This window comes from Papaver somniferum, chromosome 5 (assembly GCF_003573695.1).
Source record: "Papaver somniferum cultivar HN1 chromosome 5, ASM357369v1, whole genome shotgun sequence".
Taxonomy (NCBI): Eukaryota; Viridiplantae; Streptophyta; class Magnoliopsida; order Ranunculales; family Papaveraceae; genus Papaver; species Papaver somniferum.
The window spans coordinates 34334110-34406198 of NC_039362.1; the positions used below are offsets into that span (position 1 = coordinate 34334110).

At 38.7% G+C, this 72089-nt stretch overlaps 2 protein-coding genes across 3 annotated transcripts; one reads left to right on the forward strand and one right to left on the reverse strand.

The window, feature by feature from the left end:
* The first annotated feature begins 8350 nt into the window (after positions 1–8350).
* LOC113281356 (serine carboxypeptidase-like 45) lies at positions 8351–10796 on the forward strand. Its single transcript, XM_026530073.1, has 9 exons — positions 8351–8670; positions 8754–8855; positions 8939–9034; positions 9129–9301; positions 9381–9662; positions 9752–9876; positions 9965–10057; positions 10153–10270; positions 10377–10796. The coding sequence occupies exons 1-9, from the start codon at positions 8415–8417 to the stop codon at positions 10527–10529; spliced, it is 1398 nt and encodes a 465-aa protein (XP_026385858.1). The 5' UTR covers positions 8351–8414; the 3' UTR covers positions 10530–10796.
* Positions 10797–11215: 419 nt separating this feature from the next.
* LOC113281357 (ATP-dependent Clp protease ATP-binding subunit ClpA homolog CD4B, chloroplastic-like) lies at positions 11216–16260 on the reverse strand. 2 transcript variants are annotated; one of them, XM_026530074.1, is made up of 10 exons: positions 15992–16260; positions 14893–15514; positions 14706–14821; positions 14463–14585; positions 14174–14359; positions 13827–14042; positions 13357–13574; positions 13022–13097; positions 12841–12930; positions 11557–12738 (listed from the first exon to the last, which is right to left on the reverse strand). In XM_026530074.1, the coding sequence occupies exons 2-10, from the start codon at positions 15458–15460 to the stop codon at positions 11557–11559; spliced, it is 2775 nt and encodes a 924-aa protein (XP_026385859.1). In that variant the 5' UTR covers positions 15461–15514; positions 15992–16260. The 2 variants fall into 2 exon arrangements, with proteins under 2 accessions (XP_026385860.1, XP_026385859.1); XM_026530075.1 differs by lacking the exon at positions 15992–16260 and having other exon boundaries at positions 11216–12738; positions 14893–15460.
* Positions 16261–72089: the final 55829 nt, after the last annotated feature.

A 72089-nucleotide genomic window follows, 5' to 3' on the forward strand; every position in this document is an offset into this window, starting at 1 on the left:
GTTTATCCAGAAGCATGAGGTCAAATGTTACAGTTGATACAGAAGAAAAGGATCAACAATCATTGTTGATACAGAGAAAGATGTACTACATCAGTCCCCCCTTCTTGAAAGAAACTCGCCCTCGAGTTAGCTAATAAGAAAAACTATATTTTCTCCATATATTGCTCTAGACTTCGAGTTGTCATCAAAGGATACGAGTTCTTTTCCTCCATGAAAAATGTAGATATCACGTTTACCGTTTTACCACGATCAAACACAAAACTTGTAGTTCTAGAGATCATAAACCGAAACATCCAAGAAATCTTTCTCAAAGTATGAGAAGAGTTGTGCTTAAATTTCCCGCGATCAAAGACAAAAATCACGTCACTAGTGTTGGTAACGAAAACCATGCCAGCAACGACTTCCATGAGAATAACATTTGTGTCTTCCAAGTTCTGATCTACTCCTTTGAAAGCATAATCAATTAACTTGTTTCTTCGCTGGTCCAAAAATATTTCTTCAGTTGTAGTATCAATATTTCTGTTTAAAAATAGTATCCACCAACCAAGTCTTCGAATTTCGACATAACGTCTAGCATCAGTAGTGTTATCCAGTATTCCAACTAACAATGATGGAGCAGTAGGCGGAAAAAAGAACGCGATATCCATGTCGACCATGTTAGTAATGGCTACTAATTTCCTTTCTCTTCCTACTTGGTTTACTCCAAACATTTCTCTGTATAGAAGACTATCGAGTTTATCACCTGGTCGTGTAGATTTACCACGATCAAGGATAAAAATCACAGTTTGAATCCCCAGTAGATTAATAGCGGACCATACGAGGGAAAGTTGCTTTGAAGTAGTATAAATAATTGTTTCACAAATCATGCATGTGTGTTGCTTCCAGGAGACACTTTCTGCCCAACTAAGCTCCTTTTCTTCAAGAATGACCATAGTTTGGTCAATATATTCATGAAGACAAAGAAAATCATTCACGTGCTTCATATCCAACTCGCACAAGCTTATTATGTATGATGATTCCATACGAGCATACTTGGTACTTCCAAAATCACTCAAGTCATCATCGGTACCTAAACCATACATCACTTTTCCTCTCTCGTAGTAGTTTTCAAAACTGATCACCATAAGCTTTTTTTGAACTTTAAATAATAAAATGAACTGACTCCTTGAAGTAGACTGAACAGAAGAATATAGATTATCCACATACCTTTGTCTGTAACCTTTGTTGTCATCATCAGCATCATAATGTGAAAAATTATTCCAAGTAAATCTCAAAGAAAATGTATCAGTCTCCTCGACTGGTCTTGTACTAACGTCTTTTGAAGCTAGCATGACGTTTTCTACAGCATCAGCAAGTCTTGCTGTAGAAGATATTCCAATGGTGTCGATAATTGAAGTGACAACGTTGAGTCGAGATTCTTCTGCTTCCATCTTAAGAACAGACACAGAAGACTCCACGATAGCCTCTCCAGTGTGTTTGTTTTCTCCATCTTCATTGTACATCCATCTATCCGAAATAACACGTTCACATCCAACAGCAGCAGAAATCGCAGAAAAATCATCAAGAACATGACTACGAAATTTCAATTGACTGATGTCAACAACTTCCTTATTATCCAAAAAGTGTAATTTGATGTGATTCAACTTAGCAAGTTCTATAGGAGTGCTATCATTATACTTATCACGGTAACACTTAATAAATTTACGGAAATACTTGGTATCTTCAATCCAACATCTAATGGCAAGATTAACGAATGCCAAGAAGTATACATAACCATGACACACTTGAAAAAAAAATTCACCGTCATACCTGTCAAAAATATCAATTGGCATTTGTAATGCACTGTATGCTTCATGGTGTGCATTTTGTTCGGAAGGGATTTTTTTGTTGTGAAATAAACTGTACTTCTCAACTACTTTGGTGACCGTGAAAAACTTGTCTTCCCAAGGAATAGCCCAAAAGAATTCTTCGTCCATAATGAAATTTCCCCAATCGCGGAAATGAAAAGTATTAAAAATTACCAACTTCATTGGCAGTAAAATGACAACTTCCTTGAGTCCATAATTGAGCATAATAAAATGAAATTCCTCTCCAGGCTCCCAAGTAGTTTGCACCAGGTTTCCACGATCAATCTCGTCGTCTTCCTTCCGAAAATTCGAGTAAATTTTCTTCCAAGTATGGTATGTATACAACAACTCCAGGAAAATATACCAAATTCTGGTCACGAAGAAGAGTAAAATGTTTGCAACGTACACTAGGATTGACGAAGAGAACTCGAAAAACCTGAAAAATATTTGTAAATATTCCTTCATGATAGCACCAGTTCGAAAAGTCACACTCCCTTGATCCACATTATAAGGGTTTGTTTTTTTATGAAGCAAATATGCCGGACCAAAGGTAGTTTTCGCCAAGATCGTCCAACCATCATCATCATCCAATCCACTTGAAGTATACGTGGGTAAGGAATTCGTTGTCAATGAAGCAAATTCATTACGTCTTGTAGCTATGACCACTTTGCTGCCTTGAGAAATAATGAATAACGTCTGCAAAATATTGTCCCACTCCTTGTGCTCATCAATTGTTAGCTCCAAATAATCCTTGATTGTTGTAAATAACATGGAATTCATGATATCTCCGAAAAGCTCATGTACGATACCCAAAAATAGAGAATGGATGCTAAGTTTTAGTGAGCTCCCAACAATAGCTTCTGTATTTCCCATCAAGAGCAATTCCTTGACATTGGACAAAACCTTTTCAGTAGGCGAACTATCAACAACCACTGAATTAAAAGTGATAATGTTATATGGAGATCCTTTCGTTGTGAACTCATGGATCAAGTATATAGTAAACTCCACTGTAGCATTGGTACGAAAAACATCAACCATTCCCTTTGTTGAATTAACTAATACCCGCGAGTGGTTAACCCAAATCACTTTAGTATACCAACAAACTTTTCCAATAAGAACTATGCAGTTCCTATATGCTATAACAACACATGGCTTTCGAATAATCGAGAGAACATCCAAACGATTGGAGTAGTAAAAAATATCGAAAACTACCAACTTTAGTTGCAGCAAGGAAGAAATTTGCTTAGGCTTTGTATGGCATTGATCATACCGGTATCCTGTATTAATTATCAAAGCCTCCACATATACTGGACAAATTGAAACTCCAAAAATACCTTGGTTATCACTATATTCCGAGACATCACTGGAATGTGTTGTCTGCTTAGCTGTATTCTTGAATCCCAAAGAAGTATGTGAATCATGTACTGACCAGAATTCCAGGAAGTATGACCAGACTTGAGGAAGGAAAAAGTTGTCGTCAAACCTGATGAAAACATCATCTTTACCACACTGAAATTTGTAAAAGAAACTTTGTAGAACCACACTGAAATTCATTGATCTACAGGTTAGTTTTAGTATTGTTGAATAATCTCCAGGCCATAAACTGTATCCTTTACTCTCATCCACAGATGCTAGGACTCCATATGCAATAGCAGGTGTAAGATGTATGGCTTTCCATCGTATACTTGGACATTGCACAAAAGTGCACCTCTCGGAAATATCAATCTCTAGACATGTCTTCATGTTATCTCTTAGCTTAACTACAAACTCTTTTGCCAAGGATACTCTTTTGGCGTTTGAGAATATACGTCCGCGAATTCTTCCGGCATAGTTCTCAGTAGTTATATCTTCTTGAGATTGACATACTAACACATCCTTAGAAGTATAAGGCGACACAAAAGAATTTCCATATAATAACTCAACAAGTTGATCCTTGCTAGGGTTTACGTAAGAGTCCATACGTGTGTTTCCATGAATAAAAACTTGATTATTATTTCCTACCCTAGAATAAAGAGGTATATCAACATCAAACGTTATTAAGCAAAGTTTCGAAGACTTACCATTAAGTTCTTGTGAAACATGCGATACTTCGTCATTCTCAGGATGTGATTCAATACTGTCCACGCCAATAGAAGTAATTGAAACAATTGCATTGTCTTCGGATGACGTTGAATCCTCGAGAGCTAAAAACGAAACTTCGTTAGCTTGATTTTCTTCCTCTACTTCTTTTTCGCCAGAGATTTGGTCCCCTTCTGTATCATCGGTTAATTTAGGCATCACCAAGTCACCAAAAACAGCATGTTTTCATAATTTGTCTATACAATCTCCATGCATAGCAAGTGCAGATTTTATAGAATTTGTAGCTGAATCAAGCTTGGTATCAAACTTGGTTTCTAAGTAACTAAAAGACGTTTCAATTTTGTTGCCGACTTGGTTTCAAGTGTTGCACTGAGCTTGGGTTCAAGCGTTGCACTAAGCTTTGTTTCAAGTGCTGTGACAATGGCATCAATATCCGTCTGTGTCAACTTTTCTCCCATTGAAAAGAAAGGTGGGTTTGTTTGAAAATTTAGGGTTTTGAGTTGTTGCGGAAGTTGTGTAAAGGATCTGTTTCTAGATAAAAATCTAAAAACTCTGTATCTGATATCAACTAGTGTAGCACAGAACAGGAGTAACAGGGATAGGTTTAAGTTTCGTCAGAAACTTAATAGAAAACTGATTTTAGGATCAAGATTCTAAGATAAAAGATTGATAAACAAACTTGATAATAATATTGATAATAAGATGTGTCTTGTAAACAAGAGTTCCAGCCTTTATATAGACTTACATGAACTGATTAAAGGAAAGAGTTTGACGAAAACTAGAAAAGGAAATACTTGCGAAGCAAACTAACTTAAACTGACGTAAGGGATCAACAATCATAGTTGATCCAAAAGCATGAGGTCAACTGTTACAGTTGATACAGAAGAAAAGGATCAACAATCATTATTGATACAGAGAAAGATGTACTACATCAACTTCTTAGTTCCTCATTATTAACTATCTTCCTCCATGTTAATCATCTCATCATGATCTTCTTCGTTATCTTCCAAAAAAATTCATGGATCAGATATAATAGGTAATGGTATGGGGCGGGTATGGGGTGGGGATCTTGAATCCCATCCCCACCCCATTCCCGCATCACTACTTTCGGGGATTCCCCGTACCCCGCCCCCTTCCCCCTTTTGTACGGGTAAAACCCTAACCCATAGGGACGGATCCCCATGGGCATGAGTTTGGGTGGATCAAATTTCCATCCCTACATGACAGTCATCTCTTGAAATGAAGGCTATTATTGGGGTGTCACATTCCATTAGAGGGGCGTCACCTAATAGGACAAAAACGGGTCACCCATAAGTAATATCAAAAACCCCTTATCTAAAATAATTTTGTAATGACTAAACAACTCTTATTTAGTTAATTTTAATTTAATTTAATTAGATAAAAATTAAATTAATGATTTTTTTTGTATACTTGGTGAATTATGGGCAAAGTTTTTGTGGGAAGAAAAACTGGCCGTAAAATAAGCTTCTACGGTTGGAATTAAAAGAAAACTAGACATAAAATCAAATTCTACGGTTGGAATTAAAAGGAACCTGGACGTAAAATGAGCTTCTACGGTTGGAACTAATTCAAACCTGGACGTAAAACTACATGCAAATAAAATTTTACGGTTGGAATTAATCCAAACCGGGACGTAAAATCACTTCTACGGTTGGAAATAATTTAAACCTGGACGTAAAATCACTTTTACGGTTGGAATTAAAAAAAATGGACGTAAAATCGGATTCTACGGTTGGAATTAAAAGAAACCTGGACGTAAAATGAGCTTCTACGGTTGGAACTAATCCAAACCTGGACGTAAAACTACATGAAAATAAAATTCTACGATTAGAATTAATCCAAACCTGGACGTGAAATCACCTACGGTTTTTAAGTTTTTATTTTAGTTAAAGGTAATCTAGACATTTTGTATATGTGTTAAGATATCCCATAACCATTTTTTTGGATATTAAGAATCCAAATGAAACCCCTCTATTGGAGTGTGACGCACCAATAATAGCCTTCCTTGAAATACTGTTGGAAAAGTATCATTTCAGTCTTTGTAACTGTGGATACTGTTGTAGGGGAGGGACACTGCCAGAGTGAAAGCAACAATTGAGGTTTATTTTATTTAATACTCTTTTTTTAATGGTTTCTGTTAAAATATGGAAACGGGTGAAAAATGCTCTTCCGTATAAAACCTGTCACCCACGCCTGCACTATTTCCACTCTTTCTACTGCACGGTGCAGTGCAGATGAAATGATTACTCCTACTGCAATGCCTTGACTAAAAAAACTGAATCATGACTGACACCACTATATCATATTCTTGCACAAAACCATGAAACAGAACAGAGCTACACGTAGTGCAGTGCACCATTCCAGAGATGGACAGAAAGAATAAAATGACTAGAAAGATCATCTATACGACTTGACTGAATTCTAGTCTTTTTCTAAAAGTTTTTTGAGTATGCGTTCTGTGAAGGATGTGGGAAAGAAACACGATTCTTATATAGTGGGCAGTGGGCTGGGCACACATAAGTGAAATTTGAAAATGTTATACTAAACGTCCAACGTCCTGTAACAACTGCCATACTGCCAATTCACTAGGGCTCGATTTTCATGCTTTGAAGTCATATTATTGATTCCCCAACGTTCATTAGAAAAATAAAATAATCCGAAACTAAAAGTTTGATTATTTACGAAATATCGGTAACATCGGCATCTCGGATAAACATCGAAACTTATAGTATCGGCCGTTCTCGGTCGAGATTAACTACATTGGTGTTGTTTAAAATCAGTCAGTCCACCATGAATTTTTCTATCAAAATGTCAAATCCTTTTACTTTGGGTCTGAAACAAGTGAAAGAAAAGTAGATTTTCATTTGTTCATGACTTATGGGTCTCTCGTCAACAAAACTGACTTCAACAATAAGTAGATTTTCATTTGTTCAAAGACACTAGGGAAAAATGATGATGGAAAACAGAAGGTGTGAAAAGAAAGACATTTTTTGAGAAAGTTGGATTTTGTCCTACTTTGTTACTGCGCTCCACTAGTGCTGCAGGAAAAACAAAATCCACTTTCACTAAAACTCTCATCCTCTTTAACCTGGAGCTTCATTACTATGCAATGCGTGATGAGCTGCTCTTGGAAATCTGTATATGCTCTCCTTTCATTATTTGCTTTGTTGAGATGACAGAAAGAGTAGTTGCACATTAACCACGCCAAACGGCCAAAGTATATGGTGGGACAATTCAGTGAACCCTACATATCGGCCCATGTGGGTACTGGTGTCTTGAACTGAACGGTGAGTCCCCTGTCTTAAAGGCTTAACCCAACAACACAGACCCCTGCTACAAAACAGCAACAGAAATTGTACGGGACAAGAACATCAATGCATCATGATAATTATTTTTCTGTCCAAGGACTACTTAGTTGGGTGAGGATGGTCGGAACTCATTACCAAATGAGTCCTGGTATGTTTTATGTCAAATAATCCTTACACCATCAATGCAGCAAATACGACTTATCTATATTTGTTGGTTTTAAGAATTAATGCAATATTATTTACCCAAGGAAGGAGACAAACACAAAGATACTCGAGTGAAAATGAAGATGAGAGAGAAGAAAAGAGTGAAAACTCCCTCTTGCTTGTACTGGCTAGGCTACAGGTTTAACAAAAGTAACACTCTGAAATTATAGTTAAATATAAGCAAAACCCCCACTAAATTTCAATCTCTGATGATCTGAGAGATTAAAGGGAAAAAAAAAGCTCATTTGTTTGTTGGTTGGACATCCTTGTCTTTATTGGAGTTGTTAGGAAAGGAAAATTGAATCAAATGTTCTTTCTACATGTTGTTTAGTGAGCTTTCTGTAGTCTTTTACTTGATTCAATATCCCAATCAGAATATCTTTAAACCAACATTGACATAAATCTCTATCATAAGTAATAGGACTAATACAAGTATAAAATAACACTCCTATAACGCATTTGTACAGCAGAAGAGAAGTCAGAATCAAAACTATTTTGCTTATTAAAAAGTAATTTTTGTTTTAAAAGTCTATGCTCAAACCGATTTCTTACTTTCCGTAACTTCTGAATGTGCATCCAAATACGTTATTAGTTTCATGGACGCCGTGTCCATGGTTTTCCACACCACATTGACTCCTTCACATGAATCATACCTTACCTTCCTTTCCACAAAAGTGCATTAACCCTGTGGTTAAAATTTTACAACAAAAAGTGAAAAGAAAAGGGAGGTCTAATTCATATTTTAAGCATACTAAAGTAGAAAAGCTCTAATCTAATTCTAACATATACCAAAAAGGCAAAAAGAGGCACAACCAATAAGGCTGTAAAAATACATCCTATCCTATATAATCCCCACTTATTGCCCTCTCCTGCCCTCAGTGTTCACAACATTTCATCTCTCTCTTTCTCAACTCTCAACCACTTGTGTAGCTAGAAAGTAACTCATACTCAAACAATGAACACATCTTCTGCAGTATCATGGAGAACTACTATTGCAGCTGTAACAACAGCATTGCTTCTTCATCTAACCTTCATTTCATCACTTCATGTTGACAGGATTATTGAGTTACCAGGACAACCCAAAGTCAGTTTCCAGCAGTTTTCTGGGTATGTACCAGTTGATGCAAGGAATCAAAGGTCTCTCTTCTATTACTTCACTGAAGCTGAAATTGAACCTTCTACGAAACCCCTTGTTCTTTGGTTAAATGGAGGTAAAACTAAAAACAAAAAGATTCACATCTTATTTTCTCTTGAAATTTGAACATTGATTTTGATTTTTGGGGTTTTCAATTAGGTCCTGGTTGTTCTTCCTTGGGTGTTGGTGCGTTTTCTGAGAATGGTCCTTTTAGACCAAGTGGTAAAGCTTTGATCAGAAATGAACATAGCTGGAACAGAGGTATGTATGTAAAACAGAGGTGGGGAAAGAAAAAAATAGAGGAAATCGCATCTTTTTAATGTATTTTTTTCTTTCATCTGCAGAAGCAAATATGTTGTATTTGGAGACACCAGTAGGAGTTGGATTTTCATACTCAAATGATACCAACAATTATGTCAGTGCTGATGACAAAATCACAGGCATGTTAACAATCCCTACATTTTCTTAAGTTGATCTGAAATTTCTGTTGAGTTTTAGTGTTCTAAAAATGTAGTGGGTTTTTTATTTCTGAAGCCAGGGACAATTTGGTGTTCTTAAAAAGATGGTTTCTGAAATTCCCACAGTACAAAAATAGAGAACTGTTCATCACAGGGGAAAGCTATGCCGGTCATTATGTGCCTCAGCTTGCAAACTTGATGATGCAATTCAACAAGAAGGAGAACCTGTTCAACCTTAAAGGAATAGCTGTAAGTATCGAGTTTAATTAAACCTTAGTTGTGTCCGTCAATAAATTGTTTTGATCGTCTGCTTCTTCTTGCGTTGCAGCTAGGAAACCCGGTACTAGAATTTGCAACTGACTTCAACTCAAGGGCTGAATACTTTTGGTCTCATGGTTTAATATCAGATTCCACATTCACAGAATTCACTTCATCTTGTAACTATTCTCGGTACGTTAGTGAGTACTATAGAGGTTCCGTTTCTTCAGTTTGTTCTAGAGTGATGAGCCAAGTGAGCAGAGAAACCAGTAAATTCGTAGATAAGTACGATGTTACACTCGATGTTTGCATGTCTTCGGTTCTCTCTCAGTCCAAAATCATTAGTCCCCAAGTAAGTTTTAGTTCATGGCTTTTCTTTTGTTTGAATTGTTTTTTTTGTTTCCTTCCACTCAACTGTTGCATTATTGATGTCACTCACAGCAAGTGCCAGAGAGTATCGACGTTTGTGTGGAAGATGAGACGGTGAATTATTTGAACGGTAGAGATGTTAAGAAAGCTCTCCACGCCCGTCTTGTTGGTGTTCGAAGATGGGAAGTTTGCAGCAAGTAATTGTCTCCTCATTTCATTTTTATGAAACTAGTAGTTAAAACAGCTATATCTAGCTTATCTGATCAACCTTTACTTTGATGACAGTGTTCTCGACTACGATTTACTTAACATCGAACTACCTACAATATCCATCGTGGGTTCACTTGTCAAGGCCGGCATTCCTGTCTTGGTATACAGGTGAAAACTCCTACACTACTACCACCATGTGTAGATCCGAAAAATGTCCAAACGTTCATTGTACTTAACTGCTATAATGATTTTTTTGAATGTAGCGGCGATCAAGATTCTGTTATCCCTCTAACGGGGAGCCGAAAACTTGTCCATGCGTTGGCAAAGCGATTAAGATTGGAGACAACAGTACCATACAGAGTTTGGTTTCAGGGGAAGCAGGTGAACATTCTTAGCCTTGGCCTATTCTTAACATGAACCATGAATTACATAAGCAACCTGTTCGACTTTGTTAACGTTTATCTTTCTCTTATTGGTTCTATTTTAGGTTGGTGGATGGACTCAAGTTTATGGTAACATTCTGTCTTTTGCAACAATCAGAGGAGCTTCACATGAAGCTCCATTCTCTCAGCCAGAGAGATCACTTGTGTTGTTCAAGGCATTTTTGGAAGGAAGGCCTTTACCCGAAGTACTATTCTGACCCTTAATATGTCCATATTAGCCACATAGGGTCTTAATCACAATGTAATTAGAGCTTGGGAAGATCCTTTTATTATAGTCATAAGGTCTAATGATAATTAAGGGGGGTGGGTAATAGAAGAAGAAATGTATAAGGGGAAAAAAAAGGTTTTTTGTTTCTTCATTTTTAGTTTTTTTATTGTGTTGGTTGGTGTAATTGAGCTTTGAGTTTGAACGATTTTTGTAAAGAATCCATGAAAAGAAAGAAGATTTATCTGTTAGAATTTTACTCAATGTGTTCGTTTGGGAAGTTACGGCGTGTTAAACAGCCTCTTCGACTAAGACCGATGTAACATCGGAGTCAGAATAACTTAATTGCAAGTTTGGAATTAAGAAATGATTTGACATGGAATTTTCTTTTTCCTGTTCTTTCTTTTCTCAAACAAGTTTGGAGAACATTTTCTTTGTAAAGTGATTCAATTTGATGGGCCATTTCTGTACCAACAAAAGAAGATTCAAAAACAAAAAATAAAGTGAGAAGAAATCTGAGAGAATATGTTATCCATCTCTTTTACCTTCCAAAAGAAAAGATATTTTCGGTACGCTTCTATACGAAGAAAACAAGATATATACCTCAAAAGTTTAGTGTTGTAGACTGTAGTCTGTTTTGACAATAGATGAAGCGCAGCAGGAAAGAAACAACAACAAAAAAAAAAGGGGCTAAAAACCAGCACCATTGAGTTCGTTTTAATACAAAAGTGACTTTCACATGAATGAATAGAGCAGCCATCATGAGAATGAATCAGTATCAATTCACTAGCTAACCTTACATTTCTTTTCTGTCCAACACCTAAATAATACATGCATTGCTTGTGGTGAAGAAAACAAGTTTCGTAGGTTCAGCCATGCACCCAATTAAGCTGTTGTATATGTGTAGTTTTTTTTTTTTTTATTATGTAAATATATTGTTACTAATACCTACTTGATATTTAGTTAATTAAGTACAGACCATAGACATAAAAGTTCCATCAGAGAAGAAGGGTCTTGATTTACACAGGAACGGATGGAGGAAGTGCGTCGGGGATCCCAGTGTTACTACCATTGAGCACCGTCACATTTCCATCGCCATCAACATCCACGATAACTGAATCACCTTCTTTAATCTCTCCTTGGAGCATTTTCTCGGCCATGCTATCTTCCAGAAGCCTCATAATTGCCCTCCTCAACGGTCTTGCTCCGTAACTAGGGCTGTAGCCCTCGTCAACTACTCTGTCTCTGAATCTCTCTGTTACTTGGAGCTCAATCTCCTTGACTTTTAGTCTCTCAAACACCTCCTTCAACATTATGTCTGCAATGTCCTTCACCTCCAACTTGGTCAACTGCCTGAAGACAATCATTTCATCTAACCTGTTGAGGAACTCTGGCCTGAAATACTGTTTGAGCTCCTCTGTTACGAGGCTCTTTATCCTGTTGTAACTACTGTCCTTCTCGTCGTAGTCGAGATCAAACCCAATGCGGCGGCCTCCTTTCTCAATCACACTGCTTCCAACATTGGAGGTCATTATCAAAAGCGTGTTCTTGAAATCCACGGTTCGGCCCTTGCTGTCTGTCAACCTACCATCTTCCAAAATCTGAAGCATCATGTTGAAGACATCAGGATGGGCTTTCTCAATCTCGTCAAACAGGACTACCGTGTAAGGCCGGCGTCTAACTGCTTCAGTCAGCTGACCACCCTCGGTGTAGCCGACGTAACCAGGTGGAGACCCAATGAGCTTTGAAACAGTGTGTCTCTCCATGAACTCACTCATGTCTAGCCGAATCATAGCTTCCTCGGAGCCAAAGTAGTAGGCAGCCAGTGTCTTAGCAAGTTCTGACTTTCCAACACCAGTAGGTCCAGAGAATATGAAGCTGGCAATTGGTCTGTTAGGATTTTTAAGTCCAACACGGGCACGGCGGATAGCACGACTAATGGCTTTAACGGCTTCATCCTGGCCAATGACCCTCTTGTGAAGCGTTTCTTCCATCTTCAGAAGTTTATCGGATTCGTCAGAGGAGACCTTGTCGACGGGAATACCAGTCCATGAAGAGACTATGTGCTGTATATCGACCTCTGTCACAATTGGACCTGTATCAGCTGCTTCAGACTCTGCCTTGGATCTTTCTTTGCCCTTGTCAATGAGAGCTGATATTTGGGCTTTAAGATCCATTTCTCTGTCTCTCAATTCCCCAGCCTGAAAAAATTGTGCACTGTAAGCCTACTGGATAGAAATTTTAGGTAAAAGCAAACAAGCAAAACACACACACACAAAACAACATAAAATGCTTGCGAGTACCTTTTCAAAATCCTGTCCGCGAACAGATTCATTTTTCTCCTTTGTAATTTGCCTTAATTCCTTTTCAAGTTCTCTGGCTTCCTCAGGAAGCTGCATAAGAAGTAAGAACGAATCAGACAGCTCAATCAATTGATATTGTGGAGCTAAATGAGGAAAGCTATTCCCAAACAGAAAATGGTACCTGAGCATTACGTAGTCGCACTCGAGAACCAGCTTCATCAATCAAGTCTATTGCTTTATCAGGAAGGAAGCGATCACTGGTAAAATGAAGTCGTCGTCAGAACTCAAATAGGGTAGAAAATTTTGAGAAACCATGCAGTACGCTCCACCCATTTGAAAGCATTCAGACAAATATTGATGAGCGAATATTACACATGTAAAAGTACAAAAACAATTGCTTCCTTAACCATACAACAAGGTAAAAGGTATCAAGTCAAACACCAAAAACAAAAACAAAAACACGTTATCAGGTTCAGCAATCATGAGACATGAATGCAAGGAAATAACATCACAAACCTGATGTACTGGTATGATAAGTTCGCTGCAGCAACCAGGGCTTCATCTGTGTATCGTAATTTGTGGTGAATCTCGTATCTCTCTCGAAGACCTTTTAGAATCAGTATGGTCTCATCAACAGTTGGTTCAGGCACTTTTACTGGCTGGAATCTTCTTTCCAATGCTGGGTCTTTTTCGATGTGCTTCCTGTATTCATCAAGAGTGGTAGCACCAATGCACTGCACCAAAAAATTGAGAAGTACTGTAATGACTAAGAATAGAACCTTGGAAGTTCGAAAGCTATGACTTGCATAGAAGATACTAAAGCATAAAACATGATTCAAAACTTGCGAAGGGTGAAAAAAGGTGTTTCTTTACGTCTAATGGAAAACCAAAAGTGAGAAAACAAAAAGTTACTTAAAAGGCAACAATAGGAGGCAGACTATATCCTTAAGCATAAAGTCACATTTACAGACTGAAGGTTAAATTACCTGCAATTCTCCTCGGGCAAGAGCTGGTTTCAAGATGTTGGCAGCATCAATGGCACCCTCTGCTGCTCCTGCTCCAATAAGTGTATGCACCTCATCAATGAAGAGTATTATCTCATCACTCTGCTTAATTTCTTCCATCAGTTTCTTCAACCTCTCTTCGAACTCTCCACGATACTTTGTACCCGCAACTAGCAAACCCATATCCAAGGTGATGACCTGAATTGTGAAGCAAATGTTTGCATTAGAATCGGCTTATACATAAATGCACTGTTTTGTAATTGTATTAATATCATTCGTTTTATAATGCATGGTCATGGAAGGATATAAATTCTCAATTATATAATCACCTTCTTCCCCTCAAGAGTTTCTGGCACATCACCAGTTGCAATTCGTTGAGCAAGTCCTTCAGCAATCGCAGTTTTTCCAACTCCAGGTTCTCCAATGAGGCAGGGATTATTCTTTGTTCGCCTACCCAATATTTGAGTTACACGTTCAATTTGTGGTTGTCTACCAACAACTGGATCAAGCTTACCCTGAGAAGGCAAGAAGTTGAACCCATTTATTCCATTTGAACTAATTATAAACACAAGCCAGTATCTACAATAATCACAGAAAGCAAAAATGAGATTGTTATACCTCTTCAGCCAGTTTTGTGAGGTTAGTACCATATTCCTCAAGTGTAGGCATCTTATTTCCGCTGCTGCCTCCTCCAACTCCAGCTCCAACAGCTTCTGTGCTCTCACCTACCATGCGGATAACCTGGTTCCATAATTGGTAACAAAAGATAAATTCAACATTTTCAGATTAGCAGTATCCAACACCTCCAGTAGCTGATGACATAAATAATTAATGCATGTGGAGGACCCATTGTAAATTTACCTGGGTACGAATATTACTTGGATCAGCACCTAAGTTCTCAAGCACACGTGCTGCTACACCTTCACCCTCACGGAGCAGTCCCAAAAGCAGGTGCTCGGATCCAATATAGTTATGGCCTGAAACATTCAATACCGTCAGAAAACAATTGACGGACGAATTCCAAATAAAAGACAGCTCAAAGACTCACCAAGTTGTCGCGCTTCCTCAAGTGACAGTTCCAAAACACGCTTGGCACGAGGAGTGAATGGTATCTCGACAGCAACAAATCCACTTCCTCTGCCGATAATCTTCTCCACTTCAACGCGAGCATCCTTTAAATTAATTCCCATGGACTTGAGAACTTTTGCAGCAATTCCAGTGCCTTCACCAATAAGACCCAATAATATCTGTTCTGTGCCAACAAAATTGTGCCCAAGGCGTCTTGCTTCCTCTTGTGCAAGCATGATAACTTTAATAGCTTTCTCTGTGAAGCGCTCAAACATAGCTTTAGCCACAGCACGGCTTCCCTTTCCACGTGGAGCAGAGATTGCAGCTGCTACCTTAGAGTGGAAATCCATCCCAGACTTTACCATTGAATCCAAAGCATTGGATCCCCGTAATCCCGAAAAACCTTGCATTCTCTTTGTCGAAGCTTGAGCATTACACATCATCTTGACTGTCCTTTTGTTTTTTCCAGAAGATCCTTGAAGTTGTCCATGATTTTCACCAACAATGACTGCCGAAAGGTTCGTGGATTGAACCAGAGCCCGAGCCATGATTCTTTACTTACAAAAACTCAGTATACGTTGTTATTTTAGGTGTGATAGAACCTGCAGACAAGCAGAAACGAAACCCCAGATGAGACTCAAAGTGCTTGGGAGGTTAAGTCAATTTCTGTATGACACAAAGATGGGTTTCTTATACTCATTCCTATATCAATTAAATTTGTTCAGGACATTAAAATCCTCATCAGTCACATGGTTAAACAGGAAGTTATTAGATTTAATTAAGTTAAAGGAGATATCATGCACTGAATTGTCAGGGGATCCTGACCTTCAAGAAAGAAGGGTCGCCACTTAAGTAATGCAAAAAAAAAAATCATCACCCTTGTCTCTCTGATGGAATGTTAGTATAGTTCCTAATTTGCACCATACAAAATTAACCCACAACACAGTGCAAAGCTCATGATGGAAACTTTCCATTTTTATGGAAATGACACAAAATTGAAGTCTGGGGCAGGTACAATTGGTGTATTTAAAGTGTAAGATAACCAAATCAACAGCTAGGAAGTTAAAAATGATTATTACCTGAATAATTTTGATGGATGTACTCTTCTTCCTCTTGTTGTTGTTCTGCTTCTCCTGGTACAGGAGAGAGGGAGAGTATAGGAGGAGAAGGAGGTCCTGTGAGATGGGAATGAAGAAGATCAGAGAAGTGAGATGGAATATTAAATGGAGATTTGGAAAGTGGGAAATGTGGATGATAATCAACCCCTATTTTTTCTGTCTTTTTCCTGTAGATAATTCTTCTTCACTGGTTCTTTTTTTCCCCTTCTCTGCAGGAAGACAGATGACGTAAATTCCTATTAATTCAACAAAAATATCTGAATAATTTAGCCACTGGAATTCTTCCACGTTCGTAAAAAGGTTTCCTCCCATATCCTTGCGTGTAGTATGTGTGCAAGTAAACTACCAAGATATTTTTTTGATAAATACATAATTTATACCAAGAGATTCAACAGTGACCGGAGTGTTATGCTTAAGTGATTATTTTGTCAGATTTTGATAGTCGGCGTCGGTATAATTACCACCGTATTACAGCCATGACATCGGCTGTGTTTAATTAGATAACTTCAATTCCATTCCATCCTGGACATAGACTAGTAGTCGGAGAAAGGGAGAGAAAGTCGTTAGTTATTGAAGACTAATTAATTATTTTCTAAAGTTAGCCGTGGTTATTTAGGGAAGGGATTCCCTAAATCGGCTAGAATTCTTGGTGGTCAAGTTTGTAACCCATATAAATAGGTAATTAGGCCTTGTAGAATTTGTGCATTGTGTAGAAAACGATTAAGAGATCGGTGAGAGATTTGTTGTATAGTTTTTAGGGCTAAAGCTAGGGTTTCGTTGTGAGAGCATATTAGTGAGGAACAAGAGACAAGGTTATCGTCTCGGGTAATTGTTGCGGTGTAACCAAGGGTTTGCTGGGATTCACACGACACTGTAATTGTTTTTCTTCATAGTGGATTTGAGTTGGTGCGGCTCAAAGTGGACGTAGACAATATATACAAGTTGTATGTATTGGTCGAACCACTATAAATCTTGTGTCTTGTGAGTTGATTTATCTTTCTCGTATTTTCATAGTTGCTTGTGCTTGGTTTACTTATTATTCATCATAATATCTCAAGATCCGTTATTCCGCGGTTGTCAGTGATTATTCCCTAAGAAAATCCTGACAACTGGTATCAGAGCTCGGGTTAGAGCTTTAGGGTTTATCGTAGTACGATTGGAGTGAGAGTTATGGGTGATAATAACGAAAGTACGGTAGCTAGGGTTAAAGTTTTTAATGGAAAGAACTTTGTGTTTTGGAAGTCTCAGATGGAAGACTACCTACATGAGAAAGACATTGTTGATCCATTGGGTGGAGTTGCGAAAAAGGGAGCACGCAAAGACGATGAATGGACAACTCTTGATCGCAAGTGTGTAGCCGTGATCCGTAGATGTCTAACGGAGGAAGTCTACAATAACGTACAAGAGGAAACTAGTACGAAGGATCTTATGGATAAACTTGAAAAGTTGTATCAAAAGTCACCAGCCTCGGGGAAGATTATGTTGTGCGAACAACTATTTAATCTGAAGATGCAAGAAGGCGAAGCGATTTCAGCACATCTTGGGAAGTTTAAATCGATTATTTCTCAGCTTTCAAAAGTTAGTATTACTTTTGATGATGAAGTTCAAGCTTTACGGTTGTTGTCGTCATTACCAAAGAGTTGGGAGACTGCAAGGAAAACCATTAGCAATTCCGCAAGGAGCGAGAAGTTGAAGCTTGATGATGTGCAACAAAGATTAATTGCTGAAGAGGAGAGAAGAATAGAACAAGGTTATGTTTCTAGTTCTTCAAGCTCGGCCTTAAGTATGCATGAAGAAGATAGAGGCAGGAGTTCAAATAGGAACAACAACAACAAATCCAGATGGAAGTCTAGAGGGAATTCTAGGGGGAGATCTCAATCTCGACCTAGAGGTGTTGTTGAGTGTTGGGCGTGTAAGAAAGTAGGACACTTCAAGCGCGATTTTCCGGAAAACAAAGGTGCTAATAATGGTGGAAACAAAGGTAATCAAGAAGAGGTCAACGTAGTTACAGCTGCGGAACCGGTGAAGGTCCTTGTTGATAACAAGAAGGTGATTACGGAAGGTTTTCTACTACTCTCTGAGGACAAGCAAGATGAGTCTTGGATTATAGACTCGGGAGCTTCTTTCCATGCAACAGGTGATGAGAGTATTATGATCTTTTATAAAGAAGGATACTATGGCCAAGTATTCTTAGGTGGCGGTGAAGCATGCGACATCATCGGTTTGGGTGATGTGATCTTGAAATTCAATGGTTCGACATGGAAATTGAAGGATGTACGACACGTTCCAAATTTGAATAAGAACTTGGTGTTCGTGGGCCAAGTTTGTGATGATGACTGTGAAGTTGTGTTAACGAAACACAATTGGAAAGTAAAGAAAGGGGCTATGGTGTTAGCTCGTGGAGTTAGAGTCAGTACTCTATACCGGACTTCAGATGGAACTACTTTAGCAGTTGCTAGTAGTGGTGAAGACACTAACTTATGGCATAGAAGATTAGGGCACATGAGTGAGAAGAACATGAAGATTCTATGTTCGGGAGGATATCTACCTAAGGTGAAGTCTGTTGATATGAGTTTTTGTGAAGACTGTGTTCTTGGAAAGCAAAAACGAGTTAGTTTCAGCAGAGGAGTAAGAGACTTGAGAAGTGCAAAACTTGATTTGGTTCACACGGATGTATGGGGACTAATTGATGTTGCATCTCACAGCGGGTTCCAGTATTATGTCACCTTTATTGATGATCACTCAAGGAAGGTGTGGCTTTACTTCATGAAGAATAAGTTCGAGGTGTATGAAGTGTTTAAGAAGTGGAAAGCTTTGGTTGAAACAGAAGCTGGTCTGAAGTTGAAGTGTTTAAGGTCAGACAACGGTGGTGAGTATGACAAAACAGAATTCTTACAGTTATGTGCTACAAATGGAATTCGTTTGGAGAGGACAGTTCCAAGGACACCACAGGAGAATGGAGTAGCAGAACGTAAGAATTAGACGTTGAATGCACGTGCAAGGTGCATGAGGTTGCAGTCTGGTTTGCCCGAGACCTTCCGGGCACATGCAATAGAGACGTCTGCTTATCTAATTAACAGGACACCTAGTAGTCCATTAGATATGAAGATACCAGAGGAGGTTTGGACTGGAAAAAAGGTAAATCTTTCCTATTTGAAAGTTTTTGGTTGTGTTGGTTATGTTCATCTTAGTCCCGGTGAGAGGTCTAAGATAGGTGCTCAAGCAAAGAAATGTATATTCCTTGGTTATGGAATTGACGCTTTTGGGTATGAACTTTGGGACTATGAGGGTCACAAAGTTATTAGAAGTAGAGATGTCACTTTTAATGAGAATGAGATGTACAAGGACAGGAATACAACACAAGTTGAAGATGTCAGGTCAAGCAACGTCAATAAGGAGTTGTATATCGATATTGATGATGTTTCTGGAAGAAGTGTGGAACAAGAAGAGCATGATGTTGCTGATGACAGAGTAGTACAAGTTGAAGAGACTTCTACTGCAGTGGGATTTATTCCTACAGTTTCACAAGAAGTACGAAGATCGTCAAGAACTCCTAAACCAAACCCAAGGTATGCTTTGAATTATCTATTACTTACGGATGGAGGCGAACCTGAAGATATTAAGGAAGCACTAGCGACTGATGATTCAGGAAAGTGGAAACTTGCTATGGAGGATGAGATAAATTCACTTGATGAGAATGGCACTTGGGTGTTAGTAAAATTACCAAGAGGTAAGAAGGCGTTGCATAACAAGTGGGTTTATCGGATAAAATCTGAAGCAAATGGAGAAATTCGCTACAAGGCGAGGTTTGTTGTGAAAGGTTTCCAGCAAAAACCTGGTGTTGATTACAACGAGATATTTTATCCGGTTGTGAAGATGACTACTATTCGAGTAGTGTTAAGTCTAGTGGCTTCTGAATATCTCTACCTTGAACAGTCGGATGTAAAAACAACTTTTCTTCATGGTGACCTATATGAAGAAATTTACATGAAGCAGCCACAAGGATTCATAGTAAAAGGCAAGGAAGAGATGGTGTTGTAGATGGGGAAAAACGATTTGCTGCTTTTTAAGGAATTGGGGAGACGAACGTACGGGGGAGACTCCTCGAACCGAGCGAAATGTTAAACCTCACACAGATACTCCGGCCTAAATCAAGACAATGACCGTTCCAGAGTAAATTCGGTCACAAGAGAGGATGGGTTGATCTGTAGGAGGGAAGTTGGAAAATGTGTGGAATCAATGGTAATCAAAGATTGTGGGTGTATGAATTCTGGATATGATAAGCTCTGAATGATTGAAATTGCTCAATTGAGAGTAGTTGCTCAATTAATGAGTTGATGATCTCGTGTTGTCGATGAGACGTGAGATTGATGATACCATTGATGCTGATCCTTCAATCATGATTCAGAGACTTATTTATATTGCTGGAATTTTAGACACCATGACCCCATGAAGTGTGACAGTTGATGGAATCAAGGAGTGGGGAAGTGGAGATCGTGTTTGAAACCAGTTTCTCAATGTGTAGAGACTTGGTCGATTTTCCACCCACTATCTCGTGAATTCCTTCAACTGATTGTACGACTTTCTCACATTCCATCGTGTGTTTGAACACACTTTCCGTAGACCGCCAGACCAAAACCCTAAGTGCTATCCCCCCAAAGTGACATGATTGACGTCTCGTGGTATGTTAGTCAATTGACGTCTCGTGGTATAAGCCAAAGAGCCAATCTTGATCGGTCAAGATAACGTGATCGTGTCCCCAAGGCGTCCGCATCTCAGTCCTGAGAATTTTGATATCTTCTGGCGTGCAATTGAGCATCCATTCGAGAAAATATGCCAAAATTAGGGTTTCGACAAAACTGAGGAAAACACCATGCGATGATGGAAAATAATTATAAAATAAGGAATAAGGAGGCGTGGGACCGCCGAGGCCAAGGCATGGTCGGCCGGTTGTGACCACGGTCCCGTGGTGCCATTTTCCTTAATTTTATAATATTTTTGATGATTTTATGAAGAATTCATGAATTTTAAGAAATTTGATGAATTTAAGGAGTTTCCATGAATTGAAGGAGTTTTCATGAGTTCAAGGAAGCAAAAAATATTAAAATAATAAAAACACGGGCGTGTGGGACCGTGGGGGCGTGGTCGGCCGGCTAGGGGCCCAGTCCCACGAGTTTTCATAATTTTTTATATTTTTTAAGTATTTTCATGATTTGAGGGAATTTTTCCTAATTTGAGAGAAATACCATGAAATCAAGGAATTTGATGAATTCAAGGAAAAATAAAATAAAATAATAAAACAAGGGGCATGTGGGACCGGCTAGGGCATGGCCGGCTGGCTAGTGGCCCGGTCCCACAAGTTTTCATAATTTTATTTATTATTTGATGATTTGTGCAAAATACCATAAAATCAAGGAATTTTTTCATGAAATTATAGAAATAATAATAATAAAATAATGAGGAACCGTGAGGTGTGGGGCCGGCTGGGACCAAGGCATGGCCGGTTAGCCAACGGTCACGCCCCACACTTCTTTCCTTAATTTTATATTATTTTTACGAATTTATGAAAATACCATGAAACCGAGGAGTTTCCTCGAGACGAAGGAGATTTAATAAAATGAGAGAATTTTCATCAAATCTTGGAAAATAATAAAATGCATTAAAAATATAAAACTGGCGTGGGATTGACCACGACATGGTCGGTCGATCGTGTGTCCGTGCTCCCAGCACCCTGGTCAATATTTTTAATTATTTATTATTTTCTTCCCTATTTTGCATAGGTTCATCGTTTCGTTGTATTTTGAAATACTCGTTCGTGCGGTGACTGTTAGTGTATCATCGTTGAATACACCTTTACCATTTGAATCGGGGCTTACTTAGAGGTATCTCAGACACCCGGTTGTTGATTATTTATTACTAATTGTGGAACTCGGTGGAGAACAATTCACAAAACTGAGTAATAAGATGTTTATTATTAATTCATAAGATCAGCTGAGGATTCGACTACGAATTCAGAATAATAAAGTGAGCATTACCATTCCATGGGATCGTAGATTCGACCATAAAATCAGAGTAATTAAGATTTATCTATTACCATTTATGAGACCCGTTGTGGATTCGATCATGAAATCGGAGTAATGAGATAATATAGTTATTGTTATTCTATGAGATCAAGCCGTGGATTCGATCATAGAATCAGAACAATTGTTTATTTCCATTCCATGGGACCAGTCGTGGACTCGACCATGGAATAGGAGCAATTGTTATTGCCATTCCATGGGACCAGTCGTGGATTCGACCATGGCGAAATAGTGAACTTCCAGGAGACCTTCAGAACTTTTCCAGATTGCATGTTGTCCGATGTTTTGTACACATCTGTTAGCTCGTTCATCCGATTGTTATGATATTTTTATATGTTGTAGTAAAAATCCATACGAAGATAATGGTATATGAACCAACCTTAAATTCCTTATCAATTGCTCCCAGTTATCCGTTGAATACATGGCAGTGTAAAATCTCTTCGGCTGAGCTTGTTTGAAAACGTGTTTCATGACTTCTACACTATTTGTGCATGTCTTGGGTGCATAATAAGGAACTTAGATGATGTTAGTTCACTTACATTCTGAATTTTATGGTTGTGTTGGGTTTCCACGCTTGAAACATTCTAATCCCATGTAATCTTCACATTAGGTGTCAAATGCTGAAGTTGGGAATAATGGATCCAACAATGATGACTTGAGAAACTATGGAGCCGTTGATAATGAGACCTCCATCCCTGTACCTCAAGGTCAAGGAAAGCTTGTTGTTGATGTCGTGTAGGTGACTGAAACTCCAATTTCGCGTGGGATGGTGGAACCCGAATCGAAAATGGAAGAAGCTGCTTCAACCAAAGTTGTTCCTATGATTGCTGACGCTGCTCCAGCGACTGAGAATCGGATAATAGTGCATGAGTATCCCAATGCAGAGACTGATTTTACTCCTTCATTTGGTGAGATACTCCCATATCGCAGGTTTGTTGGTGGATTTAGCGTTCCCATTAGATATGCTGCTATGTACAAGAAACCGTGGAAGACGTATGGGCACATCGTTGTTACCAAGGATCCGGAGCATAGTTATTTCTTGACGAGGCAAGTAGAAGCCATCTTGCGTGTTATAAATGATATCCGCATCACAGCTGGAAATACTGTCACCCGGGATGTACTCTTTGATTGGGAGTACAACTTGAAAAAAGCTGAAGAACTTGGCTTCAATCTGAAATGGCTTCGTCAAAAGATTGATGCTATCAGAAAAGCAGTGGAAGGTGACACTCCTTTCACCACCAGTGATGTCGTGTTGAAGAAGATGGATGAAATTGCTCCAAAGACCGAAAAGTCTATAACCATGATTATAAATATAATCTTTGTTACTTCATCCAGTTAGACTTTTAAATTCACGAACTAGTTGATGAGTTGAGCGTCCGTAAGATGAAGGTGTACTGAGAGTTCAACCTGAATGCTCCTGAAAACATAACTTTACCACGAACTGGATTTGTCAGTGAGTCGACATTGTTGCGGTAGATGTCATCAAGAGTTTTCATACTCAGGTTGCCCGGTGTATATTGAAGGAGTTAGCGCCATCCATGATGTTTCATATGCTTCAGACGTCTTATCATGAGATAATGAAGACTTATAGTTTAGTTACACTTTGATCGTGCTGGTGTTGAATCAATGTGTCATCGTCGAGATATTTGTGCTGAAGCTGTACTCTTTGATTGGGAGTACAATTTGATGGCTTTTTTAGATGCTTGAGCTTGAAACGTATATTCCATAAGCATCGAATGTCTTAGGGGCTTGATCGTCTAGGCCCTGGAGTATCTTCTGTTTATTCAGCATCCCTTTAGTTGCAGTAGTGGGATTCGACACTTGTGCAGACATCAGAGCTTTCTGATTTTGTGGAACACATGGTCTTGCAGGAGAAACACCCAAAGTGTTCTTTGCCATGTTTGGACGTCAATAATTAATATTTCAGTGCTTGATTCGGAGAAACGTCAGATTCAACCACTTGGTAAAATACTAATGCGGTGAAGCTAACATTCATAACGTCTTGTAGAGTTGCTAGCATAATTAAGTCCCCATGCTAGGATAGCATGTGGGGAAATAAATGACATAGACATAGAATGAGACTTGCCTGAGCGCGGAACCTCTTGATGAATATCTATGCATATTTTGCAGGTTCTTGCTTCAACCTCGTCGAAATTACTCAAAGTACTCTGATGAAGGAATGTCCGTCAAATCTTCTGGATTAGAACTTTCTTCGTTGGAGAGATGTGTAACCAAAGGCGCTTTGTAAGTACTCATCTTTTCAGCATGGATCCACGCTCCTATGAAGGACATGTCATATCCTGGATCTTCTTGATTGATTATGTGAAACTTGGTTTCTGTCCAGGTTGAACTTATGTTCACTTTGAGAATGATGTAGCCATAAGTATTTCCGAGCGCTCCTTCAAGGTCCATGATTGAGATGGAGCATGAGTATCTTCTTTTCGAGTGATGCATCTGGATCCGATGGTTTTCAGTGGAATGTTGTTGATGGAGGTGTCAGCATCGATCAACGTTCTTCCAAATTCGTTTCTTCTGAGATTGACTGTGGTAATCAGTCCCCAGTCGTACATATCTTGGTCTGTGGCTGGAGGCTCGGAATGGACTTCTTTACACGATGTGGTTCAGTACTATGAACATGTCTCTCCTTTGTGCCTTCGACAGATAACGCAATTCATGTTCGACCAAGGATTGAACTGCCTCTTTGATAGGTTGTTCAGAGAGTGTAAGGTTTTGACTGGGAGAGGATTCTTGTGTACTCCTTCAATACCTAGTTTGAAGCTATTGTGGATCAACCTTCTCTTTGAAAATGTGCTTCAAAACTCCGCAGTCGCTTGTGGGATGATTGACGAACCTGTGGAAGCGGCAGTAACGAGGACTTTCCAAGTCTTTTTCAGTTGGTTATTTCTTGACATATGACAACTTGATTGCACCATCTTGGACCCATACATCCAGGAGTTCGATCACCTCTTTAATGGAAAAAGGAAATTCAGGTGCTTCTTGATCAGGAACTCTTGTGCGTTGTTCAGAGGCTTGTGCATCTTGCTTATCCTTCCTTTGTGCTTTTGAAGGAGATGAGGTATGCTTGCGCGGCGGTTTGGGTTTCCGTTTTCTCCCTTATGCAACAATGTCTGTGGAAGGATGGAGGTTTTACTGCTTCTTGATCAGACGTCTGCTACCTCGAGTGTCTCGCGGTTCTTCAGCCTTTGTAGCTTTTGTTCTTTCCAGTAAGGCGGGTGCATTAGTTTCCGATCTCTTCACCGCTTCATGAATCTCTGAGAAAGTCTGGAAACAGATATTTTCCAATAAAGCTCTGTAGACCGGGATCATGTCGTTGATACACAAGTCTACCAGTTGCTTCTCCGTGACGTTTGGATCATGGTAATCCAATGCTTGAACTCTGAAGCTTTTCACATAATCGTTAGGATGTTCGTTGTTCCTTTGAAACATCCTTACGAGATCAGAGAGGGTAATTTTCTCTGAAACGAAGAAATACTTCCTATAGAAAGCATTAACCATTTCTCCCCAACCGTTGATAGTTCCTGGTGCGATGTTGTTGTACCAGGTGTATGCTCTTCCTTTCAAGGATTTTGAAAATTCTTTGAGGCGAACAACATGGTTATGCTCATGTTCACCCAAAGCTTCCAGGAAACGAGAAACATGTTCCCGAGCATTGTCGGTTCCGTCGTACAAAGTAAAGGTTGGAGAGATATAACCTTTTGGAAGAGGAATCCTCTGCGTAGCAGCAGGGTATGGATCTTGGTGACAATGGACATGTGGGGTCTTGTCCTTTCCACGGTTCTCCAGAAGGCGTTCCAAATCCTCCCGAGTGATGAAGTTTGATGACTCTTTCGCCGATGGATCGTATGCAGCTTTGCGGACTTCATCATCATCTACAGTATGAATCGAAATTACCTCAGGATCAGCGTCTGAGGATTTTTCCTTCTTTTTTCTTTTTTCTTGGGTCTTCCCTGACATTGTATCAGTGAGGGCCTTCAGTTGATTAAATAGCTCCTCCTGTGCTGTAGCCATATCGGTTTGATTCTTTGCAAGAGTCTCTTGCACTTTGATGAGATCAACAATGGTAGGTGGGTTTTCTCTGATTTCCTCAGGGGAACGACCAAACAGGGGATGTGCTCCAGTCTGATAAGGAGTGACGCCACCGCCATTGTTGGAAGCAGGAATGGTTTCTGGAATATCATCATTAGTGTCGTTGCTAGTGTTAGCATCATTTATGTTAGGATCAGCGATCGTGCGTGACCTAAGATCAACCATCTTGTGAAAGCTTGAGATTGCAACCGAGAGATTAATCTCCCACTGTGGTCGCCAATCTGTAGATGGGGAAAAATGATTCGCTGGTTTTTAAGGAATTGAGGAGACGACCATACGGAGGAGACTCCACAAACCAGAGCGAAATGTTAAACCTCACACAGATGCACCGCTGCAAAGGGGGTGCTTTAGATTCGAGAGATCAATCTATAGTACTCCGGCCTAAATCAAGACAATGACCGTTCCAGAGTAAATTCAGTTACAAGAGAGGATGGGTTGATCTGTAGGAGGGAAGTTGGGAAATGTGTGGAATTAATGGCAATCAAAGATTGTGGGTATATGAACTCTGAATATGATAAGATCTGAATGATTGAAATTGCTCAATTGAGAGTAGCTGCTCAATTGATGAGTTGATGATCTCGTGTTGTCGGTGAGACGTGAGATTGATGATACTGTTGATGTTGATCCTTCAATCATGATTCAGAGACTTATTTATATTGCTGGAATTTTAGACACCATGACCCCATGAAGTGTGACAGTTGATGGAATCAAGGAGTGGGGAAGTGGAGATCGTGTTTGAAACCAGTTGCTCAATGTGTGGAGACTTGGTCGATTTTCCACCCACTACCTCGTGAATTTCTTCAACTGATTGCACGACTTTCTCACATTCCATCATGTGTTTGAACACACGTGCCGTAGACCGCCAGACCAAAACCCTAAGTGATATCCCCCCAAAGTGACACGATTGACGTCTCGTGGTATGTTAGTCAATTGATGACTTCGTGGTTTGATGGTACGATGAGTCCATGTAATTGCTGAGTTGAACATGATGTTATCAAACTCATGAATTTAACATGTCATGAGACAGAGGTATAGTTCTTACGATGAAGTGAGCGTGTATTGCTCATTCGATGGATCGTTGAATATTGATTGTTGAACCAATATTTCTTGGTTTGAGCAAATATTTATCATCTGAGCAAGTGTTGCTCATGTGATGAATTGTTGAATATTTGATCGTCTGAGCATGTGTTGCTCATCTGATGGATTATTGGCAGCGTACCAAAAATATTAATTAGAATACTGGTCGTTGAACCGAGCATAATTAATAGAATTAATGACCATGAGGTCGTCGTAAAATTATTAAGGTTGGAATCTAGAATGATGATCCTTGGATTCAAAAACCCTAATTTGATCAATTGATGATCAATTCATGGTTCGTCAGAAGTTTAACCATGGGACTAAGGAGGGAGCGACTACATGGGACCGTGGATCAACCATGTAGTGTTCATATGCTCACGTGAGCAAATAAAAAGAACTCCTGAAAAGTTGACGATTTGTTGGTGAAAGAATGATTAAATGCTGGTTTAATCGTTTATTCGAAAATGCTCGTCTGAGCCTTAGGTGAGAAAACCTAATTAATTATGACGGAGTGAGGGACCGACCATGGGGTCATCAAACCGGACCTGGGTAGTCACGTGACCGCCTGATGATCACTTCATGAAAATCCAAAGTGTTTGGAAGAGTCTTGGACCTAATACGTGCAATTGTGCAAATTAGGTCAAAACTGTGAAACTTGATAGGACCGGCTTATGTAAGCCAAAGAGCCAATCTTGATCGGTCAAGATAAAGTGCTCGTGTCCCCAAGGCGTCCGTGTCTCAGTCCTAAGAATTTTGGTATTTTCTGGCGTGCAATTGAGCATCCATTCGAGAAAATATGCCAAAATTAGGATTTCGACAAAACTGAGGAAAACACCATGAGATGATGGAAAATAATTATAAAATAAGGAATAAGGAGGCGTGGGACCACTGAGGTGAAGGCATGGTCGTCCGGTTGTGACCACGGTCCGGTGGTGCCATTTTCCTTAATTTTATAATATTTTTGATGATTTTATGAAGAATTCATGAATTTTAAGAAATTTGATGAATTTAGGGAGTTTCCATGAATTGAAAGAGTTTTCATGAGTTCAAGGAAGCAAAAAATATTAAAATAATAAAAACACGGGCGTGGCCGGCCGGCTAGGGGCCCGGTCCCACGAGTTTTCATAATTTTTTTATATTTTTTAAGTATTTTTCATGATTTGAGGGAATTTTTCCTAATTTGAGAGAAATACCATGAAATCAAGGAATTTGATGAATTCAAGGAAAAATAAAATAAAATAATAAAACAAGGGGCGTGTGGGACCGACTAGGGCATGGCCGGCCGGCTAGTGGCCCGGTCCCACAAGTTTTCATAACTTTATTTATTATTTGATGATTTGTGCAAAATACCATGAAATCAAGGAATTTTTTCATGAAATTAGAGAAATAATTATAATAATAAAATAATGAGGAACCGTGAGGTGTGGGGCCGGCTGGGACCAAGGCATGGCCGGTTGGCCAACGGTCGCGCCCCACACTTCTTTCCTTAATTTTATATTATTTTTTACGAATTTATGAAAATATCATGAAACCGAGGAGTTTCCTCGAGACGAAGGAGATTTGATAAAATGAGAGAATTTTCATCAAATCATGGAAAATAATAAAATGCATTAAAAATATAAAACTGGTGTGGGATTGACCACGACACGGTCGGTCGTATCTCTGTGCTCCCAGCACCCTGGTCAATATTTTTAATTATTTATTATTTTCTTCCCTATTTTGCATAGGTTCATCGTTTCGTTGTATTTTTCAAAATACTCGTTCGTGCTGTGACTGTTAGTGTATCATCGTTGAATACACCTTCACCATTTGAATCGGGGCTTACTTAGAGGTAGCTCTGACGTCCGGTTGTTGATTATTTATTACTAATTGTGGAATTCGGTGGAGAATAATTCACAAAACTGAGTAATAAGATGTTTATTATTAATTCATAAGATCTGCTGAGGATTCGACTACCAATTCAGAATAATAAGTGAGCATTACCATTCCATGGGATCGTAGATTCGACCATAAAATCAGAGTAATTAAGATTTATCTATTACCATTTATGAGACCCGTTGTGGATTCGATCATGAAATCGGAGTAATGAGATAATATAGTTATTGTTATTCTATGAGATCAAGCCGTGGATTCGATCATAGAATCAAAACAATTGTTTATTGCCATTCCATGGGACCAGTCGTGGACTCGACCATGGAATAAGAGCAATTGTTATTGCCATTCCATGGGACCAGTCGTGGATTCGACCATGGAATAGGAGCAATAATAGATTATTCTGGGAATTCAGTAGTGAATGTCACGGCAGAATTAATCTTAATTAGGAACAATTAACTTTGTGGCTCTATACTAGCAGAGCAAGCTCTCTAAGAGCATTAATTATCTCGATATGAGCTTGTCGGTAAGTCATATCCTTTATATAGTCAGGGTAAACTCGTTCCTGAAGACGTTATCGCTCTATACTAGCGGATCAAGCTGTCTAGGAGTCGTCCATCTCGTGATACTATATAGAAATTATCACTGAAAGTGTTCAGTATTCATGAGATATGTCGTTGTGCAGTCGTGAGACTACATATCTACATGTACTCTGAGAGAAAGTACTCTCCGTTGAGAATTCGATGAGAGACCTGTGTCTTAATACTCACGTCTGATTGCTGAATCAGAGCTTCGTATAATTATGAGTTTAAGATTTTAGCCCTTGTCGAAAGTCCACCATCTACATTAAGTCCCCTGCTTACTGAAGAAAGTTGTGTTCCTCAGTCAGCATTAAATGGTGGTTTTCCGGCCATAAATAATAATACCAGTAATTGAACTTAGTCGTAAGTTGAGACGTTACCGGATTTAAAGAGCATGAGAAAACCACGACTTGATGAAGGCTTCAATGTCATGATTGGAGCATCGTTTGATGAACATAAAGTGGTAGCACCGCTGATTTGGTGATGGAACCTTGGTCGTTTAGGATTCGCGGGCTGGGCCCAAGAAAGGAATCTGTTTTAGCACGGACGCTCGTTCGTTAGTATAAGAAACAACAAAATAGACATGAGTCTAACGTACCATATTCTTCGGCTATTGGGAGTCTAATGTATGCTATGGTGTGCACGAGACCGGATATTGCACATGCAGTGGGAGTAGTGAGTAGATATGCAAGCAACCCAGGAAAACAACATTGGGAAGCTGTGAAGTGGATTCTCAGGTATTTGAGAGGTAGCACAAATGTACCATTGTGCTATGGAAAAGGTGGTTCTATTTTGAGGGGTTATGTGGATGCAGACTTCGATGGTGATGTAGATAAAAGGCGAAGTACGACCGGTTATGTTTATACTATGGGGTCAGCTACAGTGAGTTGGAACTCAAGGTTACAGAAGTTGGTGACATTGTCTACTACGGAAGCAAGCAAGGAGATGATTTGGTTACAAGGATTATTAGCTGAGTTAGGCAAGAACTCATTCTATCATGCTAGGACGAAGCATATAGATATCCGTTATCATTTCATTCGGGATCTCTTAGAAGAAGGAGAGTTGAAGCTCGAGAAGATTCTTGGTTCGAAGAATCCGGCGGATATGTTTACCAAGGGAGTTACATCAGACAAGCTAAAGCTCTGCAAGGCTTTAGTTGGTCTCTCGGAATGAGGATCTGGGAGGGGAGACGCACTAACAAGAAAAATGTTTTAGCACCGTCAATCCAAAGTTGAAGAATGGAAGACAATCAATAAGTCTTCAAAGTGGGAGATTGTTAGTTATTTAAGACTAATTAATTATTTCCTAAAGTTAGTCGTGGTTATTTAGGGAAGGGGTTTCCTAAACCGGCTAGAATTCTTGGTGTCCAAGTTTGTAACTCATATAAATAGGTAATTAGGCCTTTTAGAATTTGTGCATTGTGTAGAAAACGATTAAGAGATCGGTGAGAGATTTCTTGTATAGCTTTTAGGGTTAAAGATAGGGTTTCATTGTGAGAGATATTGGTGAGGAACAAGAGACAAGGTTATCGTCTCGGGTAATTTTTGCGGTGTAACCAAGGGTTTGTTGGGATTCACACGACGCTGTAATCGTTTTTCTTCATAGTGGATTTGAGTTTGTGCGGCTCAAAGTGGACGTAGACAATATATACAAGTTGTATGTATTGGTCGAACCACTATAAATCTTGTGTCTTGTAAGTTGATTTACCTTTCTCGTATTTTCATAGTTGCTTGTGCTTGGTTTACTTGTTATTCATCATAATATCTCAAGATCTGTTATTCCGCGGTTGTCAGTGATTATTCCCTAAGAAAATCCTGACAAAAGCCACCTCGGGGATCGAGCTTAACTTTTTGCGTAAGGGAAAATGTTCTAAAACTGTGACTAGAATCTAGGTACATTTGGGATTTACTCCATGATGAACCAAAGTTTTCTTTTGGGAGAACAACTATTATCAAGTAGAGATCTAAGGGTAATTCCTATGGCAATGAACAAAAATCTATTTTTTGTTGAGTCACATGGATGAACAATCATTTTATTACAACATTTCTCTAAGATGGCCAAGACAAGTAACCCCTCTAAAGATAGAAGCTTTTTTGATCATATTACTCCTTGTGTGTCTGCCTTTGATAATATTGCTTTGTTAAGAATGCCATCCCATGACGAAATAAAAGATGTTGTGTTCAAAATGAAGCCATGGACCTTTCCTGGTCCAAATGGTTCCCCCTGGGTTTTACCAACAGTTGTGGGATGTTGTTGGCAATAATACTGTTCACATGGTGCAAAAACAATTTCACAGTAAGTTCATTCTAAAGGAGAACAATCACAATTTTATTTCCTTGATACCTAAAATAGATTGTCCTAAGAATGTAGCTGATTTTAGACCTATAAGTTTGTGTAATACTTCTTATAAGATTATCTCAAAACTTTTATCCAATAAATTAAAACCATTATTGAGTAAAATCATCAGTCCTTATCAATATGCTTTTGTCCAAAATAGGCTCATGACAGACAATATTGTCATTGCTCATGAAATTGTTGACACACTTAAGAAATATAAATCTAAAAAATGTCTTATGGCTGTAAAACTTGACATGAGTAAAGCTTTTGATAGGATTGAATGGAGTTTTTTGGAGGATTGTTTGAAATGCCATGGTTTTGATTATGATTTTTGCAAGATGATAATGCAATGTGTGTCAACTGTATCCACTTCTGTGCTTCTAAATGGTGCTTCAGGTGAACAATTCAAACCAACAAGGGGATTGAGACAAGGTGACCCCTTGTCTCCTTACCTTTTTATTTTATGCATGGACATTTTTTCTAAAGCTCTAATGAATGCTGAAGATAACAATCTTATTAAAGGTATGAAAGTTACTCCTGCTAGTCCTTCTGTGTCTCATCTTTTTTTTGCATATGATCTTTTGATCTTCACTAAATCAAATCCTAAAGAAGTTAGACATCTCAACTCTATCATTGAAAATTTTAGTAGCATATCTGGTCAAGCCATAAACTTTGACAAGTCTGGACTTGCTTTCAGTCCTAAAACTTGTAACCAGGATAAAAATACCATTACTAATATTCTTACCATTAGAAGAATGGGTTTACAGGAGAAGTATTTAGGAGTTCCATTGCTGCTTCAAAGGAACAAAACTGAAAGTTTCTCAGGTATGTTTGATAAATTTGGGTGCAGATTAGGTAATTGGAGATCTAAGCATTTAAACCAGCCTGCTAGGACTGTTCTCACTCAAACAGTTTTAGGATCCATTGCTACTCATTATATGAGTGTGTTTCCTATGCCTAAAAAGTTAACTAATAGAATGGATAGTATTCAAAGAAAGTTCTGATGGGGTAAGAGTAATAACAATAGAGGTTTCTATTTCAAAAACTGGTCTACTGTTTCTAATTCTAAAATGAAAGGTGGTCTGAATATCAGATAATCTTCCCTTTTTAATCAAGCTCTCCTAGCTAAACTAGCCTGGAGGATGTTACAGGATCCGAATGCTTTGTGGGTTCAGATTTTAATGCATAAATACTTTCCTAACTGCTCTCCTTTTTCACATGAAATTAGTACTAATGGAAGCTGGATATGGAGAGGCATTTGCCAAGGACTGCAAATTGTTAAAAAACATTGTTGTTGGGAAATTGCTAATGAGAGGGACATTAATATATGGAAATATAGGTGGTTGCCTGAATCTAAGGAATTAGTTCCCTCTACCAACTGGTCTTCTGGAGTTGAGTATGTTTCTCAACTTATTGAGCAAGATACTAAAAGCTGGGATTTGAACATGGTAAATGTTCTGTTCCCTGAAGAATTGTTGAGAATATTTGTAGAATTAGAATCCCAATTGTAGGAAAGGATCAAATTAGGTGGACAGGTACTAGAAATGGGAAGTTCACAGTCAAGTCTGCTTATAATATCTTATTAGATGAGTACTCTTCAGGTGTTACCAGTAGCAATAACAATTTTCCATAAAAGAGACTGTGGAAAATGAGTTTACCTCCTAAAATTCTCCATCTCCTATGGAGAATTCTTCAAGACTGTGTTCCTACTAGAGAAAAATGGTTAAACATGTTCAAACCATTGATGACATTTGTCCTTTATGTGGTAATTGTAAGGAAGATGTTCAAAATCTTTTTTTGCATTGTTCTGTTACTCAACATATTTGGTTTTCTATGGATACCACTGTGCTTCCCTCTGTTGGTAATCTGGATTTGGTCTCTTGGTTAACTAACATGTTTACAGCTCAAAATTTTAATGATGCGCAGCTGCAGGTAAAGATCAGGTTTGTTGGTTGCATTCTGTGGCACATCTGGAAACTCAGATGTGCTATAATTTTTGATAATGCTCAGTTCAAGCCAGATAGTTTTATCCATGATTTAAAAAAATTATATTTCAGAGATTGAAGCAAACATCATAACCCCACAGAGTATCAGTAGAAGTAGTTTTATACCTATGAAGTGGTTGGCACCTGTAGATTTTGATGTCTCTTTTATTACTAAAAGGTTACCAGTAGGAGTGGGACTAATAGCTCGCAACTTTGCAGGAACTTTCATTGCAGCAAAAGGGAGTTCATCAACAGTTGTAGATGAGGAGCAAGGGGAGGCTATTGCAGCGCTGGAAGCACTGAAATGGGCTAAAGAAAGGAATTTTACAGAGCTGCACTTGGAAGGCGACAACATCAATGTAGTGGATGCAATTAATGGAATCACTGGAAGAATAAATTGGACGACAAATAGTGTCATCCAAGAATGTCTTGTTTTACTTAATTCATTTAGAAGATGGAAATTCTCTCATGTTAAAAGAGAAGCGAATAGAGTGGCTGATGATTTAGCAAAATATGCAAGATCTAATGCAAACTCGGTTTGGTATGATCATCCTCCAGGTTTTATCACTCGAAATATGGAGATAGACAATATACAAGTTTGATTTTTCAATCTATTAATTTTCCTCTTAAAAAAAACAATCTTTTTTTTTTTTAACTAGAGAAAAATGAACAGATTTGGTTTTATAGGGTTCCACTAATATTTCTTTTTAATATAAAATATTGTGTAGGATAAAGATAAAATATAAAATAATATATTTGGTGAGACAAAATAGGATAAAGTGGGATAAAAAAGGATAAAGAGAATAAAAAAGCCTGGCATTTTTAGGAGTGACCCCAAAAGGATTAGGGGCCACACTAAAAGATAAAAAAAGGTCACCCAAACGTAAATCTAAGCTACCCCTTATCTCCGAAATTTTTAAATGGCAACTATGCGCTTCCATAATCGGTAGCCTACACCGTAATCGGTAGGTTAAATTGAAACACTACCTACCAATTAGTGTGTGGATATTTCGGATAATATTCCCTTTTATAATCGGTAGATAATCCAACTTGTATGACTACCGATTATAAGTATCCCCATATTCAACCTTGGCCAAATTCCATAGGTTTTGAGGGATGCAGAGCCAACCATAACCACTTGGTTCGTGTTTTGGATGTAGCCATAATCGGAAGCTAAATAGGTTACAAACCCTACCGATTATAGGTTGCCCCAAAATGAGTTTTTTCTAAAATCCTTCATGTAATGAATATTGAAATCTGCTATAATCGATAAAGTATCCAACTTATAGACCTACCGATTATAAGGAGCCCCAGATCCAACCTTTGCCAAATTCCATAGATTTTGAGTGTACATAGCCAACCATAACCATTTGGTTCGTGTTTTGGATGTAACCATAATCGTAATATAAATATATTACCAAACCTTCCGAATATAGGTTGCCTCAAAATGAGTTTTTTTCTAAAATCCTTCATGTAATGAATTTTGAAATCTGCTATAATCTGTAGAGTATCCAACTTATAGACCTGCCGATTGAAATAATAATCAGAAGCAAACTCTTCCAATCGGTAGTTTGGGGTCTATATATTAGTGTTTGGAAATTGTTTTTGGGTCATTGTGAGATAACTTCCGATTGAGTGAGAGAAGAAGAAGAAAAAAAAAAGTGGGTATATGTTGCCAAGTTCCGATTGTTGCCAACTTCCATAAACATGGATGGGTACGAAGAAGGACGTGAAGTTGTTGAAGTTCAAGGTTCACTACCTTTTAGATATGACAATTTGGGGTATATGTTGAATGATCCAAACTTTGATGGAGATGAAACCCTAGACGACGCTTTCATGGAAGAAAATGGAGAATCACCCGAAATCGAAGGTAACGATGCGTCAAACATACAGGTGTGTTGTTAACAAACTCTAATACCAATGTTATGTGCGTTTGTGTGTGTTTTTGAACGTGAAATTTTGATTACTGGATGCATTGAATGCCATGAACGACATTTAATCGGTAGCTAATTGAGTACAATATCTACCGATTATAACCAATCGGAGATTCGTTTATGTATTAAGCTACCGAATACGTAAAAAAACCCCAAATTGAAAGCTTTAATTTGTCACAATCGGAAGCTTTATACATCAACAAACGTCCGATTGTAAAAAGTCGCCCGAAATACGAATTTCCCCAAAAATGAAATATTTGTAATTTTTGATATTTCATAATCGATTGTTTATGAATTAACTTATCCTCCGATTATTGAAGTTTTTTTACACAGATCAATTGTACATTTTTCTATTTCATTAATCGGTAGCCTATGGTAGTATAAGACTACCGATTTTTGATAATCGGTTTGGTTGTATAGTACTTGATTACCGATTGTTGTACAATCGGTTATGTATTCTCTAATCTTCCTTCTGATTGCTAATGCATAACTTGTTGTTATGGTGTGTAGGCTGTTGTAGCGGTTGATGACGATTATTATTTGAGGCCCGATACTTCCCTACACTATGCAAACGATTTGGTATGTTCATGAATTATCTTTTCTTTTTCCAATCATGTATGTTAGAGGGTTATGCTTATTATTTTTGTTTTGTTATATGCGCAATTAGATATTCGGAAGTAAGAAGGAGGCCAAGGAATGGCTTATGAACAAGGCAAAAGAGAATATGTGCGTGGTAGTTCAGAACCGTTGCATTAAGAAGATTCAGTTTCAAATGATATGTGAGCGAGGTGGAGAAAAGAAGAGTCACGAGGGAAAGAATAATAAGTTTGTAAGGAAGACGGAGAGAAAGAAATACCGAACTCATATAAAGAAGATTGGATGCCCATTTAAGATTTTCTTCTATAAGCCCGATGGTAGGGAAAGTAAAGAGTGGAAAATATCTAAAGTTGCTAATGGTTGTCACAACCACGATGATCCGGATACTCTTATTGGACATGTAATGGTTGCGAAGTTAAAACCACATGAAATGGAGACGGTGAGGTCTATGCGGATCCAAAAGGCGAGTGCGATCTTAAGTAAAATAAAGGCGGACGACCTCGACAACTTGTATTCTTTGTCTACAATTAAGTCGGCCCTAGCTACGATCAAAAGGACGGAATGGGATGGTAGAACGGTCATGTAACAATCGCAGTGGTTAGATGAGTTACACGACTACACATTGAGAACGGAAGAAAAGGATGGTAAAGTGGTATGTATTTTCTTGGCACATCCCGAAATGATCAAATTGGCTCAGTGTTTTCATCAAATTTTGTTGATAAATTCCACATATAAGACAAACAAATATAACATGCCGTTGTTGAACATTGCTTGTCACATTTCGGAAAAAAACACGTTTACGATTGCATGGGGTTTAATGGATCATGAGAACAACGTGAGTTTCATTTGGATGTTGGAGAAGTTGAGGTCCATTTATAATGGTGATGATTTTCCAAGGGTTATTGTAACAGATAACGATCAAGCCTTAATGCATGCAATAGCTGTAGTGTTTCCTGAAGCCCGAAACTTGCAATGTACGTGGCACATTCAATGCAACCTTAAATACAATTGCTATCACCATTTCCAAGCTAAAAAACCAAGAAAGGGTAGAGGTCGAAGGAAGAGGATGAGCGCATTAGTAAATTAACCATGGAAGAACAAGAGGAAGAAAAGAGGTTATTTGATGAAAAATGGAAGGAGGATGGAATGATTTGGAGAGCGCTCATGAAAGCATGGGACATGATCGTTTGGTCAATGAACGAGGAAATTTACGAAAGTAACTTGAAGAAATTTGAGGATGAATATGGCACGGACTACCCAAAACCCATTGAGTATTGTAAAACACAATGGTTACCGATTAAGGAGAGGTTTGTGTATGCATGGACATATGAATATCGTAAATTCAAGATCGAGGCGATAAGCATTGCGGAGGGGTCTCATGGCCGATTAAATAAAATACTTCTAAGTAGTCAAAATGGAGTTGTGTCTATCCAAGAAGCAATCCATGAATTCACCAATTGTGGCCTCGTAAAGATTAAGGATTATATGCAATTTAGTGTACATAAATTCCCTACGTACATAAATTCCCTACGGAACATGAAAGGGAAAGATTGCTTCTAAGGGGAATTTTTATTAAAGTTTCAAAATGGAAAATAAATCACATGATGGAACAATTGAAGTTATATAAAGATTACGATGACGAGAATACGGTTTGTGTTTGCAAGGACATGATAGGTATTGATCTCCCATGTCGTCATAAAATGGATAGGTGCGTCGATGTGATTAGCATCAATGATATTCATCCATTTTGGAAGCAATTAAATTTCACTCCAAGCACCCCCGTAGTTGATGGTCCGTCGTTTATGGAGTCGGAATTGTGTGCAAGAATAGCCGAGCGTTATGCTACAACAAATGGTGCCAAGAAGCAAATATTGATGCATGATTTGGAGCAAGCTCTTTACCCTCGTTTAAGGGAGATTGATGAACCTATTAAGAAAAAGGGGGCGGATAGGCCAAACACCGAAGTGTCGATGACCATTGAAAGAAAATAATTGAAGGAGTATTTGTATAATAAAAGAATATTGTGTAGGCATGAGCGTTCGGAAGCCGAATTTGAAGATGAGCCGCAACCCAAGAAAAGAGGTCGTCCAAGAAAAGATCAAAGTGGACCAACCGCCCGACAAGTGAGTCCAAAGGTCTCTACGAAACCTTCTCAAGTAAGTCAATCCGGGGCGGTGGAAGAAGTTGTGTTAGTGGAGACCCAAACTAGCTCCGTAGTTATTGATCAAATGAGCGACTCGCAACAAACACAATCAACAGAAATGGTGACTATAAGAGAGAAGTATGGTACTCTTCGTTGTCCTAAGGATTTTCATGGAAGACCAACACGATCAAGGTATACGATTATAGAAGAGCATATGAAACAACTCCCTCCACTCATTGTTCCATTTGTTTTGTCCACCAACGAGGTTGATGGGGATGGCAATTGTGGGTTTCGCGTCGCTACGGAACAAATTGGTTACTTTGGAGAGGCGGTGAACGAAGATGTCACCCAATGGAAATATTTAAGAACTAAGATGGCGATACAACTAATAAAGGACAAGGATTTCTATATGGAGATGATGAATCAAGGAGATAGACACGACAAAAAACTAGAGTTCAAAGACTTAGTTGCGTGTGTAAAGTGCCGAAAGGGATTGAAGACAATCAGATCCAAGTATTGGATGACAATGCCTAAATGTGGATATCTCTTAGAAGACGCTTTGAATTGCATGGTACATTTCTTTGTTCCTCCTAAGTATGTACATTCCTTTACGTTTGCACCTACAAGGACGTTTTGCGATGAATCGGTTAAAGATAGAACAATTGTTATGACATTTGTGAATGACATGCATTTTATCGGTTTAAGAGTAAAGAGAGATTGCCCATTACCTCAGTTGGATGGTTGGAGTGATTACTTCCCAACGAATCATTGTAACGATTGGTTGAAACAATATGAGACCAACATGTTGGATTGGGATCGCGTCATGAGGGACAACTTTCCAGAAGGCCTACTCGAATTGGTTCCCTCGGATGATGAAGATGAATGATCGTTACTTTTGAAAGATGTATTTTTTGGAATTTTTTGGAAAATACTATGAAGTATAAAGCTATAATCGGTAGTTATATTATTAATATATCAACCGATTATACAAGCTTTTGTAAACAGATTCAATCAATATTATAATCGGTTGTTAACTTTTTTAATTTAGCTTCCGAATGTAAGTCTGACAAAAAAACTAAAATTGTTTTCCCATAATCGGTAGATAACATATTACATAAACATCCGATTGTCACCAAACTCTGACAAAAAAAACTGAAATTTTTTCCCAGAATCGGTAGACAACATATTGCATAAACTTCCGATTGACAACAAACTCTGACAAAAAAGCTAAAAAATTTCCCAGAATCGGTAGAAAAAATAATACATAAACTTCCGATTGTAATAACCAATCAATATTTATACTGTTGCCACGGATTTCAGGAATTCATAACTTCCATCATAAGTGAATTCTTCACCCTTTTCCACTAAGTACTGTCTTTTTGCGAGTGTCTCCTACATAAACAAACACAAAATAATGTCAACTTCGTTTTAGTAAGAAATATTAGACACCCGGTATTATTTAAAAGAAGTATGCAAATACTTAAAAATTGTTGGATCGACAAGCTTAAGTGGCTAGTGTTAAACATCCTCTTTTGTATCGTTATGTAATCATTTACCCCTTTTTGGACAAGTCGGAAATGATCATGAACTTGTTGGAGTGATCTTTGCTTTGGATTTCCATACTCCCGCACAAATTGGCTATATACCCTCGCCCAAAAGACTTCGGGTATTAACCTTCCTGCTATGACATCTTCACGTCTTGTTTCATGATACCATATTTTCACAATGACCAAATCTTCAGCTGCGTAAAACGTTGCCATGCTTGTAAGTTAAGATATAGAATGAATTCACAAGAGTAGACGATGGAAAATCTGTTTGTAGAATACACGATGCTAATATATGTTTTGTTTGGTGCATAAATAAGAAGAGTTTACCCTCCTTATATAGATGAGAGTCCCAACGTCTCTTTTTTTTTTTTGAAAATATGGTCGTTGATGTGTACTTTTACAAGACTGTACTGAAATTACGTACAATTATTACATACAATCGGTGGGCAATGGTTGAACCAAAGGAACCGATTATGCATAATCAGTAGATATTGATCGTTATATACTACCGATTATAGGTTGTTTTGTCAACAGAGTTCTCAGTTTCATTAGAGTAGTATAATCGGAGGTTTATCAATATGTATTATCAACCAATTGCGTGTGATTTTCGAGGCACAGCTAGTTTCTTTTGAACGAAATAGCCGTTGGAGTATAATCGGTAGTTAGATAAAGAATTAAAACTTCTGATTTTCATAAATATTTTGAAATTCATAACAATATCACCTACACATCATCATAATTTTACATTTAACTTCCACAATTCTATTACAGGGTATTGTGATTAGCTTCGTGGACGTGTTGGACGAGTCCTAAACGGATTAAATCTTTCCATCGCCCTAACGATTCTAAAATGAGCTTCATAACGGAAGCTTGATCTTTTCCATCTCCGCCATTCCCCGAGAGATCGTTCTATAACCTCATCATTGGTTTCATCCCTCAATCGATATTGATTCACAAGATAAGTTAAATGGACGAATTCTTCGACGTGTCCGTTTATTGAACCAATTCGGTAGAAAAGATCAGCGGAGTGACGGTTGTTTGGGTTATCGGTGTCGCGCAGAATTTTTCGTGAATTCTCCCCAAATAACTCATACTCATTATGCCTCCTTGCCTACGTTCTTCTCCTCGTCTCGGGTAGAATTGAACATAACGCCTACATAAAGATAAATCTTCTTCTATCGTGAACTCCGTAGGATTAATAAATGGTTGGGCCATTATGTTGAAGATGATGTTGGAGAGAGTTTAAAGGATTTGTGTTCCATAGAGGGTAAAAGGATACAATCCTTATATAGAGTTTAGAGTTCCAACGGCTCTATTTTGTTGGGGAAACTGTATAATCGATAGTCCAATAAGGTATTTTAACTTCCGATTATACAGTTGCCCCAAATTTTGTTTTTGCAGAAATCTCAATTTTTTCGAATTTGAGAACTAAAATAATCGGTAGGTAAGTAAGTTAATATGACGTCCGATTATAAATTTGCCCCAAATTTCTTCTTCGTCGTATGTTAAATAACCTCCAATTGTTCAGATGCCCCAAATTTTGTTTTTGTCGAAATTTCAATTTTTTCGAACTTGGGAACTAGAATAATCGGTAGGTTATGAAGTTATTTATGACCTTCACCTATCTACCGATTGCTAGCGACCACATCATTGAGAATACTAATAATCGGTAGGTTATACCACTACCATATCTACCGATTGTATGAGGATACAATGGTAATCTCCACAAATTTGGACATCCCATAACGTTGTCTATGGGTTGGGAATAAAAAAGTCGCCCCTAATTCTTTTGGGGTCATCCCTAAAAATTCCAGGTAAAAAAGTAGTAAAGTAATTGTTGGTAATCTGAAATTGTACTGGGCGAGGGAGGAATACACGCCAGCGTTTTTTCTTCCAACGCCCGCGATTTTCCTTCCAACTCCCGGTCTTCCCACGCTCGCCCGGCCTATCATCACGCGCGCGCTTGATCATCCAACTCAATGAACAAACCAACAAATTTGTTGGTTTGTACATCCATTTTTCATGTTTGTTGAGTCCATAGTGGAATCAAAATCAACAAACTTCAAGTTTGTTGATTCCATAGGAAGTTCTCTAAGCATTTGACTTTTGCAACTGTAATAAATAAGTGACTTAGTATTTTTTTACCGGAGAAAATTGCTAGAGCATGTTTGAACCAACAGATCTCCATCTGTCGGATCTGGTAGATGTGACGTCATCTAACCCATACCTTAACTATAGCATTCTCGAGTTTTTTATTTCTTAAAGTTTCACTGAACCTTGTCACTTAGTTTCTTCAAACATTATCATACCTAATTTCTTGAAAGTCGTCTTCTTATCAGCATCTCAAATCAGTAAATGGTTGGGTATGCGAAGCTATAATTAATCAAAAAGAGATCAATTAGTATCTTAAAATATAATTTAATTGGTTTATTTTATCGCTAAAATCAAATTTCAATACTCATGGATTCAATTGGTAATGATTAACACATTTTGATAATTGAATCTAGTAAATGTGGTTTTGACGATCGTTCAACAAGAGGTTATGCAATCCAAAATTGTATCATATTAACAACAAGTAGGTCTTTTTCTTCTATATGAATTGCAAATATGGAAAATGCGTTCCAACCCCTTTGGATTTAATCGCTTAAGAGAGTTAACAAAACTAATAGGGTTGTTAACTTAGGTTCATGAGTAATCTCGAAACATTTGATTTGAATTAGGTATCAATTGCCGATCATCTTCATATTATATACTTATAAGTCACTCATCTCTGATCTTTCAAGTGTCAACAGCCATCGAACAACAAAAACTAGAACTGAGGAAGAATATTGCAAAGTTAACTACGGTTAATCTGCGGGTTAAATGACGTCACATCTACTATATCCGAAGAATTGAGATATGCTAGTTCAAACATGCTCTAGCAGTGTTAGAGCAAATTCTCCTTTTTTACTCAGCTGAATTTGGATAATACCCAAATTAATTGGGGTATGCAGGAATTTAAATGGATCTAGAAATAAGGTAAGGGGTGCCAAAAATGTTAAAGATAGGAAACTACCCTTGTCAATTTAATTAAAACTAACCCAATTCATATTCTATCAGTTTGTACTGACCAAATGGTCTCCTCTCCATCCATCTCCATCAATCGAACGGAAAAAACTCGTCAATTCGAAAATTCTATCATCGCTTAATCTTCAAAATGTAGAAGCGTACGTGACAAACTGTTAGAAAACCTAGTTGTGATGACCCTATAATTGGAAAATTTATTCAGTACAAAAGGAAGAAAAAAATATCAGTCGGTAACGAAGAAATCTCTGAAAGCATAAGAACCAAAAAAATGACGAGATTGGGGAAGTAAGTGATTAAATTAGGTCAAAAATATCGAAATTCTGGAATTGCAGTTACGTGGTTGTTAGGATACTACTTCGACTACCTTGGCGTCTTTTCATATTTAGTATTAGTCGTTATCTTCCTAGATATATTATTTTGACGACTTTTCATCTCTGAAAGTGACATTTCAAGTGTCGTCACGATATTCATCCTAACAACTTGACGACTACTGATATGGTATTATTAATCGTCAGGTTTTTAAATTCCTAAGCATGCCAACTAATGACCTCCATAAGTTTTTCTTGTGTACCACTTTGTTATTGGTCGTCACTTTATTGGAGCAGTATCTTGATGACCAAGTATTGGTCTTCACTTTGTAGATTGTCGAGCATGACGACTTATAATTGACCCAAACCAAGTTTCCTGAGTACAACTGGGTTATTAGTCATTATGGTTTTGTTAAACTAAGTTGACAACTTAGCTTTGGTCGTCCCTTGTAGAATTTTCGACCATGAAGACTAAGTCCATAAGATAGTTAGTCTTCATTATGTTCGACTATCTGACATTGACGACTAGTTGCAATGGATTTTCATTGTTCTTGAATTTTTAGTCCGTAAATGCCAATTTTAATTGGTTACTTGTGTAAAGTGTTATTCTTTAGGCACACAAAGATCAAGAAAGGAAAGAAATATGTTACTCCTCCTTCAAAACCTCCTCGTAAAGACGAAAAACTCTTGACTACAACACTTAGACGGGAATTTGTGGAAGCTGGAACGTTTAAAATCCGTGAACGGAAATGTACTCAGCCACCACCTGAACCAAGTGATTCTGATGAAGACCAATCAATTCCACCTAGTAGAGGAGGTAATAAGTATGATGATCAAGGAATTCTGGCTAGTAGAGGGAGTAAGGATGATGATGAGAATGGCATTTGACCTGCTAGTTTAGGCGCGTCTTGTATGATTTTGATTTTCCGAACCTAAATAAAATACTTCAACAATACATTGTTTTATCCTAAAATCAAATTTTAGGTACTAATTTTTTGACTTTGATGTTTCTATTATTTTTTGGTTTGAAACTCATATGTGGACAGAAATAACTAGAGATGAAAGATTTTTATTTAGGAAAAATTAGAGAAAACAGAGAAGGTGTTGGTTATTGTTTATATCGGGAGATATAATCAAGACTGTCAGCAATAATTATAGTCAAGATGCTCGATAACTCCATCGCTTAACCAGTTTCCCATAATAGCGCGGCTAATTTTTCAGGCAACCCGGTGTATCAAATAGAAAATTTGTAGACTGCATAGGAACGGGCCTTAGATCTCCACATAAAATGATCTGGACCCTGAGCATAGGAGTAGGAGATGCTTTAATAACGAACGATTTTTTGGGGACCATGATTTTTTTAGGGGGGAATGGTTCCATTTTTAGTAAGACATTTAGAAGTAAAGTGAAGACATCCCTTATCCAAATATTTATGTTAATACCAAAATTACCCTTTCTAATTGGTAGGCCAGGGATTATATAAGAAACAAGAGCAAAGGATAAGGGGAGACAGAAAGGCCTACATGTTAAACTGCAAGTGCACAGTTGTCATTGTAGTGTGTATGTGCAAGAACAGGTCATCTCCACAGGGACTAGGGTGTGCAAGTTGAAGTTTTATAGGCTATTCTAGCTAAGCTAAGTGATGACAGTGAGTAAGAAGCAAAGGTGGTGACAGTGACAGTGAGTGACAAAGAGTGATAGTGGCAAAGAAACCAAGGCAGTAACACAGGCAGTGATAAAGAAACAAAGGCAGTGAAGTATATAAGGGACTAGGATCTTGAATCCACCCTTTTCCTAAGCTAAGTCCTCCAACTATGTTCTTGTCCCTTGTTAGTTATCAGTCAGCTTCTAGGCTCTCTGAATAACTAGATGACAGTTGCGGTTCAAAGCCGGATGTTCATCTAAGGGTTGGTCTAGAAAGATTACTAAGAACACTAATATGAATCTAATCCTAGTAGTAGTTGGAGCTCTCACACTGCAACTACCCGCAGAGAAGCTTGCTTAGTGTTTTAACAACCTAAAAGGATATTCAATCCTAGACAGTTCAAGCACAACAAGATCAGAGCATGGATGGGACAAATACAATTGAAATTTACAAAATAATTTAAACTAAGAACTAACCCTTGAGGCACTGGATATTCCAGTCCTCTTGGGTGAAGCACTGGCTAGCCCAGGCATATCTTCAACACAACACCCACAACATCTATTTATAGTTACAAGCACTCAATTAGGGTTACAATAATTTTCCCCCAAATCAGAGAAATTAGGGTTACTGATTTACCTAATTTGATGGAATGATAACTACTCCATGCGTCGACCCATTCTTCTTCTGACTCTCTTGCTCCTCTCCATGCCTTCCAATTGCGTTTCTAACTCGACCTATTCTATTGATTTCTTACCTAGGGTTTCAGAGAGAAATCAGGGAAGAAATCGAGAGAATAGATGGCTAGAAGTTTAGGGGAATGATGGGTTTCGGTGAGGGATAGCCATGATGGCTTTTGGTGGTTGATTGTGGTGGTTGAGGCAGTAGAGTTGGCGGAGTTGGTGGTGAAGGTGAGGCTGTTGCAGACGGAGTGGAGAAGATGGAGGTGGAGTCGATGGAATTAGGGATAGGGGTGTGTTTGGTTCTGCGGGTATAGGTGTTAGGTGTTTGGGTGTTGAGCGGTTGCATCAAGTCTCGATGATTCGCGAAGCTGAGCCATGGGATGCGGAAATGATAGATTGATCTAACGGCTACAAGTGAAGAGGCTGGTATCGACCGTCGGATGCCTGATACAACGAAACTGACGGCTCAAGATGGAGTTAGGTGCTGTAGTGTTAGACAGGAGCTTCAGACTTTGATGTACTGGCGATGCTGCGACCATTGGATTCAGATGTGGTCCAATCTGACGGCTGACGAAGGAGACGGGTATGGATATTGGAAATGGGTTTGGGTAAGGGTTTTGGGCCTTGGGTATGCCAAGCCCATATCTTCTTTAAGAACAATTCTTCCTTGTTAAACCCATTTCTAGCCTTTTGGTCTTGTGCACAACATTCCTCGCGGCTTCCTTGCGTGATTCATATCGGCTTCCACCACTTTTCTGCTCTTTTCGCTCCGTAATTCCATCCAAACTTTATTTAGAACCTAAAAATACAAAACTAATTAATAAAAATATTTATTCTTGAAAAAAATGAAAATACAGAATATGGGATAAAATGTAGAATTAATGCACAAAAGTTGAGTTAAATGCCAAGAAAAATATATAGAAATATGCACTTTTTAGCACTCATCAAATACCCCCAAACCTGAATTTTACTTGTTCTCAAGTAAAACAAAACTAAGGAAATCCTACCTATACCACTGGCGCTGGTCTCTCGAATGCATTTAGCGTATGCACTAAGCCTTTTAAACCACTAAGTGTCCCTAGTGGACGAGTTGAAGTCTCGTGAAGGTTTGCTTAGAACGTACCTACAAAGTTCTAGGACAAAATATAAGCTCAGATTCCATGAAATGTGACATGTGCAAGACAGTAGAAGCTCACAGCAAAATGGAGATGTCAATCTAGCTATCAAAGGCACAATCCTAGCACTGATAACAAATAAAGACATGTGATAAGAGTGTAAAGTGTATCTACACATGTGTAAAGAAAGATCGGATGTTATGACTACTAATCACCAAGAGATAGTTTCTCAGGCTAAGAACCGAGGTCGAAATCTAGCTAGCTGTCCGGACTTTACGAGAATTGTGAATGAGTTGGAGGTATTTTACAATTACTCGCGTTGTACATCAATGGCATACACCCTTCCTTGCTTATAACCCAAAAACACAAAAGATGACTCTTTACATGACTCTTATTTACATTGACTACTCTCTTTTATTTTTGGAACAAGAGAGGATGAAATTGATAAATACTTGATTTTTTTTTGATTTTTTTTTTTTTTTGATTTTTTTTTTCTGAATATATACATCATTTTTTTTTAACAAGCAATACTTTTGATACATATACAAAAGGAAACAAAAAAATTACATGACTCTTAGCAAGAGGTAGCCCTTTTTGATGCACCCAGTTAAATTAGATGGTTGTCTTTCTTAATGTAACCTCCACCTTCTATCCCAACCAACCAAAGAACAAGCTAGTAAAGTTTCGTTCAGTATTCTAAAGTGATTGGTAATCGTGACTTCCGATAGAACACCTCAAGGATGAGGCTATACATGTATTGGTAGATCATGCGTGTGCAAGTTTCTTATCACTATGTGAATTGTGCTAGAATCAGGGTGCCTAAATATCTAGACTAAGAATCCTTATGTTTACATACATGCACAAGATTCAACATTTCAAGGTAAATGAGCTCCATTTTTATGTTTTTTTTCAATTTTTTCATTTTTTATTTTCATTTTTTCATTTTTTTTTTCAAAAAGAAAGAGTTCTGTTTTTCGATTATAGCATGTTATCAAAGTATCTACTTTTCACCCCCAAACCTAAACTAAACATTGTCCTCAATGTTTCAAAAGATAAACATGATTATAACACATACCATGAGAACGATGCTAAGTGTAGAAAAAGGAAAGAGATTACCGGATATTGGCGAAAGCAAGTTTTGAACTCCATTATTCAAGGCAAAACCCAACATATTTCAGTTAAGAGTCACATTGGATTAGCAAAATATGTACAAAAGAAACAAAAGATTTAACTAAGAAACTATCTACTAGATTTTATACAAGAAAATTTGGTTTTTAATGGGATTGGACTTTTTGGGAAAAATTTGATTTTGTCGGGAGACATTTGGTTTTGATGGGAAAAAGAAATTTTTTGGTTTTTAGGGAAACATTTGGAAAACTTTGGTTTTTATGGAAGAAAAACATTTGGTTTTTAATGGGTTCTAAAAAGAAAAATTTGGTTTTAAAATCGGGAGCAAGCCCACATTGGTGGAAGAATGCACAGCCCACAACTTGTGTGAAGTGAAGCCCAACGAATTAGTTTGAATTGAGCCCAGCAAAAGGTTTTGAAAAAGAAGAGGTCCAACTGTTTGGGTTCAGGAGCCCAGAAGTTCAGTTTCAGTTTGGTTTTGGGCTAACAGAATAGCCAAAATTCGAGCCCCAGTTGGGCTTAAAAATTGTTTTTCCAATTTTAATTTGGGTCAAGCCCAGAGTTCAGAAATTCAAATTTCAGGGTTGAAACCCACGGTTCAGAAACAAAATAAGCCCACAGTTCAGCTTAAATACAGGCCCACAGTTTAGTTAAACTACAAGCCCAGCATTCAGTCTTAAAATTACAAGCCCAAAAATTGGGTTTACTGATGGGTTTAGGCTTACTAGTTAGCACAGCCCAGCTGCTTAGTAATTGCAGTTGCACAGCCCAGTTGGGCTTGGTTCACAACAACAACAACTTCAGCAAGAGCACCAGAGGCTCATCAGCAACAGCAACAAGAAGAAGAAGCTGCAACAGGAGGCAGCAACACAAAAAACAGCAGCAGCACGAGAGGCTGGCTGTAGCAAAAGCAGGAGTTGACAGCAGCAGCAACATCAGTTCAGCCACAGCACATCAGCAAGTAGCACCAGCAGCAAGTAGGAAGAAGAAGAAAGAGTAGCAGCACAGCTGCAGCAACAACAGGAAGAGCACCAGAGGCTCAGCACCAGCAACAGCAACTCCACAGCAACAGAAGATAAACATCAGCAGCACCAACTACCTGACACTCATTGTGTGTGATCAGTACACAGAAAAGGCAGGGAAAAAAAAGGAAAACTGCATAAAGCAGTGCAGTTTGCAGCTGTAGTTGGCAAGGTTTATGAGGCTACAGGTGCTAGGCTACAGGTGCAATGAGAAAAGCCACAGGGCAATGCTACAGATGCAGCAAGGCTGCAGAGCAAGGATGCAGGAATGCAAGTTATGATGGCAGACACAGATGCAAATGCAAGATGAATGCAGAACTAAGTTACAGCTAAAATGCAGATGATGCAGGTATGCAGATGCAGGAGATGCAGAACTACAGTTACATGCTAAAGTTACAGCTAAGTTACAGGTAAAGACAGTTATACTAATATAGCTAAGTTAAGCTACAGCTAAAACAGTTACATTAAGCTACAAACAGTTATACTAAACTAAACTAAATTACAGCTAAATTTGAAAACAGAAAAGCAAGAGCACAATTTTTTTTTTTCTTTTTTTTTTTCCAACTATACAACACCAGTCCCCGGCAGCGGCGCCAAAAACTTGGTAGGCTTTAAAGGATGTAAGAAAATAGAGCAAAGAGGAAGCCTACTTGTTAACCGCAAGTGCACAGTTGTCATTGTAGTGTGTATGTGCAAGAACAGGTCATCTCCACAGGGACTAGGGTGTGCAAGTTGAAGTTTTATAGGCTATTCTAGCTAAGCTAAGTGATGACAGTGAGTAAGAAGCAAAGGTGGTGACAGTGACAGTGAGTGACAAAGAGTGATAGTGGCAAAGAAACCAAGGCAGTAACACAGGCAGTGATAAAGAAACAAAGGAAGTGAAGTATAGAAGGGACTAGGATCTTGAATCCACCCTTTTCCTAAGCTAAGTCCTCCAACTATGTTCTTGTCCCTTGTTAGTTATCAGTCAGCTTCTAGGCTCTCTGAATAACTAGATGACAGTTGCGGTTCAAAGCCGGTTGTTCATCTAAGGGTTGGTCTAGAAAGATTACTAAGAACACTAAGATGAATCTAATCCTAGTAGTAGTTGGGGCTCTCACACTGCAACTACCCGCAGAGAAGCTTACTTAGTGTTTTAACAACCTAAAAGGATATTCAATCCTAGACAGTTCAAGCACAACAAGATCATAGCATGGATGGGACAAATACAATTGAAATTTACAAAATAATTTAAACTAAGAACTAACCCTTGAGGCACTGGCTATTCCAGTCCTCTTGGGTGAAGCACTGGCTAGCCCAGGCATATCTTCAACACAACACCCACAACATCTATTTATAGTTACAAGCACTCAATTAGGGTTACAATAATTTTTCCCCCAAATCATAGAAATTAGGGTTACTGATTTACCTAATTTGATGGAATGATAACTACTCCATGCGTCGACCCATTCTTCTTCTGACTCTCTTGCTCCTCTCCATGCCTTCCAATTGCGTTTCTAACTCGACCTATTCTATTGATTTCTTACCTAGGGTTTCAGAGAGAAATCAGGGAAGAAATCTAGAGAATAGATGGCTAGAAGTTTAGGGGAATGATGGGTTTCGGTGAGGGATAGCCATGATGGCTTTTGGTGGTTGATTGTGGTGGTTGATGCAGTGGAGTTGGCGGAGTTGGTGGTGAAGGTGAGGCTGTTGCAGACGGAGTGGATAAGATGGAGGTGGAGTCGATGGAATTAGGGATAGGGGTGTGTTTGGTTCTGCGGGTATAGGTGTTAGGTGTTTGGGTGTTGAGCGGTTGCATCAAGTCTCGATGATTCGCGAAGCTGAGCCGTGGGATGCGGAAATGTTAGATTGATCTAACGGCTACAAGTGAAGAGGCTGGTATCGACCGTCGGATGCCTGATACAACGAAACTGACGGCTCAAGATGGAGTTAGGTGATGTAGTGTTAGACAGGAGCTTCAGACTTTGATGTACTTGGTGGGCCCGGGAAAGCATGTAAATGAAGCGCAATAAAAACGCGGGCCTACAATAATATCGCAAGTGCACGGTCGTCGGTTGTAGATCGTGCAAGTACGGGTCGATCCACAGAGACTGGGGGTGTTTGGAGTTTCTAGCTATTTGGGCTCTAAATTGCTATTGGGCTTCTAATTGTGCTTTGGGCTTAGTGGGTTTTTGTAACAATGAAATGGTTTTGGGCTCAGTGGGCTTTTGGATTGACTGTGAACTTATGGGCTTTTGATCTTTTGAATTGCACTGGGCCTTGGGCTAACAGTGACTGTGAATTGGGCTCAATGTCTTTTGATGTGAACTGGGCCGTTGGGCCTTAGGTTTCTAAACAGATACAGTGGGCTTTTGTAATGACTGAACTTGTAGCCCAGAATTGAACTGGACCTGGAGCAGCAGCAGTGGTGGCTTCAGCAGCAGCAGAAGCAGTGCACAGCAGCAGCAACAGCAACAGCAAGTAGTAGCAGCTGGGGGAGAACTGGCAGCAAGGCCAGGGAAGGAAAAGGGCAGAAAAGCCAAAAAGACCTAGTGCAGCTGGAGCTAAACAAGGCAGCAGAGCACTAGGCCAAGGTAAAACATGGATATTTACAATATCAAAAGCAAACAGCAAACAGCAAACAACAATGATGATGGTGAAGGTAACAATGGCATATACATGGAAGCAACACAGGGAAAAAGGATGCGAATTTACAATGGCATGGCAGTGATAAATCAAAGGCAATGGCCAAGGGCCAAAGGCAAAGGAAGAACAGGGCACAAAACAGTTATAAAAACAGCTATAAAAACAGTGATAAGAAGCCACAAAAACAGATAGATAACAAAGAAGAACAGGAAAGATGCTAGGCAGTGGCTGTTTTTGGTTAAATCCTTGTCCCTAATGGAGCTAGGTGGAGGTTCTAGCCTGCCTATGTTCCAGGGCATACATAAATGGAATGGAAGGAGAAGAAGCTTGTCCAACTGTTTTACTCCTAGCATTGACTGTCTTTTAACAACACAATCAATCACAAGCAACAGTGGACACTAAATTCCTCCATTTCTCAATCAGCTCAATTTACATGAATTCTAACCTAAACTTCCACCACTAACAGTGAACAACAAGTGATAAGAAAGGCACAAAACAGCAAACAACAATGGAGATAAACAGTGAAGCAAAGACAATAAAATGACAGTGTAATAAACCAAGACCTAAGCCAAGGGCAGTGATGTGAAGAAAACAGTGAAGTAGAAATAAGAAAACAATGAAGACAAGAGGATGATCACTAGGACGTTGAATCCACCATTAACCTAAGGGATATTCTAATCACAGCTAAAATACTTACCATAGTACTAATTGTCTGATTAAAGTACAACTAGTCTAAGGGCTTAGCAACATTGGGCATGAGCTGCACATGATGAAGACTATCTCAGCTGGTTCATAATTTCATCTAGTCCTAGCATTTGGGATTCAGAACATACATAACAGAAACAGTACAGAACATTACATCAAATGGAGAAACTGAACAATACACAGAACATGGAAAAACATGGATAGCAAAACATGAATTGAAACAAGATAAACTAAAACTGAATTTGGAATTAAAATTGAAAATTAAAATTAAATCTACAAATACAAAACAGGGAAGAAAAATCTACCCAAGAGGAACTGGCTAGTCCAGCCCTCATGGGGATACACTGGCTAGTCCAGAGATCCCCTTCATCCTCTACACCATGAGCTATTTATACTTCAAAAGCCCCAATAATTTACAAACCCTAAAATTAAAATTAGGTATTTTCAATTCCGAAATTGCTCACCAAATCCGCTGAATTGGTGGTGACCCATGCCTCTTCTCTTTTCTCTCGATCCTTCTCTGCCCTCAATTTCAATCTATAGCCTCATCTATTTCATCAACTCTTCACGCCTAGGGTTCCAGCGAGAAAAAGGGGTGATGGGCTGATGTAATAGATGGCTAGAGAGTAGGGGGATGTATAGGTGATTGAGACAGAGGAGTTGGTGGTAGAGATGGTGGTGACAGGAGCGATGGATGATGGAGTTTCAGTCGGGAAAGGTGGTAGCAGGTCGGGAGAAAGACGAAGAAAGAAGGAGGAGAAATGATTTGGGTTAGGGTTCTCTCTTTTGGGGTATAGGGTAATTAATGTTTGGGTGTGAGGCAGTTTCATCAAATTTCGATGTCTTGCGATGCTTAGCCGTGGGGTGTGGAGATGAAGATTGATCTAACGGCTAAAAGTGAAGAGGCTGGCAGCGACCGTTGGATGCAGATATACAACGAAACTAACGGCTCCAGATGGAGTTAGGTGCTGTAGTGTTAGACAGGAGCTTCCGATTTCGATGAACGACGATGAAGCGACCATTGGATGATGAGATGGATCCAATCCGACGGCTGAAGATGGAGGCGGGTTTGGATATAGGAAATGGGTTTGGGTGAGGGTTTTGGGCCTTGGGTATGCCAAGCCCATATCTTCTTTAAGAACAATTCTTCCTTCTTGAGCCCATTCCTAGCTTTTTGGACTTGTGCGCACCATTCTTTGCGGCTTCCTTGCGTAATTTCTCCCGGCTTTTCACTACTTTTCTGCTCTTTTCGCTCCGCTATTCATCCAAACTTTATTTATTACCTAAAAATGCAAAATTAATTAATAAAAATATTTATTCTTGAAAACAATGAAAATACAGAATATGGGATAAAATGTAGAATTAATGCACAAAAGATGAGTTAAATGCCAAGAAAAATATATAGAAATATGCACTTTTTAGCACTCATCAGTACTGGCGATGCTGCGACCATTGGATTCATATGTGGTCCAATCTGACGGCTGACGAAGGAGACGGGTATGGATATTGGAAATGGGTTTGGGTAAGGGTTTTGGGCCTTGGGTATGCCAAGCCCATATCTTCTTTAAGAACAATTCTTCCTTGTTAAACCCATTTCTAGCCTTTTGGTCTTGTGCACAACATTCCTCGCGGCTTCCTTGCGTGATTCCTATCGGCTTCCACCACTTTTCTGCTCTTTTCGCTCCGTAATTCCATCCAAACTTTATTTAGAACCTAAAAATACAAAATTAATTAATAAAAATATTTATTCTTAAAAACAATGAAAATACAGAATATGGGATAAAATGTAGAATTAATGCACAAAAGATGAGTTAAATGCCAAGAAAAATATATAGAAATATGTACTTTTTAGCACTCATCACTAATTAAGTTTGTGTAATGGATTAATTAGTGTAATCATTAGTTAGGTTAATTAGTGATTTGATTAGTATATGATAGTTTTTTTCTCTCTCTCATGTTTCTTCTCCAGCGCTTCACTCCGGTGATTGGAAACTCATTCCAATCTCGGATTCAACCATGAATTCGTCCTGCATTCTTTGTGATTTGTTTTTCCCTTTGATTTCCATACCACGTTTTACTCTTTTTTGCGTTGTTTTCAATCCTTTTCACTGCCGCGTTTTGCCCTTTCTTAGGGTTCTAGTCGTTTTTTCTTTTAGGGTTTTAACTTTGCTGCCATGCCTAGGGTTACACGAACCTCTTCCCGCGCATCGATGCACACACCCTCCTCCCAGATTCCCTCTACCACCTCTCATTCTTCAGTAGCAGTCGCCTCCGACAACATTTGCCACTGTCCTTCCAAGAGTATCCATGGATGCCATGATGGAGTTCACGGAAGAGGTTATGTCAAGGGGTCTTTCCTGAAACAACTTCATGACAAACATCTTTTCTAGGAAGCCAGCAAGAACACTGTTAGAGACTTGATTGCCAGGGATTTGAATGTATATCGTGGTCTGGAGAAGGCTCTCTGCAACCTGCGAATGTGGTTGTGCAACAGGTGCTTGTATCTGCATGCTTGGACGAAATCCTGTAAGGGGCGTGAAAGGGCTATACATGATTTTATCCCAGGGCCTTTCAATGGGAAAGGAGCGGAATTTTTGATTCATGGTTTGAACAAACCAGATGAGGTGCAGGCTGTGAGTGAGGAAGACGTGGTTCCTGTGGTTGGTGCAGTTTCAGGGGGAGATGACAGTGGTGCTGTAGAGATTCTCTCTACTGAATTGCTGAACGTTGTGCTTCAACGACAACTATCTACTGTCACTTGCATCCCCCACAAGTGCAGGCTTGCTTTCTCGAGGGCCCTCAAAGTCTATCTTGATCGGATTTTAGCAAGTTCTTCCACTTTGTCAGGTTGGTTACGTCTGCTACTCCTTCCCATTTGCACCTTGTCATTGTATCAACCGAAGAGCTCAGCTGAAAGAAAGTCTGGTAATCGTAAGAGATTACAGGTGGCAGCAATTCTTCAAGCGCTTAATGATTGGAAGGAGCCCAATGGTTGCTTCACTTTAGTGAACAAGTTACTCCAGTAGCCGGTTCGGTGGGGTTCTAGGAAATCTGATGAGAAGAAGGCAGATGAGAAGCAACAAGGGGTAGCTAATGTAATCGCCTGTCAGAGGAAGATTACTTCAGGGCACTTTGCAGTTGCGACGAGTATTATCCTCGTCTGGTGTCGCCCCTTATGATGAGAAGACTTATGTGGACTGCTGGACAAACATCCGTTAGCCTCCCCTCCCGAGGTTCCCATGGACGATATCACTCCGGACCCCATCTTTGTGGACTCCAAGGATGTTTTGGGAGCTATTAAAAGCTTCCCTAATGGTACGTCGTATGGTCGAGATGGTCTACGAGAGCAACACTTAGTCGATATTCTTAGTGGAGCGGCGGCAGCAGTGGCGGATGACTTTCTTTTGTCTATTTCGGGGGTTGCCAACATTTGTTTGTCTGGAAAATATCCTAGTGAATTGGGAGAATACATTGCTAGCGCACCGCTAACACCTTTGCTTAAGCCGGGAGGAGGTCTTAGGCCCATTGCAGTCGGTACAGTTTAGCATAGATTGGTTTCTGTGACGGTCCTGCAAGTGAACATAATGATTATGCATCACAGAGTTGCAGGCCAAGTCAGAGTTCCGCCGTAATGGTGCAATGCGAAGCCATAATAGCGCAACGCAAGCCATAATAGCGGTATTCTGTGTAGACCGTCAAGCACTAAGATAGTGGCACCCTGCAGGGCTAGTAAAACACAAAGATAGTGCTACACTGTAAAACACATTGGCTAAATAATGAAGCTGATTGGCCAACACAATGAAGCTTCATTGAGGAAAAGGCAAGTTGAGGCCAAAGTGACAGATGCAACATGCAATGTTGGCATCGATGCATATCCATGGAATTGAGTTGGCCCAATCTCAAGGATGACGCAACAGTGAAGTATAGATCAAGAGTTGGTCTATGGAATTAGTTCAAGGCTGTCCAAAGCTTGAACAATGCAAACAAGTTGGTAATGCAAGAGTTTCATTGCTGTTGTCAAGCTAATTGGCGAAGTGAAACATATATGACGCATGAGTAACTAGAGTGAGCTTAAGGAGCTGGCCTCGATGTTTGAAGCATAAAGATTGTCCGTGCATGAGTTTGGAATGATAAACATGTAGGTACAAGAGAGCTGAACATTGGTGCAAGACAGAATCCAGTATGGCACAACAAGTGTGCAACACGGCTCAGGTGGCGGTTACAAGTTAGTTATTGGCTTCACAAGCGTGCCAAAGGTGCGAGACAAGTTGGAAGGGTTATGAAATGAGTTCATAACCTTAGTAGAGTGTTCCTAACCGTTCAAGACAAGTGGGGCTTCAATCTGCAAGAAAACACAAAAGGTGGCAGTTGTAAAGCAGATTGGCGGTTATGGAAACTACCCTTTGGGACACATGGCTGTTCCATGCAGGTGAAAGCGGTTGAACAAAGTTTTGGCCTGATTCTAGCATGTATAAATATCTTAGGGATCAATAATGTTAGTGTTATTCATTTTGAGAGAAGAACCACTAATGTAGAGAGAGTTTTAGGCATTCACTAAGAGGGTGAATGGCATGTTTCGGTCCATGAGTTGAACGAGTTTTGTAATCTTCCTTTAGTGCAATAAAATGGGTTTGTTGTAGTATATATTTGTGTTAATTATGTTGCTGATGTTGTGTGAGAATTGGTTAAGTACAAGGAAGAACCTCTTATGCTTATGGGGGCATGAAGACTTAGAGAGAAATAAGAAAAGACTTACGTTGTGCAATGCCTTATGAGTGAAGGAAGATGCGTACTTTGATGCAAGTATGCAAGGCTGAGTGATTGTGGGTGAAGATGATTCACTGAACCACAATCATTGCCGGTCATGTCCCATGAAAATTTTAGGCGATTAAACGGGCATGTGACATCCGGTATCAGAGCTGTGTTAGGGGACACAGTTGCTGATTTTTCTCTCTTTTACTCAAGTTGATGTCATTTGTTTGTCAAATTCAGTGAAGAATTTTTTGGGTTTCACTAGTATGGAGACTAGAAGAAGTTGTTCTTGTGTGGAAAGATCGATTGGAATGAACTCTGAAGCTTGATGTAGCAGCAGGCCATGAAAGTTTATGACAAAGGTGTCAAAATTCCATCCCAAAGTGTTAGACGAACGCGCAAGAGTCATTGAAAACCGGGTTTTCAAGTGATGACATGACAAAACTATGGAGTATGCTGACTTCTATGGTGCAAGTCAGGTGTTAAAGTCCATGTTTCTCACAATTATGCGAAGATTAAGCATTTGGAATGCATGTTTTCGTAGTGTTATCAGTAGCGAGTACATTACATGTGTGGTTATGGGAATTTTGCGAAAATTCCTGAATGCAAATAAGTTATTGGCCTTTGCAGTGGAAAAGTAGATAAAGAACATGTATATGCGATAGATTGAAGGTGTTTTCATCGTAGCAGTTGATGGAAGATTAAAGTTATCTCTCTCGAATGCATAAACCTTGGTGGTAATGCAAAGTCTGGTTGCAAACTAGCATGTTTGTGGCAATTAATGCCATAAAAGAATAATTGTATGGCCAACTCTTATCTAGCATAAAGCTTATTGAAAGACTGAAGAAATAAGCGCAAGTTAGGGGAAAACCGATACACCACGGTCTTGCGTTTGCAAAGAGTTCTTCGTTGATGCTAGATACACACAAGGAGTGTGTTTGTACCTGGTTTTTGAGTGGGATCAGTATGCTTGGGCAAGGGTGTCCAAAGACCTGCATTTTATCATAACCACAAGCGGATGTTCTTGTCGACTGCAAATCAACAATTGTTGCTACTAAAGTTGATTTTGGAGAAGGAGAAAGACAAGATTAACCAGACGTGCATGGGAAGTAAAAATGAATTCCAAACTTGAAGAAGAATGCGGCATTCTTGCTTCAAAGAACGTAGGCAGTGGCGCCTCATTTGCAAGGATTATGGCCTTGTTAAAATTTTCCAAAGTGTTTATCCGCGGAAGTCATTGAATGATATGACTTTGATGAGCTCTATGGTGATGCTCAGAATCACCAAGTAAAGTCCGTTCCAGTTGTGCAAAGGTGCACAAGTTTGTGTCAAGATTTGGGTGCTAATTGGCATAGCATGTATGCAACAGTAGCATGCGCCAAATGAGATTTGGGCATGGCCAAGATGCATGATGCGGTTGGAGATGCAAGTTAGACGAATCATAGATGCATGGAAAAAGAAGGACAAAGTAGTGGTGATGCCTAAGAATGGCATGAGGTAATTATTGAAGAAATCTTCATGACAGCTAAAGCAAAATGATAGCATCAGTTTAAAAGGAGTATTCAACTAATTGTCAATTATATTGTACTTCGTTATGGGAGTGGCATAAGAACGTTGATAGTTGGAAGAGTGCATGTGGCAAAGTGAATTGCTACATTGGGGACAGTAGGTGTTGTCTCGCTTCCTTTGTTGCTTAGAAGCGAAGATGAAGTCAGTATGGCAAGGCTTGTTAGGTGTTACAAGTTCCAATCAGTTGGCGCAAGTATTTGCTCAAGTTTGAGTATACTTTCAGTTTGGGTCGAGTGGACCTTGGTGTTGGAATGAAGTCTCTTTATGTAAAGTAGTAGTGAATGTGGGTATTTGAAGTGAAGGATCTTGCCTCTTTCGTTCAAAGTAAAACTAGTTCGCGTGGAAGATGCCACACAGCATATTAAGCCAAAATATGCAATAGAAGACGCTGAAAGTGAAAGAATAAAATAGAACAGTTGGTGGGATAGTCGAGTTTGCTGTTGAGAGTTATGTGGAAGTGCGAAGGCATTTGGCAGCGAAGGCATGGAGTAACGCAGCAAGAATGAAGATGTAAGTCCATCAAGTATATGAGTTAAGAGTAACTCATTGTTAGGAAGAACATGATGTTATTTTTTTCCGCTACATTAAAGCATAGCAGTTTGAAAGAGCAAGTGATGCTTAAATTGCTGGTTTCAAAGGCGCGTGAAGAGGATATTGCTTTTAAAGCGACGAAGGATAGCACCGGGTATCCTAAGTCATGACTATACCAGAGTCATGCATTTCAATCATGATGTTGCGACAATGCAAGCAAAGAACAACAAGGTGCAAGTTCTTTGGCATACAAATGATGCAAGTCCAAGAAGGTGAAGATTGCAACATGATTTGGAAGCCAAATCTAGTGAAAGTGCTGATGTTTGAAAGGTGCAACAAAGGCTATAGATTGTGGCGCATACCAAGGGTGGTGTGAAGTCACAGAGTGCATACCTTAAGGCATGCCATGATTTAGCGTAGGCGCATATGATTGAATAATGAGGCCAAGTTTGTATAAGTCATGTCCAGTTGCGTGGTGCAACTAAAGTCGGAAAATGAAGGCAAAAGACTTTGGAAATGATCATTGTGATTAGTCGAGAAAGAATAATTACTTGTGTACACTTAGGCACAAATGATTCATGCGAAGTTCAAGCACAATTCAGGAAATTGGCTAAGGAGAATTTCAGTTTGCATTTGAGTATTGATATGTGGCTTGAAAAAGAGTTGGAACGTATGCGCAACGTAACAACAAAAGTTCAAGATCAGTAGGATCCGTGACAAGGCAGTAAGCTAAGTGATGGCATTTAGTACTAGGCATAAAATTTTTTGGCAAGGGAAAGGCCAAACAAAGTTTGCTGATTTCTGAAAAGGGCTCAGAAGCGTACAAGGCCAGAGAACAAGTATAACGAGTATACTTTGTTGCGTTCAACGAGGGCGTTGAACGGATTAGGTGGGGGAGGTCTGTGATGGTCCTGCAAGTGAGCATAATGATTATGCATCACATAGTTGCAGGCCAAGTCAGAGTTCCGCCGTAATGGTGCAATGCGAAGCCATAATAGCGCAACGCAAGCCATAATAGCGGTATTCTGTGTAGACCGTCAAGCACTAAGATAGTGGCACCCTGTAGGGCTAGTGAAGCAAAAAGATAGTGCTACAATGTAAAACACATTGGCTAAGTAATGAATCTGATTGGCCGAGACAATGAAGCTTCATTGATGGAAAGGCAAGTTGTGGCCAAAGTGACAGATGCAACATGCAATGTTGGCATCGATGCATATCCATGGAATTGAGTTGGCCCAAGCTCAAGGATGATGCAAGAGTGAAGTATAGATCAAGAGTTGGTATATGGAATTAGTTCAAGGCTGGACAAAGCTTGAACAATGCAAACAAGTTGGTAATGCAAGAGTTGCATTGCTGTTGTCAAGCTAATTGGCGAAGTGAACCATATATAACGCATGAGTAACTAGAGTGAGCTTAAGGAGCTGGCCTCGATGTTTGAAGCATAAGGATTGTCCGTGCATGAGTTTAGAATGATAAACATGCAGGGCCAAGAGAGCTGAACGTTGGTGCAAGACAGAATCTAATATGGCACAGCAAGTGTGCAATACGGCTCAGGTGGCAGTTACAAGTTAGTTATTGGCTTCACAAGCGTGCCAAAGGTGCGAGACAAGTTGGAAGGATTATGCAATGAGTTCATAACCTTAGTAGAGTGTTCCTAACCGTTCAGGATAAATGTGGCTTCAATCTGCATGACAACACAAAAGGTGGCAGTTGAAAAGAAGATTGACGGTTATTGACACATGGCTGTTCCATGCAGGTGCAAGCGGTTGCACAAAGTTTTGGCCTGATCCTAGCATGTATAAATAGCTTAGGAATCAATAATGTTAGTGTTGTTCATTTTGAGAGAAGAACCACTAATGTAGAGAGAGTTTTAGGCATTCACCAAGAGGGTGAATGGCCTGTTTCGGTCCATGAGTTGGTCGAGTTTTGTAATCTTCCTTTAGTGCAATAAAATGGGTTTGTTGCAGTATATATTTGTGTTCATTATGTTTCTGATGTTGTGTGAGAATTGGTTGAGTACATGGCAGAACCTCTTATGCTTATGGGGGCATGAAGAGTTAGAGAGAAATAAGAAAAGACTTCCGTTGTGCAATGCCTTATGAGTGAAGGCAGATGCGTACTTTGATGCAAGTATGCAAGGCTGAGTGATTGTGGTTGAATATGATTCACTGAACCACAGTCATTGCCGGTCATGTCCCATGAAAATTTTAGGCGATTAAATGGGCATGTGACAGTTTCCAAGGTGGCTGCTTTTGCTGTCGGAAAGGACATGACTTCTTATTTAGGAGATTACCAATTCGGGGTTGGTGTTCATGTAGGAGGGGAAGGTATTTTACATGCTTTAAATCGCCTTTTAGAGATGAAAGGCCATTCAGACAAAATGTCAATGTTGCTAATTGACTTTTCTAATGCTTTCAACATGGTAAGCAGATCTCAGCTCATCAAGGAAGTCCGCCTTCATTGTCCAGGTATTTCCCGTTGGGTAGAATTTTTCTACTTACGTCCGGCTAAGCTTTATTACGCCCAATATATTTTGTCTTATGCACTTGGTGTGCAACAAGCTAATTCCCTCGGTCCCTTGTTATTTGCATTGACACTTCACCCCTTAGTGAAGACTATTGCTTCTCGTTGCAAACTCGATTTGCACGCCTGATACCTTGATGATGGCACAATTGTTGGTGATACATTAGAGGTAGCTGAGGCTTTGCGTATAACTAAAACTGAAGGACCAAGCAGGGGGTTACACCTCAATATAAAGAAAACAGAAGTCTTTTGGCCTTCCATTGATCCAAGGAGTATAACAGATGGTGTATTCCCTCCGGATATTGGTAGACCTTCTAAGGGTGTTAAACTTTTGGGCGGTCCAATGAGTTTAGATATGGACTTCATTAGCGACATGTTGTTGAACAGGGTGCGCAAAACTGTTCAACTAATGGATGCGATCAAAAAGATCAAGGATCCTCAAAGTGAGATGCTTTTACTTCGCAATTGTACTGGTGTGTCTAGACTTTATTTTTCAATGCGAACTACCAATCCGGTTGCTCTACAACCTGCCACTGATATCTTTGATGACCAACTATATCATTATTTGAGGCTTCTGATTACTGGGGATGGTGCGGGTTTTGGTCCTCTAAAGAAGAAATTAGATACCTTACCTATTAAAGATGGTGGACTTGGCATTTATACCATGGATGATACTCGTGCTTACTGTTATCTTTCTTCTCAGAGCCACACTACTTCAGTGCAGAAAGTGATCCTTGGTAATTTATTCTTAACGGACAAAGGTTCAGCTTATCAGTTGGCTCTTCAGACCTTCACCCAGGTATGTGGATTACCGTCTACTTACTGTGTCGATGATACCCCCCCCCTCCATGCATTCCCTGACAGTAGTTTATTTTGATGCAGTTAAGAAGCAAATCTCAGACCAATTTCATATGTCTGCAAGAGATTCCATCCTATGGCAATGTAACTGTGTCAAGCATGCACAAGACTATCTTTTGGAGGTACCCATTAGTGGGCTTAATCAATGCCTCAGGCCTAGACAATTTAGATTTATGCTTTGTTATCGCCTTGGTATTCCTCTGTTTGTTGAGAATAGTTTATGCCCAAGTTGTAACAAATCTATGGACATTTTTGGAGATCACGCGCTTCATTGTGCTAAGGATATTGGATATAAGTTTCGCCATGATGTTGTTCGTGATGTTATCATCGACATTTGTTACAAAGCCAATGTTCCTGCGCGTAAGGGGGTTTCTCTCGGTCTTCGGACGGATGATAACATAGATTTAAAGCCTGCTGATATCCTTGTTCTTAACTGGGAAAATGGGCAAGATGTTTGTATGGATGTTACATGTGTCTCTCCATTCACTGGTGATGGTGTCCGCTCATTCGTTCCCGGTAAGGCTATTTCTGGTGCGGTTTCACGTAAACGTACCAAATACTCGGACAAGTGTGCTGCACATGGATATGGTTTGGGTGTTTTAGCTTTCTCTACCTTAGGGGAACTTGGTGAGGATACTCTGATTTTTTTCAAGCGTTTAAAGAATTGTTTAGTTAGCAATGACGCTAGTAGCGGCTTAGGTAGTTTCATTTTTTATAGATTAGGCGTTGCAATTCAAAGAGGAGTTGGAGCCTAGCTTGTCGCTAGGTTACCAACCAAAAGCTTTGTACAAACTATCTAGTTTATTAATATTATTAGTATTGTTGTAGGGCTTGTAGCCCATGGATGTGCGGCCCAATATAGTGTCTAGGGTCTTCTTCCTACTTGTATATAAAGGAATATATTCATGTAAGCCTATTATTCTGATGAATGGAAACCTTCTCTCTGCCTCTTTATCTTCTATATATTCTCCACTGCAATACGTTATCATGCACGATGTTCTACCGCCAAACTATATGAGATCGTTTGCTTTTTTTTTTCGTTTTTCTACATGGATGAATACTATCAAAATCCGCCGGCTATGGAGGAGGAAGAAAACCTTTTCGTCTTCTGTTCTTTGGAGAACTGGGAGAAGAAAAGATGGCAACGAGGAAAACATGGCCCAAACCCGTCAGCTGCCCAAACCCGGGCCCTTCAGCTGCCCAAACCCGGACCCGTTTGTCCTGTCCTGTCCTGCCCCAACTCCAGTTCGAATTTGGATCCCTTTTTGTTTTTCGTCTCAATCTAGCACAAGTAAGTTCGAGTTTTGAATAATTTATGTGTCTGCTATATGTTTTTGGATCAACGGAATGGAAGAATATTTTTGGCGATCACTTAATCATAAATTGGCGTTCAAAGGTATGATATTCCAAACTTAATCTCCGTCGATTGCACATGTTAATGACCGATTGATTGATGATGTGTTTCTGTGACTCTTACTTGCTCCGTTTTGATTTGATTGCAACATGCTTGATTAATTGGCTCCACTGTGTCATCACTTTTGAGACCCATTCACTTTCTCTATTTGGTGCTCTATTGATTCGATAACAGTATGTTTAATTAATTTATTTCATTGTGTGCAATGTGTTTGATTAATTGGCTCCATGAACTCATCATATTTCACACCCATTCACACACTCTGTCTTTCTGTGTTCCATTGATTTGACAACAATCTGTTTACTTTCTCTGTTTTTTTTTTATTTTACAATTTATTACTCTTTATTTATGGCCGTCACTCATTTGGGATGTTGAATGAATCTGTGGCGCAAAATTGATTTGATGAGAATGAGAAGCGGCTGGAAAACGAAGGAGAAAAAGGAAGACGGAGGAGAAAGGGGATCTGGTCCGACTCATCTTAAACCGATCCATTACGGTCCGGTCCAACCAACCCGGTCCATTCCGGCCTGTTCTGTTCCGACCCATTTCAGTCGTGGCATGTTCTGTTCTTGGGTTGTGCCCGATCAAGGAAGTTCCGGTTCTGTGTATGTTGAGCGGAAACCAATATAAGAGGTATGTAACTAATGTAATGCAAATTTTCTTTTTACATTGAACACCTGTTGGGCTTGTTTATGTTTGTTCTAGAACATGCCTAGTTCTGGTTTTTTTTAAGATCCATAAACAGTCAGTTTATATTATAAGTGTTGATCTCGATCATTAAGAATTTAGGTCATAATGTTATTTTGCTTTCTTGAATATGATATCGGCTATAGTTGAATGGTGTCTTTTATTCAATTGGTTGTACCAACTCGATTCAAATATATATATTTGGGGTTTAGAGGTACTTGAACACCATTATTGTGTATTTGATATTTTCTGCCCAAATTTGAAATGTTCTGTGGGATGTAATCCACTGGCCCGACTATTAAAGAGTCGGTATTTTCGAAAGATACATTGAAAATAAAATCACATGTATTCCAAATTTTGTGGAAATACTCACAAAAGATGATATGAGTCGGAAAATTTTCATTTCTCTACTTCATCCATGATACTAACGAACCAGTATATGTTGAAATATGACAACAAGAGAACTATCTTTAGTAATCTATTCAATTTAAAGTAATTGGTTGACATGTGTAGTGAGATTCTCTTGGCCTATTGAGATAAAGAAATTTCTCAAATTAAGCTAAATGTAGCAAAATTGAAAATGGAAAGAACCCCGAAGTAATAAGGGTTGGACGTAATGACTTATATAAAGCATGTGAAAAGGGACATATATATCATGAGACAAAGATGTATTTTTTCCTGTAGTAATGACACCAAAGTACAGGTATCAGCTGAATATGGGATGAAGCTGAGATGTAATTCTAGCTCCCATCATAAATGAAAGAGTTGGAAATGCACATGGTCATAGGTGTTGATATATACAATGTAATGTGTGTATCATAGTAGCAACCAATTTTCACATCAACTTTAATGGCAACAAGAACTTTGCCGGGCCAATTGACTATCTTATTCAGTTGAACTAGATCCAATATCTGCACCTATGGAATGAAAACACGAGACATAAATTCTCTAAAACACTTGAGATATATTGGGTGAAATGTAATATATATTCAGTCTAAATTACTTGAGTTGAATCCCACTTTTATTACGTAATAAGGCCACACCACTTATTGAAACTCTCAAGACCCAAATGTCCAATTCATAATTGTTTTTCTTCCACTATCTTAAGGAATTTAAACTAGTTGTTGAACTATTTCCTTATAATGTGACTACGAGGATTGGATCATCGAGCGCAACACTGCTCAAAAATTTGTTTTCAAGATAGAAAAAAGACGTCACAAAATCTCTACATGCACCGAGAGATAATCACACCTTGTTAAATTTCCAAAGAAACCCATGCAAATGGATGTCATGTGGAACCTAACTGTGATGATAATGTAATTGATTGCATCTTTTATAGTCACTAATGTCTTTGGAAGGAAACATACTTTAGAGAGACTAATGAGTCAATTTAGTGAAATGTAAATCACTATAGTATTAATTTGGATTATTGAATCCATGTTAACTCTGACGATGAAATGTTGGAAATTGACTCATACAGACTTTGGCATAATCATAAAGGCACTTTGGTTGTGACATGATGTTTCGTTTTGAAAGTACTCATACGTACATCGCTGTGTTTGAGTGGACGAGAAAAGGGGAAAAAGATTGACAGAATGCGAACTAACGCCATATCTCTCAATAAGTGTTTTCTAAAGTACCAGATGCACAACCCCCTCCTCCCTCCCATTATGCTTTTAAGTAAGAGACCATATCACTCATTTTACAAAGTCTTCATTAAAACAGGATCGAGACCATCTTAAGATGCAAATAGTAAACAATCTATATTACAAAGATAACAAGGTGAAATTTAGAAAAATATTCATGCAGAATGCGGACCATTAAAGTGACTTATGGCTCTGGTGAATGTTTTGACATTTTGGACTAGTTATAGTTCCCAAGAAATTTGCGTTTAAAAACTCCTAGCACATATTACACAATACAAAGTGCAAAGGCTCACCACCCTTATTAATACTAGAGAATTTACATCAAAAAGACTTGATGAATATTGCATGTTTAATAGGATCAATATAGAGCATCTTATACCCAATGGTCTCGCAGAGGCTACCATAAAAGGTTACAGATGGTGCCTAAGGAATAGGTTATGCGTACCAACCTATCTTTTATTGCTTTGGGGATATGCAATATTACACGCATCTTACTTAATTCGTTTTTAGAACCCAATATTAGTCAACATTTTCTGCGTACCAGTTGGTAACTGGATTTAAGCCTGACATTCGTGTTCTTACGCATTTTTGGTTGCACTATATATGTGCCATTACGAATCCACATTGTACTATGATGGGTCTTCAAAACTTTTAAGTAGTTATGTTGGAAATGAGTTCCCAACAATTATCCGCATTTTAAAACTTTTGGCAGGAGATCTCTTACCGCTAGATTTGCGCGTTATCACTTTAATGAGACAGTCTTCCCGTCGTTAGGGGGAGATAAGAAAAAGTATTTTCTAAGGGAACGACATGAATTCTCGTGGTGTGTTCTCACCGTGTCTCATATTGATTCTTGTACTCCACAAATGTAAATGTGAAGTGATAAAGAATATTTTGTTCTCATAATGTACATTGATGTTGCTAAAGTGATGAGATCACACATGCCAACTGCAAACCTACCTGCAAAGTCACAGATTCTCAATACGGGATATACACCATAGGCTAAGGTGTTGCAACTACACTATGTGGAAGTATGGTTGAGGTCATGGCTCCATAAAGGAAGTTGGAGAGACCACTTGGTTTGATCAATCCTCACCTAGAAAGGAAGTAGGTGATTAAGGCACAACTTATTTATATCATCAAAAATCATCTCATAAGATTGTCTCTGACTATGTCCATGAATCAATACTGGAGGACGCTCTGAAGTTTTAAATGATTATAGAGAACAATGAAATCCTGACGGATTATGAGAATGCACATGAGTCAATGGAAGGATCATGCGTGCATAGTGATGATATAATTCATGATTAGTTGCTCCAGAAGTATAACACAATGAGATCAAACCATGCTTTATTTTGATTAATTTCAAAAAAATAGCATATCTGGCCTAAGCAATCCAGGTAGAACTTAGTTCTTTGAAAAATATACGGGTGTTTGGTATGGTAGTTCTAACCAACCTAGTATAAAGCTTGTGGGACATACATGATTAATTTGTCACAAAGCATATTAAGAAGAAAGCAGTCTTAAAGTATAAAGACTCTCCTTGTGGCGCGAGGTTTCTCACAAAGCCCTGGAGTTGTTCTCTTGTAATGAACTTTATAGCTACTTAGTTAGCTTGGTAATTTCAAAAAGACTTGAAATGCAGCGTATGTATGTGGTTGTTACGTATCTCTGAAAGAATCAAGAGATAAAAGATATTTGCAAAAGTGCATGATGGCCTTGTTTCCCAAGTCGAATGACTCTAAACCACAGAGTGTGTTTGCAGTTACATTGGAACACTCACTTATTGATTTAAACAATCAGACGGATGTGGTATACCCGTCTAAGTGACTATTTGATTGGGAAGGGATAAACAAGTAAGGTTTCGTGCCATGCGTATTAAATAAGTTCCTGATTCAGAATTATAGCTATCTATGTTGACGGTATGGACATGATAAGTACTCTTAATGGAATAAGAGATCTTACAAGCTATTTAAAATCTGAATTTGAGATGAAAATCCTGGGAAATCTCGATCTTATCTATGTTTTAAACTAAAATACCGAGCTTGTGGTATATTATTCCACCAGTTTTCATATGTCCATTGTCAGACAATTTAAAAAGGACGTGCATGCTGCTAGCACTCCCATGATTAGTCGAGTTTCAAATGTACATAAAGGAACAATTCGTCTATAATAAGATGGAAAAGTTGTGTCGGGAGATGTACTTCCCTTATCTAAGTATAATGGAAGCATTATTGTACTTAGCATAATGTGCTCGACCAAATGTCACATTCTCAATGAACTTGTTAGCTAGATATAGCTAAGCGCCAACGTAACGTCATTGGAATGGTATAATGAACATAATCATATACTTAAAAGTAACCATTAACATGAGTTTGTTTTATTCCTGCAAAGACATAAAAAGGAATGCTAATGAAAGTGCAATCCAAAAGTTGTTAATTATGAAGGAACAATAATCTCTTCTCCAACGAAAGTAATCAGGGGGAGATACGGTAGACTATTTTCTAGGTCATTACCGATATTCAGTTTCGAAAAGTACATGATTAAAGGAACTGTCTGGAACAACTCTGAAAGTAATCAGGGGGAGATGCCGACATCAGGGGGAGGTTCCAAGGATATGATGTTGACATATTTTACTTCGAAATTGAAGTTGTGTTGTACTCTTTTTCCCTTCGATCGAGAATAGTTTTTCCCAAAGGGTTTTGTTACTCGACAAGGTTTTTAGCGAGACAACACTAAAAACATCAAGTATGTTGAACGTTGAAGACATAAAGATCGCCGTTGATATTACTGAAAATATTTGAATCAAAGAAATGAAACGCGATAGTCTCTTAAGCAATGTAACTTCCAGAATCAACAACATGGTCTGATAAACATTCAGGTCACCAAAGAAAAGTGTGATAAACTCCTTTTGACTGCGTGAGACTAATGAAAATTGTCTGACATCAGGGGGAGAGTCTAATGGTTTGTTGAACTATTTTGCTTCACCGAGGTTGCTTTTTCCCACAGGATTTTGTTACTCGGCAAGGTTTTTAATGAGACAACAACAAACACTGGGAAGAAATTTCCTAGCTAAGGCTATTGTCTTTTCCACAAGAATTTTCTGCCTTAGGAGTTGTGAAGAAACTAGTCAACTTCAACGGATGAAAGTGATCATCTGGAATGGATCACCTTTACTTGCATTTGTCACGTTGTACTCTTTTCCCTTTGTCAAGGCTTTGTCCCACTAGGTTTTCCTTGTCAAGGTTTTAATGAGGCAACATATTCGAGTCTAACTATGTTCTAAGTTTACTTAATATTGTACTCTTTTTCTTTAGTTCAGGTTTTTTCCCTCTGGGTTTTCCTGACGAAGTTTTAACGATGCAAATAACTTAGACTCGTCGATCTTTGAAGGTCGTATTGCATGTGATGAACTACATGTAAAGTACGAGACAACATGTGAAGTACTACATGTGAAGAGTTGTACCAAGGTTTTATCCCACTGGGTTTTTCCTTGTCAAAATTTTAGTAAGGCAATTGATTTCAGCACAAGTCATCAAGGACATGACGACATTTGAAGAATTATATTCGAAGCAACTCATGTGAAGCACTGGATATGAAGTTCTACTGGACCGCACAAGGGGGAGTGTTGTAGGGCTTGTAGCCCATGGATGTGCGGCCCAATATGTGTCTAGGGTCTTCTTCCTATTTGTATATAAAGGAATATATTCATGTAAGCCTATTATTCTGATGAATGAAAACCTTCTCTCTACCTCTTTATCTTCTCTATATTCTCCACTGCAATAAGTATAAGATTAAATCAATATTATTTTTCTTAAAGTTAAGTTATTGAGAGGTAAGAAGAAGGAGAATATGAGAGTTTGAAAAACTCAATTATTTTTTTATTTTTTGAATCCTAACCTTCAAACCACCAAGCATACTTCAAATTTAGTTTTTTGTTGCTTGAATTGGCCAAAATTTTCTGAAAATGAGAAATTTTATAGCTTGATTTTGGGCTAAGTCAAACAAGTTCGGCTACAAGATCTGAAAAACAAGTAACCGAACTTATCTGCTAATGTAGTTCGGCTAATGTTCATGAAAGCGCAGGTAGTCGAACTTAGTTTTAATGGATTTTTTTGCTTTCAGAGAAAAGTTCGGTTAGGAGAAAAAATTTGCGACGTAACTGAACTAAATATATAGGGAATTCTGTTAGGAGGAAAAAATATTGCGAGTAAGCGAACTCAATATATAGGATTTCAGAGAAAAGTTCGGTTAGGAAATATTTTTTTGTGAAACTGCCGAACAATTCTTCATGTTCTTCATTTCCAGCAAGTTCTACTAGTTCGACAAAGTTTTTCCACAAAATCCCTAACCTAACTTACTACTGTAACTTCCGTTTTCAACCTATTTTGACGACTACTACTCAAAATCTTCAATCAAAAACGAATTAAAAGTAATGGGTTTGTGGGAAAACACTTATGGACGGGTTTGTTTATAAAAGATTGATTAATCGACGATAAAAATTCAATGAATCAACGATGATTAAAATTTGATGATTTTGATTAGATTTGTATATAATCATGTTTAAATGATCATAAACTGACGAAGAAGAGAAGAAAAAAAACTGTAAAATAGAGGAAGAAGAAGTTGTAGAGTTGTAATTGTAGTTGCAGGAAATCCTACACTACACCCCTCACAAGATTTCATTAACATTCAACTCATTTTTGGATTAACAATCTTAATTTTATTGATCAATCTTTGAACAATCTTACAAGAAAAGATAAAGGAATCAATAATAACCACTTCTCTAAATTTTCTCTCTCCTATTTACTTGCTTCTCACTCAAAAAAGATCTCTCTCTTTTTTCTTTACAACTGATTGACTATTTATAGGGAAATACATAGTGGATGACAGCTAATCTGTCCTTTATTTTCGGATATGGTTTGCGACATTCTCGCAACCTTACAAATATTAATAACGCACACTTCATAATTTTCGCAAGTCCATCATATTTTTCTCATGATTTAGCTGATGTCGTTTATTATGTCTTTTCTGAAATTGCTTTGCGACATTGTTGTGTTGTGTTGTTAATAATTTCGCTGACGCATTATTGTTGCGAGATTCTGATCCTACATCTTGCCTCTTCTCATATCTTCTCTGCAAAGTAGAGAATGATGTGAGAAATGCCGCAGCTATCCATCACTTCATATTCTGCATTTATCACACGTATCCTTTCTCCCATCTGTTTCTTGACACGTCTTCTGTAACTGCTGCTTTTCAACCGCTCATGTCTTTTCGCATTAATTATGTTTATCTTCTCGAAAATCTCCTCTTTTCAACCACTCACATCTTTTCGCATTAATTGTGTTTATCTTCTCGAAAATCTCCTCTATATATACTCTTCTTATTCTCTCTTTTCTTCCTTTTTACTCTTTTTTCATCTTCTCTGCAACTTCATCATTTTCTCCGTAAATTTCTCTGCTGTAATTTTTCTTCTATCTTCCTTCTTCAATCTTCTTAATTCTTCGTCCATTCCCATACTCTAT

Bases quoted from the DNA above. Each gene is read 5' to 3' on its own strand.
- LOC113281356 (XM_026530073.1), top strand. From the start codon at position 8,415: ATGAACACATCTTCTGCAGTATCATGGAGAACTACTATTGCAGCTGTA. The intron at 10,058-10,152 runs GTGAAAACTCCT...TTTTGAATGTAG, and splicing joins ATTCCTGTCTTGGTATACAG to CGGCGATCAAGATTCTGTTA. The intron at 10,271-10,376 runs GTGAACATTCTT...GTTCTATTTTAG, and splicing joins TTTGGTTTCAGGGGAAGCAG to GTTGGTGGATGGACTCAAGT.
- LOC113281357 (XM_026530075.1), bottom strand. From the start codon at position 15,460: ATGGCTCGGGCTCTGGTTCAATCCACGAACCTTTCGGCAGTCATTGTT. The intron at 14,043-14,173 runs GTGATTATATAA...TTCACAATTCAG, and splicing joins AAACTCTTGAGGGGAAGAAG to GTCATCACCTTGGATATGGG. The intron at 12,739-12,840 runs GTACTCGCAAGC...CAATTTTTTCAG, and splicing joins GCGGACAGGATTTTGAAAAG to GCTGGGGAATTGAGAGACAG.